The sequence below is a fragment of the Rana temporaria genome, chromosome 4 (genome assembly GCF_905171775.1).
Source record: "Rana temporaria chromosome 4, aRanTem1.1, whole genome shotgun sequence".
Lineage (NCBI taxonomy): Eukaryota > Metazoa > Chordata > Amphibia > Anura > Ranidae > Rana > Rana temporaria.
The window spans coordinates 29,030,636-29,102,724 of record NC_053492.1 but is presented as its reverse complement, the minus strand read 5'-3'; the positions used below and the strand labels follow the sequence as shown (position 1 = coordinate 29,102,724).

Genomic DNA, 72,089 nt, shown 5'->3' with positions numbered 1-72,089 from the left:
GCTTTAAAGGGACACTTCTGACCCGCTCCAGCATTGTTTACCAGAGGTCAGTGAGTATTATTAATTCTTACCTGGGAAAATCGCTCATTCCACAGAATTTTGCTGGTGTTAATATCGATCACATGACCTGACTTTGCCTCAGGGTTAAATGATCCAACAGTCAGCATTTGGAATTCTTCTTTAAGAATCTGGATGGTCACAATGTCATATGATGCAGAAACATCTCCATTGGTGTCAAAAGTGATGGTTTCCCCAGATGGGGGGCGGAAAGGGGTTTTCCGTAGAGAATGCAGGACCTGTGGATCCATCAAAGAAAAAAATTAAAAATGTTCTTCTGTTCTATGAGGTTCTCAATGTCATTGGAACTCTTGAAAAATTCATTATGTCTGGATTGTGTTGAGGATCACTGGGGCCTGGCAGGGCTGGACAGGCCTACCGGGACATTTCCCGGCAGGGCTGGACTGGGACAGAAATTTGGCCCTGGACTTCATCCAAACTGGCCCACTTTGACAGGTCCCTCCCATGGCGGCCGGACAACTCCCGCACCCCCCCCCCCGGCCACCCAAGCCCCCTCTCCCCCTTCACTAGCCACTAGCCGTTCTACTTTATTAGAGTAGAACGGCTGGTACTGGTACTCTTATAGGCAGTACCACATGGGGAAGCTAGACATTATTTCACCCGGGGCAAAGAATCAGTTTGGTGCCCCCCCCCTTATGCGCCAAATTTTAGGCAGAAGTGAGAAACTCCCAGGCCATAGCTGTTGAGTCAGCTGTCTGTCCCCTCCCCCCATGCTCCTCTGGTCCTCCCCCTGCTTCTTTGTTCCCCCCAGGTGAGCGCTGCGGGGAGGGAGAGACAGAGGAGCGGAGGGGGGCGGCAGTCCACTGTCACTGAAGCCGGCCCACTGAGCCATCGGCCCACCGGGAAACTCCCTGTAGTCCCAATGGCCAGTCCATCCCTGTTTCCCGGTAGGCTGCCTGCCCTGGGGCCACTTTGAGCTACGCTGTGGCTGCAGCATAGCTCAAATCGGAGTCACGCTGTGTCACAGAGCTCAGTGTGAATAGTTTGGTCGCAATGTGACGAAAGTCACGCCCTCCTCCTAGACCAGCTTGCGTGATAGATGCAGTGTTCTGTCTAGTACACAAGGTGGTCTAGGAGGGGGGCGGGACTTTTGTCACAGCACGACCGAACATTTCATCATTAGATGCGCGCTGTGCCTGTACGTAATCCATTGGCACTAACTGGTGAGGCGGCAATGATTGGCATGGCAAGGCAGCAATAATTGGCGCGGTAAGACGGCAATGATGGGCACAGTAAGGCTACATTGATTGGCACAGTGAGGCGGAAATGATTGACACAGTGAGGCAGCAATGATTGGCACGGTAAGGCGGCAATGATGTGCACAGTAAGGCTGCAATTATTGGCACGGTAAGGATACATTGATTGGCCCGGTAAGGTGGCAATGATTGGCATGGTGAGGCTACATTGATTGGCACGGTAAGGTGGCAATGATTGGCACGGTGAGGCGGCAATTATGGGCACGGTGAGGCTACATTGATAAGCACGGTGAGGCGGTATTTTTTGTAGGGGGGGGGGCTGTGATTTCTAGTTACGCCCCTGCATGTGACTCATCTATTGGTACGTGGATCCATGTGTCTAGGAATTCATGGAACATTCATGAAAAATCCACACTACATAAACTAAACATTGGCCCGGATTCACGTACAGCGGCGCATAGTTATGCCGGCGTAGCGTATCGAATATACGCTACGCCGACGTAGCGCAGAGCGGCGAGCACAGTATTCACCAAGCACTTGCTCCCAAATCTACGCTGGGTTCCCTCGGCGTAACTCGTCGTAAGTGGCAGTGGGCGTGAGCCATGCTAATGAGGCGTGACCCCATGTAAATGAAGGGCCGAGCGCCATCAAGATACGAATAACGAAAGGCGCATGCGCCGGCTCATGGATGTATCCCAGTGCGCATACTCAGAATCACGTTGGAATGAACGCCTAAGATACGTCGAATCACTGCCTACGAGGTGAACGTAACCTACGCTCAGCCCTATTCACGTACTACGTAAACGACGTAAAAAACGACGGATGTGTTCCCTGGTGCAGCCATTTGCATTGATGCTACTGACTTAGACCTGCTTTATGAGGCATAACTTTACGCCGGACGTACGACTTACGTAAACTGCGTATATTAATGCGCCGGGCGCAAGTACGTTCGTGAATCGGCGTATCTCACTCATTTGCATATTCGAATCGTAAAACAATGGGAGCGCCCCTTGCGGCCAGCGTAAATATGCGCCCACGATACGACGGTGTAGGAAACTTACGTCGGTCGGATGAAGCCTAGTTTCAGGCGTATCTTGCTTTCAGAGTCAGGCGCATAGATACGACGGCGCATATGTGCACTTACGCAGCGTATCTCGAGATACGTCGGCGTAAGTGCTACGTGAATCCGGGCCATAGTGTCTAAATCTTCTAAACTACTTCTGTTTATAAAGTGCAGTGGGTATAGGAAAGCCCAAAGAATCAGCTTGGGTGAGGACATCGCTGGACCCTTGGACAGATAAGTGTTCCTATGCCACGTTCACACGATCAGAAATTCCGACAAGAAAACCGTGAATTTTTTTCCGATGGCAATTTGGCTCAAACTTGTGTTACATACACACGGTCACACAAAATTCCGAACGTACAACACTACGACGAGCCGAGAAAGTTCAATTCTTCCGAGCATGCGTCGACTTGATTCCGAGCATGTGTGTTTTTTGTCCATCGGTATTGCATACAGGCGATCAGAATTTCCGACAAGAACTTTTCTTGTCGGAAAAATTGAGAAGCAGCTCTCAAGTTTTTGCTGTCGGAAATTCCAACAGAAAAAGTGAGGCCTCGTACACACGACAGAGATTCTCGGCAGAATTCGCCGAGAAACTCGGTCAAAACCCGGATTCTGCCGAGAATCTCTGTCGTCTGTACAGTTTTGGCTCGATGGAGCCGCCGAGGAGCTCGACGAGAAAATAGAGAACATGTTCTCTATTTTCTCGTTGGCCGCGTTGTTCTATAGGAGAAGGCGGCCCGCCGAGCTCTTCGGCGGCTTCATCCCAAAACGAGACGAGGAACTCGACGTGCCAAGCACGTCGAGTTTCTCTGTCGTGTGTACGGGGCCTCAGATGGAGCCTACACACGGTCGAAATTTCCGACCAAAAGCTCACATGTAACTTTACTTGTCGGAAATTCCGACCGTGTGTACGCAGCATAAGTGTTTTATTTAAAGTCCACAGCTACAGTATTTGTAGCTGCTGACTTTTATTTCTTTGGGGGGGGACTGGAGCTTCTCTTTAACTGTTGGCCTGGAGTTCAGATTTAAAGCCCAACTGAGTTTTTATTTTAAACCTGCTAAATACATTCCAGGTACATAAACACAAAGGCCCAGATTCACATACAGCGGCGTATCTTTCTGCTGGCGTAGCGCATCTCATATGCGCTACGCCAACGTAACATAGAGAGGCAAGACCAGTATTCACAAAGCACTTGCTCCCTAAGTTACGGCGGCGTAGCGTAAATGGGCCGGCGTAAGCCTGCCTAATTCAAAGTAGGCAGGTAGTGGGCGTGATGTATTGAAATGAAGCGCGACCCCATGTAAATGAAGGGCCGAACGAACGCATGCTCAGAATCACGTCGCATATACTCCCTAAGATACTACGGCTCAATGCCTTCAACGTGAACGTAACCAACGCCCAACCCCATTCACGACTTACGCAAACGACGTAAAATCCGACGGCTGTTCCGACGTCCATACTCTAACATGACTTACCCCTGCTTTATGAGGCTTAACTTTACGCCGGACGTACGCCTTACGTAAACCGCGTAGATTACAGCGACGGGCGTAAGTACGTTCGTGAATCGCGTATCTAGGGCATTTACATATTCGACGCGTAAATCAATGGAAGCGCCCCTTGCGGCCAGCGTAAATATGCTCCCAAGGTGCGACGGCGTGGGAGACTTACGTCGGTCATATCAAGCCAAAATTCAGGCGTATCTTGTTTCCTGAATAAGGCGCATAGATACGACGGCGCATCCGTGGACTTACGCGGCGTATCAGAAGATACGTCAGCGTAAGTCCTTTCTGAATCTGGCCCAAAAGGTGTGCAAATCTTACAGTTGCTTTTCTTTTGAGTAGAATAGTTTGTCCCTCTTCAGTGTGCTGTAGAGAAGGATCTTGCTCTCCGTGTGGAAGTCTCTCTGCAGAGCGCTAACATCCCCTGCTGCATTAGTGTTTGAGATCTCTAATAAGCTAGGGAGCATGAGCTTTGCTGAATGGAGAACTCTAGCTCTGCCTCAAAAAATTGTGTATTATACTGCTGCAGAGAGACCACTGCTTCCACCCAGGGAGCAACGGTCCAGTCGCATTTTCCATAATGTAAATTAGTCCAGGAATGGAACTGCATCATAAAGCAAGTGTACAGAGATCCCACCACAGACTTCCTAAGAAGTCTAAAGCCTCATAGACACGATCGGACTTCCATCGGACATTTCCGTGGATTTTGCTCCGAAGGGCGTTGTCCGTGAACTTGGTATGCATACCAGTCCGATCGTGTGTACGGGCCTTAAGAAATCACTGGATAGTTGAACACTCCAGCATCTACCACAAGCTGGTATGTCAACTGATCCTTTCATTTTTTTGGATCACTACTCCAAAAGATTACAAAGGCCACAGCCTAAATTTTGTTTACAGAACTTGATATACCTAGCAGTCGAGTATGCCTTTATCTTTAGGCCCCATGCACACGAGAAGCAAATGCAAACACATGTAAACTCAAGTTTTCAAAGGCAAAAACCGGCGTTTAAAACACAAGTTTTTGCCGCAAATTTCGCTGCGTTTTGCCACGTTTAGCGGCGTTTTACCGCGTTTGCGGCTATCAGTGTTCATAACAAACACATTGTAGACCCTCCCAAAGCTTTGAAACGCAAAAACATTTGCGTCTGAACCCAAAATTTTGCATCTGAAAAAACGAGCCTAAACCCAACTGCTTTAAAACGCAAAAAACTCAAAAAAACGTGAATGTGTTTAAACTCGAGTTTACCAGCGTCTCGTGTGCATGGGGCCTTACTGTCTACCTGCCCTGTTGTCTATGTTGATGTTGGGACATTGTTTAATTAATTTTACCTGCCAAGGCTGAGTACCACTGACATCAGCACAAATACGGTTTTCTGGTTGGCACTTGAGCAGCGCATGAAGAGCATGGGCATAGGCATATATAGCAAGGTAGGCATGATATGTGTAGCTCAGGTCATAGATTTCAAATAATTCTGGTATTTTCACTCTCAGAGTTCCATCTTCAGTGCATGGTGACCCACCACTCATAGAATTTTCTTTATCTTCCAGTGTCCCTTCCCCAGACCAGCTGCAGTGAAAGGCTGTTTCCCAGAAGGGTTTAATGAAGGGAAATGTAGAGTTTGAAGCTGGATGTAGACTTTGAAGGAAGAACTCAAAGCCTGGCATAGGTCTTGTTTTGGGCATTAGGCCTACAGTCCCGTTAAGAACTTTCCATGCCTTCCTGGAGAACAGGCCAGGAGTGATCGTAAAGGAAACAGAAGAAATAAAAATCTTCCCAGTCACACCATCATCAAACAAGGCATCGAGCAACGCCATAATATGAGGCTCAGTGCTGTGGAGGATGATTACGTTGGCTGAACTTTGTCTTACGATTCCCACCACCCTCAGGACTTGCTTCCTGGAGTAGCTCAGGTGGATTTTTTCAACAAATGCTACACAGCTTCCACTTTTCTCTATCTCGGCCCTGATCACCCTCCCACCCTGCTCACCCACATCGTTGTCCACTATCAGCATTCCAACCCAAGTCCAACCAAACAGATTAACGAGCCGCGAGAGGGCAATGTTTTGAAACATGTTACTGGACACTGTGCGCATGAAAGATGGAAAGTTCACCTTGTCACTCAAGGATGATGAAGAGGCCCCATGGCTGATCTGAAAGAGAAGAATGCAAAGTCATTAAAGTAGATGTAATCCCTGACGGAATGATTTACTAAAGCTTTGAATGTTTTTTTCAGCAATATGTGTGCCAGTCCAGTGACATCACATGTCCTCCTTGCCCTTTTCTTCTTGGGTGGATTTCTATTGCTGTAGAGTAGACTTCTCCAAACTGTGGCCTGGGGGCTGGATGTGACCCTTTGTTTCCCTTTGTCGGGCCATTGGGACACAATTCCATCCACTGAAACCAACAATGGCGCAATATTCCTCCCAGTGACACCAACAATGGGGCACTACTTCTCCCACTGACTCCATCAAAAGGGCACAATTCCTCCCATTGACACCAATGATGGGGAAGAATATTCTTTCTATTGACACCAGCAATAGGGCACTAGACTCCCCACTTATACCAAAGGTACAGCATTGCTTACTCCAAGTGGATGTGCCAGGACATTTTCTACTCCCACTGGCCTGAGTCTGGCCCCCTAAAGTTTGAAGGACAGTAGTCTGGCCCTTTGTTTGAAAAGTTTGGGGACCTCTGCTGTAGAGCATGTTGCTACATAATGATGCAGTGTCACTCCCTGCATCTCCCTGCTGGAAGTCCATGGTCCATTCTTAAAGCCCTGGGCTCCCAGGAAGTGGGTTGAATGATGCTGGGTGTCATTTTACCCAAAAGAGGATAGGGGCTGAATCAGTATGCTGATAAGTCTGGGGGGGGGGGGGGTAGAAGGGAGGTAAGTATTGCAAGCTGGACATGGGCCTTAATTTATTCCATAAACATTGTTAGCTTTTGAGACACAGAAAGTCATGTGGCCAATTATGGGGGGTTTAGTTGTTAATTGAAAAAAACATCACATCTACTTTATTAGGCATCAAATTCAAAAGTATTGGGCCATATGTTCTTGTTCAATGTTAAACTTTTTTAAATTGCACTGAATGATCCCACGACAAAAACAATTACATTTGCAGTGATTCCTTTATTTATGGTCCAAGTGACTGGAATCTGCTTCTGACTTTCTTTGGGCTTGTGTGTTAAAGTAGACAACCTAAAATAAAGCTTTCCAGTCACCAAGACTTCAGAGGACATACTTGATATAACTAGGAGGAAATAGGGCATAAAACAGTACTTACATTACCAAATTACTTAAAATGTATTTTTAGCTTACATATATGATTATACTTTAGGAAAAAATAAAAACATATTTGTAACCATCTTGGAGTAAGATACCGGTGGATAGGGGTGGAACCAGGCCCGGATTTACTCCCTTTGCCGCCCCAAGGCCGGGTCCTTCAATGCCCTCCCCGCCTGCGCAGTACAGGGGGAACATTATCTGCCGGGGGACTTTTTCGCCAGGACACTGGGAAGCAGGGGGGATGCTGCTGCTGAAAATGACATTGATAATTGGGGAGGGGGGGGGGGGGTGCTGCTGCCAAACATTACATTGAAAACCACCTCACCTCCTCTTCCCTCTGTTTTCTCTCCTCTCACCATCTGTGAAATGACAGGGGGGGAAATGAAAGTGTCCTCTCCTCTCAGCTGCAGTGCCGCCCCGAGGCCTGGCCTTGTTGTCCTTGTCTGGAATCCGGCCCTGGGTGGAACCCAAGGATCCTGGCAAAGGGAAGAGGTAGACAAACATCATACCTTTCTCTTAGGCCCCGTACACACGTCTGAGAAACTCGACGGGCAAAACACATTGTTTTGCTCGTCGAGTTCCTTGTGAAGCCGCCGAGGATCTCGCCGAGCCAACTTTTCCCATTGACTAATGAGGAAATAGAGAACATGTTCTCTTTTTGGCCCGACGAGATCCTCGTCGGCTTCCTCGGCAAAAAGTGTACACACGACCGGTTTTCTCGGCAGAATACGCCTGCCATCGAGTTTCTGGCTGAATTCTGCTGAGAAACTCGGTCTTGTGTACGGGGCCTGACTGTTCCTCACCTCTGGAACATTATCCCTCTATATCTCATCAAAATAAAATAAAAAAGTGACCATTCCCTCTATATCGGGGGTCTCCAAACTTTCCAAACAAAGGGTAAGTTTTCTGTACTTCAGACTTTAGTAGGGCCGGACTGTGACCCGTGGGAGTAGAAAATTCCACAGTGACAGCGGAAGTAAAAAATATATATACCTTATTTGCCGGCGTATAAGACGACCTTTTATACCTAAAAATATGGCTCAAAAATCGGGGATCGTCTTATACGCCGGATGCAGACTGTGGGCGTCCATTTTTTAAAAGCCACGCCTCCTCCTCGTGCTGTTCCATGATAGGCGGAACACTCAGTTTCCCAGCATCACGGACGTCGTCTCGTTCTTGGCCTCGGACGAGAGGACGTCCGTGATAGGCGGAACACTGAACACAGGCTCTGCTGGGAAACTAAACAGCACAAGGAGGAGGCACGGCTTTTAAAAAATGGACGCCCGCAGTCTCACTCACTCTGCCAGGCATAAAGGAATGAAGATCGGCGAAGTGAGGTGAGGCAATGGCATGGTGAGGCAATGACACAGTGAGGCAATGGCACAGTGAGGCAATGGCACAGTGAGGTGAGGCAATGGCACGGTGAGGCAATGGCAAAGTGAGGTGAGGCAATGGCACAGTGAGGTGAGGCAATGGCACAGTGAGGGGGGGAAGGGGGTCGCCTTATACGGCGAGTATATCTCAAAACCAAAATTTTAGCTGGAAAATTAGGGGGTCGTCTTATACGCCGGCAAATATGGTAGTGCCTGTGGTCAATAGGAGGAGGAATAGTGCCGCATTGTTGGTGTCAATGAGAGGACTAGTACCCCATTGTTGGTGTCAGTGGAGAGAAACAGCTCTCCATGATTAGTGTCAGTGGAAGGAATATTGCCCCATAGTTGGTATGAGTTGGAGGTATTACTGTTGGTGTCAGTGGAAGGAATGGTGCCTCATCAGTGTTAGTGGAAAAAATGGTGCCTTGTATCAGGAACAGGAACAGGAGGAACAGTGCTGAAGGGCTGGAAAAAGGCAAGCAAATGGCCACGTCTGGCCTTCGGACTGTAGTTTGAAGACCACTGCTCTATATCGAATCCTTTGCCTTTCTTCAATGACCATTCCTCACCTTTGAAACCCTAGTCCTCTAAATAAAACCTTATACCTTTCTTCTATGACCATTCCTCACCTCTGTAAAACTATCCCTCTATATCAAACCTTATATCTATCTTCTAAGACCATTTCTCACCTCTGGGACAATATTCCTCTATATCAAACCTTAAACCTTTCTTATATGACAATTCCTCACCTGTCGAATGCTATTCCTCTATGTGACATCTTATTTCTTAAACTTGTACCTTTCTTCTTTGACTATTCCCTACTTCTGGAACACTATCCCTCTATACCAAACTGTATACCTTTCTTATATGACTATTCCTCACCTGTCAGACACTATCCCTCTATATAACACCTTATACCTTCCTTCTTTGACCAATCCTCACCTCTGGAACACTATTCCTCAATTTTTTTTTCCCATTCATCCACCTCTAAAATACTATCCATATGATATATATCATACCTTATAGCCTTTGACCGTTCTTAGCTTTAGAACCTTATTCCTCTATCTCAAACCTTCTACCATTCTCTGATGTTCCTCATCTCTGGAACATTATTCCTTTTAATTACACCATATTCCCTTCTATGAGCATGCCTCATCTCTGCAAAGTTCTCCCTCTGCTCATACTTTTCTCTGAACATTCCTCACCTCTGAAACACTATTCCTCTATAATCACACCATATACCTCACTTTGTCTGTTGTTCATCTTAAGAACGCTATCCTTCTATATCACCCCTTGTACTTTTCTCTGATTGTTCTCTTATTATCACACCTTCTACTCTGCTCTCACTGTCCCTCTCCTGTGGAACACTATAAATATATATCACACTCTACTTCTTTCTTTGACCATTCCTCACATGGGGGACAAAGGTCCCAGGGGAGGGACCTGATATAACTGATGTTACAAATTTACAAGAGAAGAGGGTATAAAAAAGTTCTTAATCTACAAATTGTTTTTAAATCTATTTTTAGCTTTACTCTATGTCTACAACTTGAGTTGGATACCTGTGGATAATGAAGGACTCCTAGGATCCTGGCAATGGGTAGAGACAGAGCTGATGCCATGTCTCCAACTATCCCAACCATGGCAGAGGACTTGTGGCAGTTGTATTGAGGAACAGGGTTTCCTACCCCTGACAAAAGGGACATAACCCCTCCTATGGCCCGGAGCTCTGACATACAAGACTCCAAGAGGCTGAAGCCAAGAGTGATGTTAGGCAACAGGTCTGAAGAGTTGTTAATTTCATCAACTGCAAACTTGAGGCCCAAAACATCCCGGTAATAACGGATGTGGAACCTGTGCAAGAAACAGAGAGGAAACATAAGGTCATGTCTTTGCTCTCTTAACCCTCTTATATTTACATGGTTATTTATATTGCTCTTGTTGATTCCCATTCCTCTGGAAATCCCTCTTCTGTGACACACTTTACACCTTTGTAATGTTCACCTCTAGAATTCCACTATCTGACACCTTATGAGAGCTCATCAACTATGGACCATCTATATAAAACTGTATACTTTTCCTTCTATGACTATTCTTCACCTCTGGAACAATATCTCTCTATATCAAACCTTACGTATATGACTATTCTTCACCTCTGGAACAATATCTCTCTATATCAAACCTTACGTATATGACTATTCCTCACCTCTGGAACAATATCTCTCTATATCAAACCTTACGTATATGACTATTCTTAACCTCTGGAACAATATCTCTCTATATCAAACCTTACGTATATAACTATTCTTCACCTCTGGAACAATATCTCTCTATATCAAACCTTACGTATATGACTATTCCTCACCTCTGGAACACTATCCCTCTATATCAAACCTTAAACTTTTCTTATATGACTATTCCTCACCTGTCGCTCACTATTCCTCTATGTCACAGTTATATCTTCCTTCTATGAACATTCCTTACCTCTTGAGCACTATTCTTCTATAATAAACTCATACCTCTCTTCTATGACTATTTCCCACTTCTGGAACACTATCCCTCTATATCAATCCTCATACAGTATCTCACATAAGTGAGCACAACCCCCCCCCCCCCCCCCCACACACACATTTCTGTAAATTTTTTCTTCTAACTTTTCATGTGACAACACTGAAGAAATTACACTTTGCTACAATGAAAAGTAGTGAGTGTACAGCTTGTATAACAGTGTAAATTTGCCGTCTCCTCAAAAAAACTCAACACACAGCCATTAATGTCTAAAACGCTGTCAACAAAAGTGAATAAACCCCTAAGTGAAAATGTCCAAATTGGGCCCAATTAGCCATTTTCCCTCCCCGGTGTCATGTGACTCGTAAGTGTTACAAGGTCTCAGGTGTGAATGGGGAGCAGGTGTATTAAATTTGGTGTTTTCGCGCTCACTCTCTCATACTGGTTACTGGAAGTTCAACATGGCACCTCATGGCAAAGAACTCTCTGAGGATCTAAAAAAAAGAATTGTTGCTCTACATAAAGATGGCTTAGGCTATAAGACGTTTGCCAAGACCCTGAAACTGAGCTGCAGCACATTGGCCAAGACCATACAGCAGTTTAACAGGACAGGTTCCACTCAGAACAGGCCTCGCTATGGTCTACCAAAGAAGTTGAGTGCACATGCTCAGCATCATATCCAGAGGTTGCCTTTGGGAAATAGACATATGAGTGCTGCCAGCATTGCTGCAGAGGTTGAATGGGTGGGGGGTCAGCTTGTCAGTGCTCAGACCATGCATCACACACTGCATCAAATTGGTCTGCATGGCTGTCGTTAAAGATAATGCACAAGAAAGCCTGCAAACATTTTGCTGAAGACAAGCAGACTAAGGACATGGATTACTGGAAACATTGTCCTGGGGTCTGATGAGACCAAGATAAATTTATTTGGTTTAGATGGTGTCAAGCATGTCAACCAGTTGAGGTGTACAAAGACAGGTGTGTCTTGCCTACAGTCAAGTATGGTGGTGGGAATGTCATGGTCTGGGGCTGCATGAGTGCTGCCGGGACTGGGGAGCTACAGTTCATTGAGGGAACCATGAATGCCAACATGTACTGTGACATACTGAAGTAGAGCATGATCCCCTCCCTTCAGAGACTGGGCCGCAGGGCAGGAATCCAACTTGATAACGACCCCAAACACACCTCCAAGATGACCACTGCCTTGCTAAAGAAGTTGAGGGTATTGGTGATGGACTGGCCAAGCATGTCTCCAGACCTAAACCCTATTGAGCATCTGTGGGGCATCCTCAAATGAAAGGTGGAGGAGCGCAAGGTCTCTAACATCCACCATCTCCGTGATGTCATCATGGAGGAGTGGAAGAGGACTCCAGTGGCAACCTGTGAAGCTCTGGTGAACTCCATGCCCAAGAGGGTTAAGGCAGTGCTGGGAAATAATGGTGGCCACACAAAATATTGACACTTTGGACATTTTCACTCAGGGGTGTACTCACTTTTGTTGCCAGCGGTTTAGACATTAATGGCTGTGTGTTAAGTTATTTTGAGGGGACAGCAAATGTACACGGTTATACAAGCTGTACACTCACTACTTTACATTGTAGCAAAGTGTAATTTCTTCAGTGTTGTCACATAAAAGGATTTAATAACATTTCTTAGAATTTGTTAGAGCTTACAATCTAAGGGGGAGGGTCAAGTGATACAAAATGTAATAACTGTGGGGGATGAGCTGATGAAGAAAATTAAAGTACAGCTGTTAGGTGGAGGCAGGATAGGCTTCTCTGAAGGGCAACGTTTTCAGGGATTGCCTAAAAGGAGATAGAGTTGACAATAGTTGGACAGATTGGGGTAGGGTATTCCAGAGGATGGGAGAGGCTCGGGAGAAGTCCTGGAGGCGAATATGGGAAGAGGTGACAAGGGAGCTAGAGAGCAGGAGGTCTTGGGAGGAATGAAGAGGACAATTTGGTTGGTATTTACAGTGCCTTGAAAAAGTATTCATCATGTCCCTTGAAATTTTCAAAATTTTCCCATGTTACAACCAAAAACATAAATGTGCCAAATCACAAATTGGGCAGCCAAATCCTCCGGGGCTGAAGTGGTTAAATGGAGAGGTCTGTGTTGCAGGGTTGACTCCACCATTAGGAATTCAGACCTGTGTTGTCATGTCAAAGAGGAAGGTAGGATATTTCTAGACCCTATGCAGGTGTTTTTCTGTACTTGCAGCATGTTTAAAAGAATACAACTTGTATTTATAAGAGTTACAAAATATGATTTTTTTTTTTTTATTATTATTATTACTTGACATTTTCAGATGAAAGTATTTATGCAAGATGCTTAGCCTTTCGCTGCTGTTTTTGGGGAGGATACTGTTGTCACTTACCCTTTGCAGGAAAATGGCTTAGGCGGTTCTTGGAAGTTCACCAGCGGGAAATCATACCCAGAGTAGACCAAAAAGATTCCTCCAACCATGACATCACCTGGCTGGGTAAAGGTGTCCATGTTCCATCCCTTCAGCTTGCACCCAGGGGGTGTTTGTACTGCAGAGAGGGGGAGGAGCAGCAGAAGGAAGAAGAGGGTCTTCATAGAGTCCATGGCTTGGTCCACATTATAATGACAAGGAGTGATTTCCTTTAAGAGAGCCCTAGACAAGAAGTTAAGACTGAGATTTCCATGAAGCAGATTATCTCTCAACAACATTTTTCCAGTTTTTGATAGTGGGGAGGAGTCAGAATGTCTGTTTGAGTATGCCCAGTGTTTGAGTGAAATGCATCAGGGAAGGAGGTCCCAGGAAGGGCTCTATGTTTGTTTGTCTGGATCAATAAAGTAACTTCACGTTTAAAATGGTTGTAAAGTCACTTGGTTATAATCACGCAATCTCCTTGCGATTTTTTAAAATAGTAAGTGCCCTGGGTATGTGCCTTATTAAAAATATGCTGTTCTATACCTGATTTTATAGCACCGCTCAAGTGACCAGCTGCCTCTCCTCTCTCCCGATCTGGCAGCTAAAGCAGGAGGGGCAGATAATCCCCTGCTGACGTCAGTCGGGAGAAGAGAGCCGGCCAGTAACGTGAGCGCCGCTATAAAATCAGGTATAGATCAGCATATTTTTGAATAAGGCACATACACAGAGCACTTAGTATTATGAAAGACAGGGGATTGCGTGATTATTACCAAGTCATTTTAGCAGCAGGAGGGTTGGGGGCGGGTCCTGACACAGAGCTGACAGGCAGGGAGGGGAGGACAGAGGAGGACACAGGAGAACTGCAGCTGCAGAGGGCGGAGGCATGTAAACTGACCGCGGTGTAAGGGCTTAGCAGCCATGATAAACCGTGGTCAGTTTACAAGGGGAGGGCATAGCCAGATGGGATCAGCCAGGTATTTCAGGTGATACAGGGGGCTAAATAATACAGCACAAGCACTGTGTTGTTATTCATACTTTAAAGGAGCAGGATCAATTTTTTACCTTTTTTAGGGTAGAAAACACTTTAATGGAGTGCCACCACCATTTTTGGAGAGGATTTGACAACAGTGGAAAATTGGTGTCACAAGGGTGGGGAGACATAAACTAAAATATTTAGAGTAACTAAAATCTGATAGATGTTCTAACATCTCCTCAATCTGCTAAATACGTGTGATTTTGTCCTACAGGATGTGTTTGTGTTTCTCCCCATTTAAGAAAGATCCCTCCCTCCATTCCTGCCATTGTGACACTCTGCCCACCGTGTCAGGAAGTGAAAGGATAGCTAGCACACTGGGGCACAGAGAGCATCAAAAACCTAGGTTCTAACTCTGTCCCAAGCAAAAAACAAGACAAAACAGTAGTGGTGCGCTGAATTTGTACCGTCATATTTTACGTCGTTTATGTAGTACGTGAATAGGGCTGGGCGTAAGGTTACGTTGACATCGTAGGCAGTGATCCGTCGTATCTTAGGGAGTAGTTCCGACGTGATTCTGAGCATGCGCACTGGGATGCGTCCACGGGACGGCACATGCGCCGTTCGTTTTAAGTACTTCTATGATGCTTGGCCCATCATTTGCATGGGGTCACGCCTCATTTGCATTGCTCACGGCCACTTCCCCATACGCCGGCTTACGCCGAGGAAACCCAGCGTATCTTTAAGAGCGTGTGGGAGCAAGTGCTTTGTGAATCCAGTGCTTGCCTCTCTGCGCTGCGTCGGAGTAGCGTATATTAGATACGCTACGCCGGCATAAATATGCGCCGATGTATGTGAATCCGGGCCAAAATCACCAAACTCACAAACTCACATTTAGCAGAAAGTACACAGGTACTGTACATCCAGTGGCGACCCGTCCCCCTATCCATGCGTCCGGCTGCCTAATCTACATGCAGGGCGCCGGACACATGGATTCCAATGAGGCTCTAATAGGCTTCAAAAAAGTGTGGGCTCGGGGCGAAAAGAGCACTGCGTGACATTGTGTGACAATAGCGAATGAATATTCCCTATTATCACACTGATTCTCCTCCCGGCCATTTAGGAATGCCTACGAGGAGGAAGCAAGAGGAGGAGGGAGGAGACATATGGCTGCTGTGATGCAAAGGAGAAGCATGGGAAGCCCGAATGACAGAGACGGGACACGGAGGAGACTGAGAGGGAAAGCTACCGCTGCTGTCTCCACATGTCATTCTGGGGGCAGCACAGGGCGAGTAAGCTGGCGACCAGAAGGGGGGGTGGGTATGGTGCGCGGTGTGGGCTGGAGCAATGGGGGATCCGTGGTCGGGTCCGCCTGCTGCCCCCCGACCGATGAAGCACCAGCCGCCACTGTGTACATCAATACTGGAAAGAGTCTGGTAAGGTAAAGCTACCCTTTGTATGTTGCCTGGTGTCCCAGGTGGAAGGACCAGCTGTAATGCTTTACGTCTATCTATTAAGTTCTTGTGGTAAACCCAAGGAATCTCAGGGCCAGATTCTCGTATTTCGGCGCATCTCTGCGGCGGCGTAACGTATGTCATTTACGTTACGCCGCCGCAAGTTTTACAGGCAAGTGCTTGATTCACAAAGAACTTACCTGTAAAGTTGCGGCGGCGTAGCGTAAATCACCCGACGCAAGCCCGCCTAATTCAAATTAGCCTGGTACGGGGCGTGGAGCATTTAAATTAAGCGCGTTCCCGCGCCGAACGTACTGCGCATGCGCCGTCCGGAAAATATCCCAGGGTGCATTGCTCCAAGGACGTCATTGGTTTCGACGTGACCGTAAATGGCGTCCAGCCCCATTCACGGACGACTTACGCAAACGACGTACATTTTTAAATTTCGACGCGGGAACGAAGGCCATACTTAACATTGGTTGCCCCTCATATAGCAGGGGCAACCTTACGCCACGCAAACCTTACGTAAACGTCGTAACTTCACTGCGTCGACCGCGCGTACGTTCGGGAATTCGCGTATCTAGCTAATTTGCATACTCGACGGGGAAAACGACGGAGGCGACACCTAGCGGCGAAAAAAAAATGCATTTTAGATCCGACAGCGTAAGAGCCTTACGCCTGTCGGATCTAATGGATATCTATGCGTAACTGATTCTAAGAATCAGTCGCATAGATACGACGGCCCAGATTAGGACTTATGACGGCGTACATGGCGTTGCGCCGTCGTAAGCCCTTTGAGAATCTGGGCCACAGACTTTTGAAGTGTATCAATGCTTTACTAAACAGGGAAAAATCTGCACATACAAACTGTAGGATGCACAATACAACACAACTCATAGCTTACAAAAATATGCCTACACATATAAGCATGTACTATATGTATGCATTAAGAAAACTAAACGATTACTCAACTTAGGGGTCAAGATGTCCTCCGTGGTCCTTTGCTCAGTCCAACTCACAAAGTTCTCGTGCTCCTTGCATCCATGTCTTCCTATTTGTCCTTCCAAACCCATCTCTTGTCCAAAACACGTTTCTACAAACGCTCTCCAAGCCCCACCCACCCATTTCCTGCTTCCTGCAAAGAACTTCCGGTCTCAGTTATTTACATATCAATGGAGGGGGAAGGGCCTCTGTAAACATAAGCTGTTACTAAACCGGACTCTATTAGGTAGATTCACGTACAGTGGAATAAAGTTACGGCGGCGTAGCCTAGTGTTTTTAGGCTACGCCGCCGTAAATTAGCTAGGCTAGTAGTGATTTTCAATCAACTTACCTGCTAATCTATGGCGGCGTAGCCTAAAACGAGCGGGCGTAAGGGCACCTGATTCAAATGACTTGGAGGGGGGCGCGTTGTATGGAAATGAGGCTTGACCTCACGTTTTTTGCTACTGCGCATGCGCCGGGCGACTACATTTCCCAGTGCGCATTGCGGCTAAGTACGCCGTACGGGCCTATTGATTTCGACGTGGACGTAAACGATGTAACTCCCGATTCGCGGACGACTTACGCAAACGACGTAAAAAATTCGAATCTCGCGGCGGGAACGGCGGCCATACTTTAACATTGTTATTCTACCTCATAGGTGGAATAACTTTAGGCCGCCTAAGGCCTTACGGAAACAACGTGATTCGACTGCGGCGGGCTCGCGTACGTTCGGGAAACGGCGTAAAAGCTCATTTACATTATCTACGCCGGCCGCAATGGAAGCGCCACCTAGCGGCCATCCAAAAAATTGCAAGCTAAGATAGAACGGCGTACGCATACGCTTAAACAAACGCCGGCGTAGATTCTGAGTTAGGTCGGCTTATCTACTGATAAGCCGGCCTAACTCTTTGTGAATCTACCTATTTATCATTGCAATAAAGTCACTATAGAAATGGCCATAGCAACACATAGCACCTCTTGACTTTAACAGCTAAAGAATGTGAAAAAGCGTCTCCTCTAGCCACTCAGCCGATTCTTGCAAGTGGGACGCCAATCAACACACAGAGGGCGGCTTTACCATACCTTTGCTTTACTAGACTCTACCGACCCTACCTGTACTCTACTGTACTTGATACTACCTACCTTAATCAGGTACCACCAAAGTCTGCTACCTGGGGGCTCCCTAATCTACATAATAATCTAAACAGATTCAATGATAGTGAATACTTTAGTCATTTAGAGGCGTCAGAAGAACTAAAAGTATACATTTGGACAAACATTTGTGGACACCTGAGCGTTGGCACCTACTGTATATGAGCTTTTTGGATATCCTATTACAAAGCCATGTGATTTATTATGGAGTTGGCCTCTCCTTTGCAGTAATAACAGCCTAGCTCTTCTGGGAAGGCTTTTTCATACGTTTTTGTAGTGTTTCTGTGGGATTTTGCACCCGTTTAGCCAAAAGAACATTTGTGAGGTCAAGGTACTAATGTTGGATGAGAAGACCTGGCTTACAATCTGTGTTCCAATGCATCCCAAAGGTGTTCTGTAGGGTTGAGGTCAGGGCAAGGGCGGAGTGACCCTTCGGGTACTCGGGCACTGCCCGAGGGCCCCATGCCACTAGGGGGCTCCATCAGGGTTGCCAGCCTCAGTAAAACCAGTGACAGTATGTAAAAATCTTTTTTTTTATATCTGTCCCTAAAAAATGTCCCTTATTGACATCCTTTTGGTCTAAAAATGCCAAGATTATAGCTGCCTTGCCTCTCCAGTACCTTTTCAGTGTGTGTATACTTTGTATGCATGCTGTATGTTTGTGTGTGTATACTGTGTGGCCCCATAATCTCCTATTGCCCGGGGCCCCATGAGTTGTCAGTCCGCCCCTGGGTCAGGGCTTTGTGCAGGATGCAGGGAACTCCTCCACAGCAAACCATAGGCGTGCGCACAGGGTGTGCCAGGTGTGCCTGGGCACACCCTAATCACCCTGTGGAATGCAGATTCAGCCCTGCTTAACCCCCATGGCAGCTACAGAGAAAGGGACTGGGAAATCTCTGTCCTCTGTCCCTTTCGCTGCTATTTTACCAATACCCCTCAATGGGGCTCCAACACATTGTATAAAAAAAAATATATATATTTTTATTATTATTTTATTTTGTTATTTTTTGGACAATTTTTTAAAATATTTTTTTCATGAAAAATTGTAAAAAATAACATAATAAAATAATAATAAACAGAAAACTACTAACACCAATCTCATCCATACTAACACCATTCACTGCTCTACTGCGCATGTTTGTTTGAACTTTGGGGTGCACACCCTAATGCAATAGGCTGCGCACACCTATGCAGCACACTCATCACAAATCGTGTCTTTATGGAGCTGACTTTAGGGTACAGTCACGCTGGAACAGTAAAGGACCTCCCCAAACGGTTAACACAGGGTTAGAAGTGCTCAATTGTCTACAACGTATTTGTATGCTATAATACTAACAGTGCCCTTCACTGGAAACACCTGAACTAAATCATTTGGCAGGGGTGTTCACATATGTTTGACCATGTTTTATTTTTTTATTGAGAGACAGAGGTTGAACAAAACATAATAATTACAGCGTGTTAACCCCTTAACGCCCGCCGCACGACTATATACGTCCGCAAAATGGCACGGACAGGCAGAAGGGCGTATATATACGTCCTTGCCTTCTAGCGGGTGGGGGGTCCGATCGGGACCCCCCCCCGCTGCGTGCGGCGGGCAGATTCCCTCGGGGAGCGATCCGGGACTACGGCGCGGCTATTCGTTTATAGCCGCTCCGTCGCGATCGCTCCCCGGAACTGAAGAACGAGGAGAGCCGTATGTTAACACGGCTTCCCCGTGCTTCACTGTGGCGGCGTATCGATCGTGTGATCCCTTTTATAGGGAGACTCGATCGATGACGTCAGTCCTACAGCCACATCCCCCTACAGTTGTAAACACACACTAGGTGAACCCTAACTCCTACAGCGCCCCCTGTGGTTAACTCCCAAACTGCAACTGTCATTTTCACAATAAACAATGCAATTTAAATGCATTTTTTGCTGTGAAAATGACAATGGTCCCAAAAATGTGTCAAAATTGTCCGAAGTGTCCGCCATAATGTCGCAGTCACGAAAAAAATCGCTGATCGCCGCCAATAGTAGTAAAAAAAAATAAAAAAAATAAAAATGCAATAAAACTATCCCCTATTTTGTAAACGCTATAAATTTTGCGCAAACCAATCGATAAACGCTTATTGCGATTTTTTTTACCAAAAATAGGTAGAAGAATACGTATCGGCCTAAACTGAGGGAAAAAAAAAATGTATATATGTTTTTGGGGGATATTTATTATAGCAAAAAGTAAAAAATATTGCTTTTTTTTTAAAATTGTCGCTCTATTTTTGTTTATAGCGCAAAAAATAAAAACCGCAGAGGTGATCAAATACCACCAAAAGAAATCTCTATTTGTGGGGAAAAAAGGACGCCAATTTTGTTTGGGAGCCACGTCGCACGACCGCGCAATTGTCTGTTAAAGCAACGCAGTGCCGAATCGCAAAACCTGGCCTGGGCATTTAGCTGCAAAATGGTCCGGGGGTTAAGTGGTTAAAGATAAAATTTTCCAAGTGTCACATACACAAACCTAAGTTTACATTTTAATCTATAGACAAACTGTTATTTCAATCATTGATCAGTGAGTCCTTTGGTGGGACGTCTATCCCCTAAGTCAGCCTTTCCGATCTTTTACCTAGGAGAAACTCTTGAAATCATTTTTAAATCTTGGGGTTCCCCTGCTAAAGCCAATCCAGTTAAACAAGGACAGTTAAAAAGATCATTGGAGTCTTGCTACTGGCACAGCCAAATGGTGTTAGACCCAAAACTATGAAGGCACCAACAGATATGAGGTCAATCAGCCACAGTTCAAGGTATCCCTAACAACCTCTGGAGGTACCCTAGGGTTTCAGGGAACATGGGTTGAGAATGGCTGCCTTACATTAATGATATTGTTTATAACAATATACCATTATCTTTCCTCTGGGGTTTTTCCATACTCCTTCTGATAATATGTTGTACCTATATATAGGGCCGGATTTGCTCTCCCTGCCGCCCCAAGGCCAGGTTCCGCAATGCACCTCCTCCCCACCAACCGAACCCCCCCCCAAATCAACGGAGAATGGCAGCCGGATGGCAGGGGCGGCACGGTTAGTTAATTTTTTTTTAATTTTTCTTTAACTTTTTTATCACTTTTTTTATTTTTATTTATTTGTAGCTTGTCGCTTACTTTTTTTTTATTTTTGTATAATTTTCTTATTATTCTTCTTATTTTTTACTTTTTAATTACTTTTTTATTTTATTAATTTAATTATTATTTCTTATTATTCATTTATTTTTTTATCAATTTTTTTTCACTTAACTTTTTTGCTATCACACAGGAGAAAACAATTCAATTTTGGAGGTGACATGTTCTCTTTATTGACCCTGTCACCTCCAAAACAGGAGTCCTAGCACTGTGCTAGAACTCCTGTCACAGCTGAGATGGGAAGAGCACAGCTCTCCCCTCTCACTGTGTACATCGGCAGCAGGAACAGGAGACAGACTCGGTGGCCGGGGGGAGGTTGGAGTCCCGAAGGCAGAGCCAGCAGAGAGAGGTATGTGGGGTGGGGGAGAGGGGAGGATGGACGGGAGCACATATTTTACAAGTGATTTCGTCGACATCGCCGCAATCACTTGTTAACGAGCAAACGGATTCCCCCATAACTTACTGCCCTTAACTGTATGTTCTGGGCGTCGGGGGACTCCATGCCACTGCCGCCCCTTGGCGCCCTGCCACCCCAAGGCCTGGCCTCAGTGGCCTTGTGGGAATTCCGGGCCTGCCCATATTGAATAGACACAGATGATAGACAATTTGTGGTAAGTTAAGCCTTTATGTTAGTGTTCTTCTAGCTTTACTAAGATGCACAATCTTAATTAACACTAAGAATTATCTTTGTATTTTTAGCATAAGGACAGAACAAGAGGACCCTATTTAGTGATATGGTCTATACAGGGCCGATCCTAGGCAGGGTGCACAGGGTGCCTCGCACCCGGGCGCCTGCAGAGGTGGGGGCGCTGAAGCGCAAGAGCTCTCCCTTCCCTCCTCCTCTCCTTGTCTGTGTCCGTCCAGAACTAGTGTTCTGAGCATAGGTGTGTGTCCATCCAGAACTGGTGTGTGAGCATAGGGCAGCCCGTCAAGCCTGGCAGTGCTGGGGGTGGGGGGGCATCTCTGTGGTTGAGTCGTTGCCATAGAAACATTTGTAAAGGGGAGGAGTTAGTAAAATGGCCACGCACATGTGGGGGCACCAGAAATATTTCTGCACCCAGGCGCCTGTGACCCTAGGGTCTATACATTTAAATCTGAACTCTAAACAAACAGCTAAGTTACAATTAAAATGTATATAATGGAGCTTTGCGGCCAAAAGGTTTGTATTTCTGTCTACCCAGTTTTGACACAGACAGCACAGCGCGCCCCGTGACTCCCTAGTTAGTAGGGTGCTGTTGTGCGTTGGATGTACCCACCTGTCTTTGCTGAGTTGACCGAAATTTCATCTCCTTAATATTACCTGTCCATCAATGATTGTGGGTGTCGGGTAGCATCACATTTCCAATGTTAGTAAAATACTAGACTATAATATCGTATTGTGATGTAGGTGATGTCCCATACTGACCTCTAAATTTATGTTCCTGTACATTTTATATATGTCCTTGGACCATGTGACCAGTTACGGTTCCTCAGCACTCAGCGTACACTGAGACGGCATGATTAGAGATTTTACTTCACTCTGAGGGCCACACAGAGGCGGCACATTGTAGACACCTAGTGAAGGGCCCAGGGATTATATGCTGTGCTAATTACACGCTCACGCCCCTCTGAGCCTCAGCAAATCACACTTAATACCAACCTATGGCGGAATCTGCTTAGTAAGCAGTGTCGGGGGAATGGAGGAATTACCTGGATTCTAATGACAAGGTTGTCTTTTCTCTCTAATTACATCCTTAGACATGTCCCTGAAGAGCCAGATACCTACGAGGCACTGGCAGCTGTTCCTGAATTGCAGCATCCATCAAATACTTGCCAGCCGGGAGTTCTACTTTTGTTTCCTTTGTAACTGAAAGTAAAAATTTTAAAGTGGAGTTCCACCCTAAAAAAAAAAAAACTTTTGATCACCAGCCAGTGGCGTAGCGTGGGGGGGTGCAGGAGGTTCCTTTGGCAAAATTACGTATCGCCTAGGCCGGGAGTCAAAGATCCTTGCACCAGCCCTGGTGGTCAGTGTGGTGTGTAGTGTGGTGTGATGTGCAGTGTCGTGGTCAGTGTAGGAATTGGGTAGGTCAGTGCAGTGGACAGGTAGGTAAGTGTAATGCTGCGTACACACGATCATTTTTCGGCATTAAAAAAACGTTGTTTTTGAAAAACGTCATTTAAAATGATCGTGTGGGCTACACATAATTTTTCAGGTTCTGAAAAACGACAAAAAAAATAAATCGAACATGCTGCGTTTTTTAACGTCGTTTTAAACGATGTCCCCCCTAACCTGGCGCTCCCCGAGTCCCTTCCCTTCCTACAATAGTACTGACCAGCCTGATTCCTACTACACTAACCTCTACACGGACCTACATGATTCCTAGACTGACCATTATGCCGTGTACACACAATCATTTTTCGGCATGAAAAAAAACGTTGTTTTTCAGCATGTCCAAAAAACAAAGTTTTTCCAACTTCATCATTAAAAACTATGTTGCCCACACACCATCGTTTAAAATAAATGATGAACAAAGTGCGGTGACGTACAACACATACGACGGCACTCTAAAGGGGAAGTTCTATTCGCCTTTGGGCTGCTTTAGCTGATTCCTTGTTAATAAAAGACGATTCGCGCTTTTCTGTCTGTTACAGCGTGATGAATGTGCTTACTCCATTATGAATGGTAGTTTTACCAGAATGAGCGCTCCCGTCTCATAACTTGCTTCTGAGCATGCGCGGGTTTAAAACGTCGTTTTAGCTCACACACGATCATTTTTGTATATATACTATGGGGTAGATTCAGGTAGATTGGCGCATCTTTATACCGGCGTAGCGCATCTTATTTACAATACGCCGACGTATATCAGAGCGGCAAGTACAGTATTCACAATGCACTTGCTCCTAACGTTGCGCCGGCGTAACTTAATTTCGTCGGCGTAAGCCAGGGTAAGTGTAAGTGGGTGTGACTTTATGCAAATGATGGTCGGAACGTGGAGTAGTGATATACGCCCGGCGTATCCTGAACGGTGCATGCGCAGTGAAGTGGACGTATGATCGCTCCCCTGTGCGCATGCTCACAACTACGCCGGCCCATCTTCCTGGGATACGCCGAGCCTATAAATACGCCCAGACATGCGCCCGTCCGGCTGGTGCAAATACCCAGAGGAAGAGGAAGGATTGGAGGAAGAGGAACTATTGCCCGGAGTAGAGGGCAATTATTGTTGCGGGCATAGTTGAAAACGATAAGTTTCTCCATGGTGCCCTCAGTCACCAGACAAGCAAGGCCCGTAAAAAGGAGATCTTGACACAGCTCAGCCTGGAGGTCAGTGCCGTGGGCAATGCCACCAGGTCCGCACAAGACATTCAAAAAAAGATCAATGATCTTAAAAGGAAGGTCCGGGAAAAGCTGGGTGCTATTGCACGTCATGCCAGGGGCACAGGAGGAGGACCACCCTGTACTGTGCGGTTGACCCCGGAGGACAAGTTGATCGCACAGTGCCTGCAGCGTGAGCAGGTGGAGGGCATGGAGGGGTACGACTCCGGACACCAGGCCTTGAGGACAGGTAAGTGTGTTTTATCTCCTATACGGTGTGTAGCATATGAGGGGGTGGAAGGGAATATGTGACAAGTGTGTGGGTCCACCAACATGTGATTGTTTTGTGTCATCCACAGATGTGCAGGAGGGAGCTGGGCCGTCGTCGGCTGCCGGGCGACCCATGCCATCCAGGATTGAGAGTGCCCACACCTCTCCCCTGGAGGAAGTAGAGGAGGAGCATGGGGACCTGGAGGATGCCATTTTTATAGTTGAGGAAAATCTCAGCATCCCTGAACCCTCTCAACCCTCCTCCCCCATCCCTGAACCCTCTCAACCCTCCTCCCCCATCATGGGACCCTCACAATCCTCCTACCCCATCAGTGAACCCTCCCAACCCTCCTTCTGCATCAGAGGAAGCTCCACACGGGCCTCCCCATATGCACGGCCACAAGCCTCTCCCGCCCCCAGGAAGGCCACCAAAAAAACGCGAGGGGTTCCAGAGGCCATCCAGGAAACCCTTACGAGGGATCAGGCCCACCAGACCCAGCATGTGGGAATGTTGCACGGGACATAAAGCGAGTCGCAGACAGCCTGGCCTCCTGGACCCAGATCGCTGAGTCTTTGGGGGATATCAGAGCCAATTCCGCAGCAGTGGCAACCTGTGTTGGGGAGCTGCAGGCGACGACCTCCCGCCTGGTGGCTGAGATCAAGAGCCTCAAAGTGGCTGTTAAGGCCAATACGGCAGAGGTGAGGCACCTGAGGCGGCAACAAAACAGCAACAACACCCACCAGCTGCAGATACACGTCGAGACCACCGGGGTGCTCACCCGCATAGCGGTGGCGTTGGAGGGCAGGCAGCCAGAACCTGCCAGGAGTGGGAGACGTGAGGAGGAGTCTCCAGATAATGCCCCAACCCCACCTGAAGTTGCCCCCAGGCAAGTGAGGAGGCAAAGACGGGGCACCAGGCAGAGCCCACGATGGGGCAATTGATGATTTTTTTTTTAATCTCCGGTGAGGAGTTCTATTTATTTTTTATCTCCGGTGAGGAGTTTTTTTTTTTTTTTCCCGGTGAGGAGCGTTTTGTTTTATTTTAATATTGCACATGGTCAGTAGTGCAGGCTACAGTGTGAATGTTGTTTGAATGTGGGGGTGACATTCCTGCCGGAAAATGGGTTTCACCCTCGGTCGTGATGGAGAAGTGATCCCCAGGACCAGGGAGAAGTGATCCCCAGGTCCGTGTGAATGTCGTATGAATGGACAGCAACATAATTGGAGCCTTGACGGGGCGTTGCTGCTCCCAAGTCCTGCATGGTGGACTTGGGCTAATCCAATGTGATGAGGATGTGGGGTGTGTGTGCTAGGGACCACAATGGTGTGCATGCGTGCATTCTCCTTGTGCCATGATGAATGTGTGTGTTTAACGTGCAAACATGCCTACCACGAGGCATCTCCTGACTGCTGTTCCCTCAAGAGACGGGGTAGCCTGGGTTTGGGGGGGACTGTGTGGTTCGGGGGTCAGGTCATCACCAGGCCCTTTCTCATGGCGTAGTTGTGCAGAATGCAACATGCACCAATGATCTGGCACACAAAGTTTGGGGAATACAACAGGGTCCCCCCGGACTTATCCAGGCATCTGAAACGGGACTTCAGGAGGCCAAAGGTGCGTTCCACCACTGCACGGGTACGTGTGTGTGTATCATTGTAGTTTTGCTCTCCTCTGGTTTCTGGATCCCGGAATGGAGTCATGAGATGGGGCCCAAGTGCATATGCCGCGTCACCTGGAAGGGAAAAGACAGGAGGATGTTAGTCGTGCATGTGCCCCTCATGATGTCTGCATCATGGGGTTGGACAGTCATGCCTGACACCCATGTCACTCACCAACCAGCCAGCTGTTCCCATACACGTTCTGTTCGAATTCCATAGGATGGGGCTATGACGGTATATGTAGCTGTCATTGCTGGACCCTGGGTGTTTGGCACGGACGTGCCATATGAGGCATTGGGCATCGGCTATCACCTGTACGTTGATGGAATGCCAATGCTTACGATTGTGGTATATGTGTTCTGTGTCACTGGGGGGCCATAGTGCCACATGTGTGCAATCAATGGCCCCCACGTTGGAATCCGGTAATTCTGAAGAAATCTGCCATTGCCTTATGCCACAGATGCTCCTGGGTGGGTTTGATGATCTGGTGGGACATGCGTCTGAGGATTGCGGGGACAACCTGGTGCACGCATCTGCTCATGGTGGATTGTGACATCCCAGCCACTACTCCACTTGTACGCTGAAAATATCCACTGGCGAGAAAATGCAGTGTTGCCAGTACCTTGACTAGTGGCTGCACTGCATGTGAGCGGTGTGTCTGGCTGGTGATGTCATCCTGCAGGGTTGTGGCTATTTCCTGGATGGCTTCAGGGCTGAATCTGAAGATGCGATACACCTCCGATTCCCCCATGCCAAAGACGTTCATGCGCGTTCGGTATATCCTCTCCCGTGCCATCCTACGTGGCGGTGGGCCCATTAGTAGTGCTAGGACCACGGCTGCCATGTGTTGTCCTGCAAGTGTGGTTGCTCAGCTCGTCCGTAATGGTGCTGCTGAAGCTGCTCTCCAGCTGACTTGAGCAAGTCTGGTGCAAAGTTACCCCTGCTTTATGAGGGGTAACTTTAGGCCAGGCGTACAACTTACGCGCACACCGCGCGTAGCCTGCGCCGGTCGCGCGTATGTTCGTGAATCGGCGGATCTCCCTCATTTGCATATTTGCATACAAAATCAATGGGTGCGCCAGATACGTTCGTCGTAAATATGCGCCCGCGCTCCGCCGGCGGAGAAAAGTTACGTCGTTCAGGAGAAGCCTATTTTCAGGCGTATCTAGTTCTGTGGGTACGGCGCAAAGATACGACGGCGCACATTTACACTTACGCGGCGTATCTCGAGATACGTCGGCGTAAGTCCTACCTGAATCTAGCCCTATATGGCCAAACGAGTGCCAGCATAAATAATGCAGTATAAAATGGTACCTTCGCCCCAGCAAAGTGGAAAGGAGGTTTGGGAGGCTGAAATGGACTTTAATGGTACTAAAGTGCTCTGTAAGATGTTCAAAGCTTGGGATATTTTTTTACAACCCAACCCTGCTTTAGACTGTTCCACAACTTTATCACTGACCTGTCAGGTGTGTTCCTTGGCCGTCATGGTGCTGTTCGTTCACTAAGGTTCTCTAACAAACCTCTGAGGGCTTCACAGAACAGCTGTATTTATAATGAGATTAAATTACACACAGGTGGACTCTATTTACTAATTAGGTGACTTCCGATGGGTATCAGAGTAAAGGGGGCTGTATACAAAAGCATGCCACACTTTTCAGATACTTATTTGTTTATTTGTAAAATAATTGGAAAACCATTTATCATTTTCCTTCCAATTATGTGCCACTTTGTATTGGTCTGTCACATAAAATCCCAATAAAATACATTTACATTTTCGGTTGTAACATAAGAAGAGGGGTATGAATACTTATTCAAGACACTGTGGCCCAGATTCAGAAAGGAGATACGACAGCGTATCTCCGGATACGCCATTGTATCTCTGAGTGTGCGGCGTCGTATCTATGCGACTGATTCATAGAATCAGTTACGCATAGATTTCCCTATGATCCGTCCGGCGTAAGTGTCTTACACCGTCGTATCTTAGGCTGCATATTTATGCTGGCCGATAGGTGGCGCTTACGTATATTTACGCGAGGAATATGCAAATGAGCTAGATACGCCGATTCAGAAACATACATCCGGCCGGCGCATTTTTTTACGTCGTTTACGTTGGGCTTTTTCCGGCGTAAAGTTGCCCCTGCTATATGAGGCGTAGCCAATGTTAAGTATGAACATCGTTCCCGCGCCGAGTTTTGAAAATTTTACATAGTTTGCGTAAGTCGTTCGTGAATAGGGCTGTACGTAAGTTACGTTCACGTCTAAAGAATTGACGTTCGTAAAAAACGTCAAATACGAGGGGTCACAGTTAATATACATAAAACACGCCCACATCATCCACATTTGAATTAGGCGGGCTTACGCCGACACACATACATTACGCCGCCGTAACTAAGGGCGCAAGTTGTTTCTGAATACGGAACTTGCGCCCTAATCTGAGATATGTTACGCCACCTGGAAATATACACCAATGTATCTGAATCCGGCCCTGTAAATCTTGAGCGGCTATGTTCAACGCCAACAGCTGCAGAGCTACAGGAAGTGATGTCATCCCGCAAAGGACACCCTGTGATGTTGTACACCTGAGAGTGTCCAGAAGTAAAGACTGAGCTTGCACCATGTATGGTGGAGCCAGTTTGCAACAGTAATTAAGCAGTACAGTCCGTGTGCATTGCATAATGCACTTTATGTATATATTGATTGTTTTTAATGGTGCAAATCTAATAAAAGGTTTTACATTATATAAAGTTTTTTCTCTTGCGGTAGGTTTTATATATATTGAGGTGAATAACATAAAGCACTTTATTGATTTATCCACCGTGGACACTTTATTATTGTAAGCACTTTGGGCCAGATTCACATACATTTGCGGCCGTGTAACATAACCCGTTTATGTTACACCGCCGCAAGTTTCCAGTTTTAGTGCCCGATCCACAAAGCACTTACCTGGAAACTTGCGGCGGTGTATCGTAAATACGCCCGGCGCAAGGCGTTCCAATTCGAATGGGCGGGTACAATTTAAATTAGGCGCGCTCCCGCGCCGGACCTACTGCGCATGCTGCGTTTCGTAACTCCCGCCGTGCTTTGCGCGAAGTGACGTCATTTTTTCGAACGGCGACGCGCGTAGTGTACTTCCGTATTCCCGGACGTGTTACGCAAACGATGTTAATTTTTGAATTTCGACGCGGGAACGACGGCCATACTTTATACAGCAATACGATTGCTGTGTAAAGTTAGGGCAGGTCAAACGACCACTAAAATTGCGACGGGAAACTAGATTAGCGGCGACGTAGCGAACGCGAAAAACCGTTGTGGATCGCCGTAACTGCTAATTTGCATACCCGACGCTGGTTTACGACGCAAACTCCCCCCAGCGGCGGCCGCGGTATTGCATCCTAAGATCCGACAGTGTAAAACAATTACACCTGTCGGATCTTATGGATATCTATGCGTAACTGGTTCTATGAATCAGTCGCATAGATACTCTGAGAGATACGACGGAGTATCTGAGATAAGACGGAGTATCTCGACTGTGAATCTGGCCCTTTATATTTCCTGTAAACACTTTATTATTGTAAGCACTTTATAGTATATTAACTGATTACACTTTATTATTGTAAGCACTTTTTATTTACTGTTTACAATTTATTATTGTAAGCACTTTACAGTATATTTACTGTTTACACTTTATTATTGTAAGAACTTTACAGTATATTTACCGTTTACACTTTATTATTGTAAGCACTTTTTATTTACTGTTAACGCTTTATTATTGTAAGCACTTTACAGTATATTTACTGTTTACACTTTATTATTGTAAGAACTTTACAGTATATTTACCGTTTACACTTTATTATTGTAAGCACTTTTTATTTACCGTTAACGCTTTATTATTGTAAGCACTTTACAGTATATTTACTGTTTAAACTTTACTACATGGCACAGTTCAGGTGTACTTTACGCACTTCTTTACACCTCTGATCTTGCGACATTTCTGGTTCCTCTTGCAGTCTATATCAGTGGTGTTATGAATGATCACCATCTTTCCCTGCAGCCTCTGTATGGATAGACAGTACAATCAGACATGACAATAACAGAAAACTACATTGAATGTTCTAGGTCTCTAGGTGTCAACAGTTTTAGGAATGGGAAAAACTGAGAATTTGTAACTCCTTGAAATGTATAAAAAATATTGAGAGTGTTTCCAGAACTTTTTTTTTTTTTTTTTTTACACATACATGCAAAAATGCACATTTTGGGCCAGATCCTCAAAAGAGATACTCCGACTTAACTGCTGTTCAGTCTGTGTGTAACTTTGGAAACGATCCTCAAAAGGCTTTTTCCAAAGTTAGGCAGAAGATCCGGCATGTGTAATTGAATTACACTGCCGAATCTTAGGATGCAGTACCGCATCCGCCGCTGGGGGCATTTCGAGTCGAAATGCCGTTTCTAGTATGCAAATTAGCACTTAAGGCGATCCACAAAGCTTTCCAGCTTCCTTTTTGCGCCGTAAGTGTTATTTTGCAAGTGTAAAATTAGGGCTGGTTCTACAAAGTGTAAACTAGTCACACCTTGCAAAAGCCCATTCCAGCGACGGCATTTGGTATGCTTTCCCGAGGGAGAACTCCACGGCAATTTGTAAAAACAAAACCGGCATGGGTTCCCCCCCAGGAGCATACCAGGCCCTTAGGTCTGGTATGGGTTGTAAGGGGACCCCCCCTACGCCGAAAAATCGACGTAGGGGGTCCCCCTACAATCCATACCAGACCCGTATCCAAAGCACGCTACCCGGCCGGTCAGGAATAGGAGTGGGGACGAGCGAGCGCCCCCCCCCCTCCTGAGCCGTGCCAGGCCGCATGCCCTCAACATGGGGGGGTTGGGTGCTCTGGGGCAGGGGGGCACACTGCGGGCCCCCCCACCCCAGAGCACCCTGTCCCCATGTTGATGAGGACAGGACCTCTTCCCGACAACCCTTGCCATTGGTTGTCGGGGTCTGCGGGCGGAGGCTTATCGGAATCTGGGAGTCCCCTCAAATAAGGGGGCCCCCAGATACCGGCCCCCCACCCTAAGTGAATGGATATGGGGTACATCGTACCCCTATCCATTCACCTGTAGGCAAAAAGTTAGTTAGTAAACACACAACACAAGGCTTTTTAAAATATTTTATTATTCTGCTCCGGATGCCCCCCCTGTCTTCGTTATTAGCTCAATTAGCAGGGGGGGCTTCTTCTTCCGCTCTCCGGGGGTCTTCCACTCTCCGGGGGTCTTCCGCTCTCCGGGGGTCTTCTCCGCTCTCCGGGGGGGGCTTCTCCGGACTCCGGGGGGCTTCTTCCATCTTCTCCCCTCTTCCGCTGTTGACTCGGCGCACCCCGGTTCTTCTGCAGCTGGCTGCCTGTTTGAAATCGAGCTAACACACAAACATAGCAGGCAGCCAGCGCTGAAGAAGAAGGCACCGGAGAGCTGCAGAAGAACCGGGGTTCGCCGAGTCAACAGCGGAAGAGGGGAGAAGATGGAAGAAGCCCCCCGGAGTCCGGAGAAGCCCCCCCCGGAGAGCGGAGAAGACCCCCGGAGAGCGGAAGACCCCCGGAGAGTGGAAGACCCCCGGAGAGCGGAAGAAGAAGCCCCCCCTGCTAATTGAGCTAATAACGAAGACAGGGGGGGCATCCGGAGCAGAATAATAAAATATTTTAAAAAGCCTTGTGTTGTGTGTTTACTAACTAACTTTTTGCCTACAGGTGAATGGATAGGGGTACGATGTACCCCATATCCATTCACTTAGGGTGGGGGGCCGGTATCTGGGGGCCCCCTTATTTGAGGGGACTCCCAGATTCCGATAAGCCTCCGCCCGCAGACCCCGACAACCAATGGCAAGGGTTGTCGGGAAGAGGTCCTGTCCTCATCAACATGGGGACAGGGTGCTCTGGGGTGGGGGGGCCCGCAGTGCGCCCCCCTGCCCCAGAGCACCCAACCCCCCCATGTTGAGGGCACGCGGCCTGGCACGGCTCAGGAGGGGGGGGGGCGCTCGCTCGTCCCCACTCCTTTCCTGGCTGGCCGGGTAGCGTGCTTTGGATACGGGTCTGGTATGGATTGTAGGGGGACCCCCTACGTCAATTTTTCGGCGTGGGGGGGTCTCCTTACAACCCATGCCAGACCTAAGGGCCTGGTATGCTCCTGGGGGGGGGAACCCATGCCGGTTTTTTCTTTGAAAATTGGCATGGAGTTCTCCCTCAGGAATGCATGCCGCTGTCATTTTTTTTTTTTTCCCGACGCAACTTTTTTAAGCCGTCGCGATCCTCAAAACTCGGCGTAACGTAACTTCGCGCATGCGCAGTACGGCCGGCGCGGGAGCGCGCCTCATTTAAATGGGACTCGCCCCATTTGAATAGGAACGCCTTGCGCCGGCGGAATTTTAGTTACACAGCCTGAAATTTCTAGATAAGTGCTTTGTGGATCAGGCACTTAGGTAGAAACTTTAAGGCAGTGTAACTTAAATGGGATTTTTTAAGTTACGCCAGGTTTTTGTGGATCTGGCCCTTTAAGCCTAGAGATTATTTAAAACCCCAAAACATTCAATCTTTTTTTTTTTAATTGTTTAACAACTCACGGTAACTCACGGTAAATACAGAAATCATTTGACATGCACATCAACAGATATCACAGACTCAGAAAGTCACAACATTTGGGGACGAATTGTATGCAGAGAATGATAAAAAAAAAACAACCCAGTACACCGGGCATGCGAGAGCCTCTGTACCACATGTGTTTTATTTATTTTTTCAGGGTGAGCACTGTCAATAATAGAAAAATTAATAAAGAAATAAGGACAAAACAATAAAAAGGGGGAGGCTAAGAGGAGAGGTGGAGAAGGGAAAAGGAGTAAAGAGAAAGGAGCAGAAAATATAAGGGGGGGGGGGGAGCAGGAAGGGGTCCAATCACAACCGCCACCCCTCCAGATCCAGGAGGCCCTCTGGTACAGTCTAAATTATCCCTAGATTATTTCAACAAGGCCTTGTATAGGTAGATTTAGAAAGAGTTAGGCCAGCTTATCAGTAGATAAGCCGACCTAACTCAGAATCTACGCCGACTTATGTTTAAGTGTATTCTCAAACAGAGATACGCTTAAACATATCTAAGATACGACGGCTTGCAATACTGAGGCTGGCCGCTAGGTGGCACTTCCATTGCGGTCGGCGTAGAATATGTAAATTAGTAAATACGCCGACGCAGTACATTTACGCCGTTTACGTTATGGGCCGTACACACGACCGAACATGTCTGCTGAAACTGGTCCGCGGACCAGTTTCAGCAGACATGTTCGGTCGTGTGTAGGCCCGAGCGGACAGGATTCCAGCATACATTTGCATGCTGGGCCTTTTTCCAGCGGGCAAATATTTCTGGACTTGTTTTAAAACAGCCCGCTGAAATCCTGCCCGCTCGGACATGTTCGGTCGTCTGTACAGACCTACCGTACATGTCCGAGCGCCCGCCATCCCTCGCATGCGTCGAATGACTTTGACGCATGCGTGGAAGCATTGAACTGGCAGGGCCGCCCACATCGCCGCGTCATCGTCGCGGCGACGGTGCGGACACGCCCCGCGTATTGTTTACGCGTGGATTTCTGTATGATGGTGAGTACAGCCACCATACAGAAATCCCCGGGCAGACATGTATGGTGAAAACGGTCCGGCGGACCGGTTTCATCGTACATGTATGCTCGTCTGTACGCGGCCTAAGAGATAGGCCGCCTAAAGTTAGAGCTAGGCCCTAGGTGGCGTAGCCAATGTTAAGTATGGCCGCCATTCCCGCGTCGAAATTCAAAATTTTTACGTTGTTTGCGGAAGTCGTCCGTGAATAGGGATTTACGTCGTTTACGTCCACGTCAAAATCAATAGGCCCGTGCGGCATACTTAGCCGCAATGCACACTGGGAAATGTAGGCGCCCGGCGCATGCGCAGTTGAAGAAAAATGTCAAAAACGTAAGGTCAAGCCCCATTAACATAAAACACGCCCCCTTACACACATTTGAATTAGGCACCCTTTCCCGCTTTAGGCTACGCCGCCGTAACTTAGCAGGCAAGTACTTTGAGAATCAAGTACTTGCCTCGCTAACTTACGGCGGCGTAGCCTAAACACGCTAAGCTACGCCGCCGCAAGTTTACACCAATGTCTCTGAATCTACCTAGTACTCTTCAAAGGAAAAACAAATTTGTGCAATTAGAACCATTTTTTGGAAGAATTTATCTCATTGACCTATCTCGGTGGCCACCAGGTCCTCCAACTCGTTGATTTCAGCGGCTTTTCTCAACCATGCTGTAATGGGCGGTGTCTTTTTTTAAAAGAGAGGGATGCAGCTCTTTGCTACGGTGATCAGAAGTGGCAAAATGGAACGCCTGTACACCTTGCCGGAGAAACAGTGGTGATGCAGAAAGAAAAGCTCCGGGTTCTTCGGTAGGTCACGGTCAGTAAATTTTTGGGTAATGCGATGGACTTTCATCCAGAAGGAATGCAATAGATGGCAGGCCCAGAAAAAATGGAGAAGGAAATCAGTCTCCTCTCCACATCTCCAACAAAGATCCGATCATTGGGGAAACATCCTGTAAATCTTAGCAGGGGTATGGTACCACCGGGTCAGTATCTTGAAACTGGATTTCTGGTGTTTAGCACAAATAGAGGTTTTATAGGAAAACAGGAGAATTCTGTCCACCTGTTTGTCTGTAAAGCTCAGCCCTAAGTCTCCTTCCCATTTGGCCTTCGAAAGGTCGGAGGTGGGGACACCAGAAATCGATAAGTCTGAGACTGCTCTGTACATAAGATCTTAAACATGGTAAGGGGACATGTAAAGGTAAAGGGTAAGGGAGGGTAAAGAGCCAATGAAATGAGCCAACTGTACTTTCTTCCAGAAGGAAGGGCCTGCGTATACCTGGTCATCCATGATTTGTTGTCTGGTAATCCATTGTCCACGCACTATAAAGTGCCTGGCCTAATAAAGACCCACATTTCAATTCCTGAAATTCTAACTCATGAAAACCAGGACTAAAGGCTGGGTTCCCCACTATAGGAGTAAGTGGTAAAGGATCCGGAGTAAGTGGTAAAGGATCCGGAGTAATGTAGGAGGATCGGAAGATTTGGCACAGACCCGCCAATTTTCTCACACCAAAGGGTGAGAAAGAACCGAGGCTGACAAGGCCGACACCAGGACACAGATTGGAGCGGAATCCCAGAAAGGGTCCGCTCCAGCTGTACCCATGGAACATTAGATTTTATCTGAAAGCAGAGGCACTGGAGAATAAAATGTTGGTAATTCCATTTTTTTATATCACATGATATACCGTATTTATCGGCGTATACCTCGCACTATTTTGCCCTGAAAATCAGGGCAAAATCGTGGGTGCGCGGTATACGCCGATACCCGCTTTCCCGCCACGAGTTTGAATACTGCGCCGGCATATACCGAGCGCAGTACACTCGTGTATCTTCGGGCAGTCTTGGCGCCTCTCTCGCGCTGACGTCCTGAGCGTACAGGACATCAGCACGAGTGTACTGAGCTCGGTATATGTCGGCGCAGTATTCAAACTCAGCGCGGGAAACGAGCGGGGAGGACGCGAGGACGCCGCAGAAGGACGCCGGACCCGACGAAGAGGACACCCGAAGCCGCCGATGGACGCCGCGCAAGACACCAAAACTGTAAGTACAAAACATATTTTTTCCACAGGAATTCGGGCAACTTTAGGGGTGCGCGCTATACGCGGGAGCGTGCTATACCCCGATAAATACGGTAAGTAGGCAGATACCCAACATTTCAAGCTTTAGGATTGTGTGTGTGGTCGGAAAATGGTAAAAAAAAACAAAAAAACTTCAGTGAACAATATTGTCCTTAGGTGGTGCTTTAAAAGCCCTTTCCAATCTTTAGTTTAGTTAACCCTAAATTATTTCCCTAGAATTATTGTTCTCCAGCATGCGTGGCAATACGTAACATGTGTAATCGCCATTTGTGTATGGTGTAGGCACCCCCAACACGTGTTTACGTTCGTTAGAAGTGGGGGCAGGGAGGGTTTTCTAAAAAAAAAAAATGTTTTAAGTGCTTGTAAACTTTCATTTTTTATTCTTTCTTTTTCACCTAATGTTATTGCTTAACTTAACTTTAATGCTGTCACAAAACCCCCTATGTGATAGCAATTTGTGTGACATACTCTGCCCTGCTCTGCACTGAAGCAAATGTAGCACAGATTGTCTTTTCCCTGGCGGCGGGCTCTGGTTAGAGTTGCATTTAATGAAAACAGATCATCCTACTGTAGGGACTAGACATGTGCAATTCGTTTAGTTCCAAATAAATGTTTTAACTAATTTTGACAAAATAGTTAATTCCAAAATTTCGGAATTTTCGGATTTTGGAAATTCAGAAATTTGAAAATTTGAAAGTTCGGAAATTCTAAATTTCAGGAATTCGAGCATTCAAAGTTCGGAATTTTAAAAATCGGAAATTCGAACATCTGAAAATTTGGATTTTCAAATTTCTGAATTTTAGAACTTCAGAAATTTCCCAAATTTCCGGAAAAAGCTAAAAAACTAATGAAACGAAAACTAACACATTTTTCAGCAGTGCACATGTCTAATAGGGACACCAATGCAGTACAGAAAATCCTCCTACAAGGATGAAAGTCCTTAGAAATTCTTCTGTATGATGTAACAATTTTGGTAAATGCCCAGCTGAGTTGGATGTGGCAGGGTGGTGTCACCAGTCCCAACATGAAGATTTTCAGATGTCCTAAAGTATTACGGCAAAACAGTAGTTGTGTGCTTCCACACAACTACTGTTTGCGGTGATACTTGTGGATATCTGAATGTCCTTATGTTGACTCTGGTGGCACAACCTTGCCATATCCAAATCTGCTGGGGATTTACCAAAATTGTAATATCATACGGAAGAATTTCTAAGGACTTTCATCCTGTTGGAGGGTTTTCTGTACAATTTTGGTAAATCCCGAGCTGAGTTGGATGTGGCAACGTGGTGTCACCAGTTCCAACATGGAGATGTTCAGGTGTCCACAAGTATCACAGCAAACAGTAGTTTTGTGCTTTCAGCACAGTCACCAATTTGTCTTTGTTTGATGATATAATGTAGCCATTCTTAAAGTGGAGGTCCACACAAAAAGTCAACCTCCGCTTTTCGGAACCCTCCCCCCTCCGGTGTCACATTTGGCACCTTTTAGGGGGGTGCAGATACCTGTATAATACAGGTATTTGCACCCACTTCTGGGAATAGACCCCCCCCCCCACTGTCTTCTCGGAAACACACTGGTCCCAGGAGACAGCGGGGACCAGTGAGGACGCGCCGCTCGCGCATGCGCAGTAGGGAACCGGGCAGTGAAGCCGCAATGCTTCACTTCCTGATTCCCTCACCGAGGATGGCGGCGGGGGCAGCTGAGAGACGAGCGTTTGCTCGGCTTTGGCTGCCGACATCACAGGCACCCTGGACAGGTAAGTGTCCATTTATTAAAGGTCAGCAGCTGCAGTATTTGTAGCTGCTGGCTATTAATATATATTATTATTTTTTTGATGGACCTCCGCTTTAACCAGAATTCCTCCAGAAGTTGCCAGGGGTTTCTTGAGTTGGGGCTAATGACCTCCAAATTGAATTTTCGTTTGATTTTTGAATAGTTAATGGGATCAAAGAGCTGATCATTTTTGACTGTAATAATTTAAGAAGCAGGATGGAAATGTTTTCTCAAATTAATTAAATTCTGACTGTGAATTGTGGTTTTCGTTCAAGAAATCCCATTCATTCCAAAATCAGATGTTCAAAGCGAATAAATGAATTGATTTTAGTAAGGGTTTTTTTGTGACCTGAAAATTATTTTAGGCGTTCCTCTGGAGTAAAAAAAAAAAACAATGTTATAATGGGTTGCTCATGGCTTTGGGAAGGAAAATTATAGTAAGATTTTTTTACATTGCAAAAATATATACATCATATAATAAATATAAGGCAATAAATATAAGAAGATGCTATAGAGTACCTCACTGGGATAAATGGTAGTTCAAATATGTAGGCAGGTTCAGTCTATTTTCTCCACTGCAGGTGGTGCTCGTCTGCAGTGGCAATGCAGGTGGGGGAAGAAGACGAGAGGAACCTAGTTCCTCTATGGATTCCTTGGTCACAGGGAGGTGGCCATCTGATTGGATGATCTACGGATATTCCACCAGTACAGGAGGTGCCTGAAGAATGGTACCTGCCCCCCTCTCCTGCTAGAGCCTTCGGCTCCAGATACCCCAGGGGCACAAAGCTCCAGCACAGCAAGCCCAGGCAGTCCAGCTACCTGAGAGAGCACCAAGAACAGTCCAGAGCTTGGTTGTGGGCCCAGGCAAAGAGGGGATGGGAGATGTGGATAGCCCTCATCCTCCTGGGGCCCTAGGACTTCAACTAAAAGCTGATGATTTGCAACAGGACATCAACAAGGACACTGAGTCTTGCCGCACTCTGTTTTCCAACTGTGGGCAGCTTCTTGCAAAATACTGTCATTTGAGTTTGATATGTTTTTGCCTTTATGCTGTTGTTATATCCTATGCTCTGTTTCACCTGTGTTTTTCATGCTGAGGACAGCATCTGTCAAAAGGGGGGGGGGGGGGGATGTAGGCAGGTGCAGTCTATTTTCTTCACTGCAGGTGGCGCTCAACTGCAGCGGCAATGCAGGTGGGGGAGGAAGTCGAGAGGAACCCGGTTCCTCTATGGTTTCCTTGGTCACAGGAAGGCAATTCGATTGGATGCTGGCAGCCCGTGTGACTTTAGCAGCCTTCTTGGGACAGGCAGAGTGTATTTGGGAACCTGGCTCCTGGGTTTGGCACACATTTTGCTTGTGACTAGAGGAGAGACAGGTCATCCGTCTGTCAGGGCTTAGCTTCAAGAAAAGGTTCCAGAGGAGTAGGGAAAGTCCATCTGTGACAGACTCACCCGGGACATCCCCGAACCATCTTATGTCTAAAATCATCCTATGTCCACTAGGGGCATAGGATGACTGAGAAATGATATCTTGGACTACCTAAGAGGGGATTATTATGTAATTATTATCCACAATATATTCCAGGATATCTGTGAGAACTGGTTGCTGTTTGTTTATTCTGAACTCAACAGGTTAATTGAAAGAGTGACTCATTCATAATGTGGGGATACATACTGTTAGGTGTTAATGTCATCAAATTCAGCCCACCTGAGGATCTTTCATTGTGGCCTGTGCTAATTGACCCTGTATTGTGTGAAGGTCTATTGATTATAATATGTGTATTGTAAGTTAACAGACAGCCTAAAGGTCAGGTGTATGAGTCATCAGCTGTAGTTAATTAGCTCATGTTAATTTATGTTCTGGTTACCTCTTTAAACTGTATATAAGGCTGTATTCTTGGTTCTATTAAACACTCCATGTTCAGCACACAAACAAGTCTCGTCTCGTTGTGTGTTGAGGGCAACTGGAATATCTGATATCCATATCCAGACTGATAGGAAGCAGTATATGACGGAAGCACTCAATCGGAGTGCGGGACGTTCCGTTACACCATCCTTTCTGGAAGCCTCCCCCATTTGGGTGCAGACTGGCCAGACCGCATTACGCTCTTTGAGACAGATATCATCGGCACCTCTGGTCCACCATTATACTGCCACTTTTCTGTTACATGTGAGCGTTCCCGGTCGGGTTGCCCCCCCCCCCAGGTCTGTTTTAAGTTCCTGGACTTCTGTTGCAATATATTCTTGTTGCCGTACTTGGACTTATGTGTTTTCTGCCCACCGAATCACGCTGCACCTTCCCACAAATAAGCAGGCTGCATACAAAGAAGTGACCAAAGAAAATACAAAGCTGCAGGCCCCTAATAGTGGTGTAGAAGGGCTATGATTTGACCAGCTTTAAGACACAGTAACATAAGTGTATAGCAATACCTGGCTCTGGGTTCCAGCAATTCATGCCACAAATACCACAACACTTCAACACTCCAGAGCAATCGTTGTCACTTTTGCAGGTATAATCATCCCTCTTACAAAAGATTTTAAGGGCCGATGGACATTTTCCGGGTTTGACTGTGGAGAGAGGGCAGAGAAAGTAAGCAATGTTGTACCCAATGAACACAGGACAATAGGCTCAATTCATGAAGCTTTACACAAGGATAAGGATATTTATTTCAGCTATGTGACTGTTATTTTCAAACCACTTTGGATTGCTTAAAAATGACTGTCACCTTTATGAAAATATGGATCCTTATCCTCGTGAATTAAGTCTAATTAGTCAGTAGAGTACAGAGCATGGGTCTCAAACTTGCGGCCCTCCAGCTGTTGCAAAACTATAAGTCCCATCATGGGAGTCATGCTTGTAGCTGTCAGCCTTGCAATGCCTCATGGGAATTGTAATTTTGCAACAGCTGGAGGGCTGCCAGTTTGAGACCCCTGGTATAGAGGGAATGGTTTATACTCTGGCTAATGGCACATAATAAAAGTATTTGATTAATAAAGGACACCATTGGTATACACAGATGTTTTTTCAAAAATACTTTACAGTGAAATGATTGTACTTAAAGCGGATCTCCGCCATAAAAAAATATTAAAAGCCAACAGCTACAAATACTGCAGCTGCTGACTTTTATTATTAGGACACTTACCTGTCCTGGAGTCCAGCGCCGTCGGCAGCAGAGGACGAGCGATCGTTCATCACTCTGCTACTCCCCCCTCCATCCACTGTGAGGGAACCAGGAAGTGAAGCATTGCGGCTTTACAGCGGTTCCCTGCGGCGCATGCGCGAGTCATGTGTGCCGCGCTCACTGGTCCCCGCTGTGTTTTGGGAGCCGTGTGTTTCCCAGAACACAACGGGGGGGGGCTTTATCTGACGTCCTGCCCGCAGTCTACCCAACTGTGTGGCCGGAAGTGGGTGCAAATACCTGTCTTTAGACAGGTATCTGCACCCCCCTGAAAGGTGTCAAATGTGACACCGGAGGGGGGGGGGGTTTCCGATGAGCGGAAGTTCCACTTTAGGGTGGAGCTCCGCTTTAATGTCAACATTTGCTTGATAAAAAAATAATAAAAAAAATCCACAACTCCCAGAAGCCACTTAAAACTATTGCACCCTTAAGGTCTCCTATTTTCTTGACTCTAGTGCAGTTTTACCAAATTTCAATATTTTGCTGAAATGTCACAATTTCTTGCTCATCCCAAAGCACCATGGGATTAGGAGTCTTTCGGGAATCAGAAAACTTTATTAAGTCTGATTTGTAGGACACAACAAGATAGGTTAGTACTGATGGATTTTCCAAACAAGCTAGAGTATGGACGTTTGATGACTTTATCATGCAAGGTCCTAGGCCTTGTCTTTGTAATACACTGTAGAGGGCATGCGGGGAGGTGCGGACATGGCACTGAAGACCAAGCATAAACCTGGGGCAAAATGAAGGGACTTTACAGTTCTGCCATGATACAGTGTTTGGTCACTTGCCAGGAGCACTGGCTGGAGTATTCCCAATACTGGGACTAGGGAATACTGGCTGTCCTATGACTTCCTGTTGGATGGGGTCACTAAGGAACCCTAGATATGTCTGAGTGACCGCCAGCTCTGGGTGAAGTTGTATTTAGTGAAAACAGGTCAACCTACAGCAGAGACACCACCACAGTACAAAAACTCTCCAAAAAGGATAAAAGTCCTTAGAAATTGTTGAGTAAAATGTTTTAATATTGGCAAATCCCCAGTTCAGTTGGATGTGACAGGATGGTGTCACCAGTCCTAACATTGTGCTGTTCAGGGGGGCCATGAATATGACCGTGGACAATTGTGTGCTTTCAGCATTGTTACCGGTTTGTTCTTGTTTGACAATATACCTAAGAGGGGATTATTATGTAATTATTATCCACAATATATTCCAGGATATCTGTGAGAACTGGTTGCTGTTTGTTGATTCTGAACTCAACAGGTTAATTGAAAGAGTGACGCATTCATAATGTGGGGACACATACTGTTAGGTGTTAATGTCATCAACTCCAGCCCACCTGTCTGTCTGGTGTGATGTAAATGAATCTAAATTGGCTTCTGAGGATCTTTCATTGTGGCTTGTGCTAATTGACCCTGTATTGTGTGAAGGTCTATTGATGATAATGTGTGTATTGTAAGTTAACAGACAGCCTAAAGGTCAGGTGTATGAGTCATCAGATGTAGTTAATTAGCTCATGTTAATTTATGTTCTGGTTACCTATTTAAACTGTATATAAGGCTGTATTCTTGGTTCTATTACACACTCCATGTTCAGCACACAAACAAGTCTTGTCTCGTTGTGTGCTTGTGAGCAGCTGGAATATCTGATATCTATATCCAGACTGATAGGAAGCGGTATATGACGGAAGCACTCAATCGGAGTGTGGGACGTTCCTTTCTGGAAGCCTCCCCCATTTGGGTGCAGACTGGCCAGACCGCATTACGCTCTTTGAGACACATATCATCGGTACCTCTGGTCCCCTATTATACTGCCACTTTTCTGTTACAACATGTGAGTGTTCCCGGTTGGGTTGCCCCCCCCCCCAGGTCTGTTTTAAGTTCCTGGACTTCTGTTGCAATATATTCTTGTTGCCGTACTTGGACTTATGTGTTTTCTGCCCACCGAATCGCGCTGCACCTTCCCACAAATAAGCAGGCTGCATACAAAGAAGTGACTAAAGAAAATACAAAGCTGCAGGCCCCTAATAGTGGTGTAGCAGGGCTATGATTTGACCAGCTTTAAGACACAGTAACATAAGTGTATAGCAATACCTGGCTCTGGGTTCCAGCAATTCATGCCACAAATACCACAACACTTCTTCACTCCAGAGCAATCGTTGTCACTTTTGCAGGTATAATCATCCCTCTTACAAAAGATTTTAAGACCCGATGGACATTTTCCGGGTTTGACTGTGGAGAGAGGGCAGAGAAAGTTAGCAATGTTGTACCCAATGAACACAGGACAATAGGCTCAATTCATGAAGCTTTACACAAGGATAAGGATATTTCAGCTATGTGACTGTTATTTTCAAACCACTTTGGATTGCTTAAAAATAACTGTCACCTTTATGAAAATATGGATCCTTATCCTCGTGAATTAAGTCTAATTAGTCAGTAGAGTACAGAGCATGGGTCTCAAACTTGCGGCCCTCCAGCTGTTGCAAAACTATAAGTCCCATCATGCCTCTGCTCACTCATGGGAGTCATGCTTGTAGCTGTCAGCCTTGCAATGCCTCATGGGAATTGTAATTTTGCAACAGCTGGAGGGCCGCCAGTTTGAGACCCCTGTTATAGAGGGGCTGGTTTATACACTGGCTAATGGCACATAATAAGAGTATTTGATTAATAAAGGACACCATTGGTATACACAGATGTTTTTTAAAAAATACTTTACAGTGAAATGATTGCACTTAAAGCGGATCTCTGCTGAAAAAAAAATATTAAAAGCCAACAGCTACAAATACTGCAGCTGCTGACTTTTATTATTAGGACACTTATCTGTCCTGGAGTCCAGCGCCGTCGGCAGCAGAGGACGAGCGATCGTTCATCACTCTGCTGCCCCCATCGCCATCCTCGGTGAGGGAACCAGGAAGTGAAGCATTGCAGCTTCACGGCCCGGTTCCCTACGGCGTATTGGCGAGTCATGTGCGCAGCGCTCACTGGTCCCAGCTGTGTTCTGGGAGCCGTGTGTTTCCCAAAACACAACGGGGGGGGGGACGGGATCTGACGTCCTACCCGCAGTCTACCCGACTGTGTGGCGTGAAGTGGATGCAAATAACTTATAATTTTGGTCTCATCTGACCAGAGCACCTTCTTCCCACATGTTTTCTGTGTCACCCACATGGCGTCTCACAAACTGCAAATGGGACTTCTTATGGCTTTCTTTTAACAATGACTTTCTTCTTGCCACTCTTCCATAAAGGCCAGATTTGTGGAGTGTACAACTAATGCCGCGTACACACGTTCTTTTTTTCATGACGTGAAAAATGCAAAAATTGTCATTAAAAACGACCGTGTGTGGGCTCCAAAGCATTTTTCTCAACGTGAAAAATGGGCATTAAAAATTTAGAACGTGCTCTAATTTTTCTAGTTGTCCTGTGGACAGATTCTCCCACCTGAGCTGTGGATCTCTGCAGCTCCTCCTGAGTTACCATGGGCCTTTTGGCTGCTTCTCTGATGAATGCTCTCCTTGCCCGGCCCGGTCAGTTTAGGTGGACGGCCATGTTTTGGTAGGTTTGCAGTTGTGCCATATTCTTTCCATTTTCAGATGATGGATTGAACAGAGCTCTGTGAGATGTTCAAAGCTTGGGATATTATTTTTTATTACCTAACCCTGCTTTATACTTCTCCAGAGATTTATTCCTGACCTGTCTAGTGTGTTCCTTGGCCTTCATAATGCTGTTTATTCACTAAGGTTCTCTAACAAACCTCTGAGAGCTTCATGGAACAGCTGCATTTATACGAAGATTAAATTACACACAGGTGGCACCTTTTTTACTAATCAGGTGACTTCTGAAGGCAATTAGTTCCACTAGATTTTAGGTATCAGAGTAAAGGGGGCTGAATACAAATGCACACCACACTTTTCAGATATTTATTTGTAAAAAAATAAATAAAACCATTTATCATTTTCCTTCCACTTCACAATTATGTGCCACTTTGTGTTGGTCTATCACATAAAATCCCAATAAAATTAAATTTTTGGGTTGTACCATGACAAAATGTGGAAAATGGGCATGAATGGGCATAAATACTTTTTCAAGGCACTGTAGTTAATGGGGTCAAATTGCTGATAATTTTTGACCATAGTAAAGAAAAAAATGTAAGGATCAGGATGGAAATTCTTCACACAACTCAAATGCTAACTGTAAATGTGGTTTTCGTTCAGGAAATTCCATTCATTCCATAATTTAATAATACAAGCAAATATCATTTTGAAGTACTTTTGAACAACATTTTTTCAAGCCTCTGATGACTTTATTAAATGTACTGATGAGATTTTACATACGTTCGTCGTTCTGATTACCACTGTAAGGGTTGCATTCTTACTATCAATGTAAGGAACATTTTGCCATTGACCACCGTCAAACTGATTTTCGCAAGGGTTCCCCTAAGAGCTTAAAATTATTTTAGGGGTTCCTTAAAGTCTGGGAAAGGCTGATAGATTGTGCAGAGTTTAAGGATGAAATGTTATAGAGGTAGATGCTAAAGCCCAAAATTGAAAACCCAATGTTGGACCAATGTTGGCTTAACTGTGAGTCTGAGATAGAGATCGCTCTATCTGGAATCCTCCTGTAGGGATCAGCCGAAGCGTTGGAGTGGCCCCCCTTTTTGTTAACCTTTAACTGTTTTTTTTTTTTAATTTTTTATTTATACAATCCAGGAAAGACAAGACCCACATGGTCAACATACATAAGGAAGAGTAATACAAACAACATAGTGGGGGGGGGGGGGGGGTTGTGACAGACTCACCCGGGACATCCCCGGACACTCTTATGTCTAAAATCATCCTATGTCCACTAGGGGCATAGGATGACTGAGCAATTATATCTTGGACAACCTGAGATGGGATTAGTATGTAATTATTATCCACAAATAATTCCCGGATAAGTGTAAAGAACTATTTACTATTTGTTGATTCTGAACTCAACGGGTTAATTGTAAGATTGACTCATTCATACTGTTGGGACACATACTGGTAGATGCTAATGTCCTCACCTCCAGCCATCTGTCTGTTCTCTGTGCTAATTAACCCTGCTAGTGTGTGAAGATGTCCTGTGTTTACACTTATGATAATGTATATTGTATAGCAGGAGACGTGATGTCTACTCTGAAAGGTCATACGTCGGAGTCGCCTAGTCTGGGTAAATGATTAGTTAATTAGCTCATGTTAATTTATGTTCTGGTTACCTCCTCTAACTGTATATAAGGTTGTATTCTTGGTTCTATTAAAGACTCCATGTTCAGCAGACAAACAAGTATCATCTCGTTGTGTGCTTGAGAGCAGTTGGAATATCTGATATCTATATCCAGAATGATAGGAAGCGGTATATGACGGAAGCACTCAAGCGGAGTGTGGGACGTTCCGTTACAGGGGGATTCCGACATGTCAATCCGTACTGGCTACCACTCCTACTCAATTACCGTATATACTCGAGTATAAGCCAAGTTTTCAGCCCTTTTTTTAAGACTGAAAATACCCCCCTCGTATTATACTCGAGCCAGTGTACCTGAAATTATTGAGAGGCCAATCACGGACATCTTTTCATCCTCGGACAAGAGAACGTCTGTGATTGGCGGAACACTGAACACATTGTCTGCTGGGAAACTGAGTCCGAGGATGAGAGAACTTCCGTGATAGGCGGAACTGTGTCTGCTGAGAAACGCCTATCACGGAAGGGACCAGGAGGAAACCGCAACTTTTAAACAATGAATGGACGCCTGCAGCCTGTCATTTTCAGGTACACTGACTCAGGCACAGTGAGGCTGCAATGGGCACAGTGAGGATGGACACAGTGAGGATGGGCACAGTGAGGATGGGCACAGTGAGGATGGGCACAGTGAGGATGGGCACAGTGAGGTTGCAATAGGCACAGTGAGGTTGGGCACAGTGAGGTTGCAATGGGCACACTGAGGCATGCAAATGGGCATTGTTGACACTCTTTTCCGCTTACAGTAGCTGCTGCATTCTCACCCTAGGCTTATACACGAGTCAATAAGTTTTCCCATTTTTTTGTGGTAAAATTAGGTATCTCGGCTTATACTCGGGTCGGCTTATACTTGAGTATATACGGTAAGTACATCAGAAATACCATTACCCATAGGAGATCAGTTGTTAACAAAACAATTGAGCAAGAGCATCATACCTACGGGTCTCGCCTCTCCCGCTTTCATTTATATTTTTAGACAAAATATAGACATCTTTAGATTACAGATCATAGTGATTATAGGAAACAAAGGAATTAGGAGAGATAAGAGAAAAAAAAGAAAAGTAAGGCCTCGTACACACGTCTGAGGCCCCGTACACACGTCCGAGGAACTCGACGGGCCAAACACATCGAGTTCCTCGTCGAGTTCTGTGTTGAAGCCGCTGAGGATCTCGGCGGGCCAACTTTCCTCATTGAACAACGAGGAAATAGAGAACATGTTCTCGATTTGGTGAAAAGTGTACAGACGACCGAGTTTCTCGGCAGAATCCAGCTCCGATCGAGTTTCTGGCTGAATTCTGCCGAGAAACTCGGTCGTGTGTACAGGGCCTCAGAATCTCGTCAGGAAAAACCTGTTGTTTTCCCTGGCGAGATTCTTGGCAAGAAATTCTTGCCGCCGGAGTGTACTGAGTTTCATTTCAAAAGAACCGCAGTTCTCTTGAAAGGAAAGAACGCGGTGACATCATCGCGTACGACGAGCATGTGCTTGTCACATTCGATGCCGTCGCCGCCATCTTGCTTCACCCTACCTATGCCGTGGAAGCTACCGCACATGCGTCAAAGTCATTTCAAGCATGCGCGAGTTTCCACGGCGACAGGTAAGTATACACACTCTCGGGTTTCTCAACGGAAAACAGGCCGACAAGAATCTCGACGAGAAAAAAGAGAGCAGGTTCTCTTTTTTTCTCGTCGAGATTCTGGCCAGATTTCCAGACGAGAAACACACGAACGGGAATCTCGGCAAGAAGCAGTTTTCTTGCTGGTTTTTGCCGAGAAACCCGGTCATGTGTATGAGGCCTAAGAGGGGTAGAGGTAGGGGTATTGGTGAGAAAGGGATAGGTGGAGTAGTAGGGGTTGTCGTCCAGTGTATAGACAGGAGACGTTGCGTCTCACTAAACAAAGAATAGGTTTACGGTCTCTTTACCTTTAAAATATCCATTGAGTTCAACCAATACAATACAGGGGACAGTAGTAAGTGGGGGAGAGTTCAGAGGTCAGTAGTAAGTGGGGGAGAGTTCAGGAGTCAGTAGTAAGTGGGGGAGAGTTCAGGGGTCAGTAATACGTGGGGGAGAGTTCAGGGGTCAGTAATAAGTGGGGGAGAGTTCAGAGGTCATTAGTAAGTGGGGGAGAGTTCAGAGGTCAGTAGTAAGTGAGGGAGAGTTCAGAGGTCAGTAGTAAGTGGGGGAGAGTTCAGAGGTCAGTAGTAAGTGGGGGAGAGTTCAGAGGTCAGTAGTAAGTGGGGGAGAGTTCAGAGGTCAGTAGTAAGTGGGGGAGAGTTCAGAGGTCAGTAGTAAGTGGGGGAGAGTTCAGAGGTCAGTAATAAGTGGGGGAGAGTTCAGAGGTCAGTAGTAAGTGGGGGAGAGTTCAGAGGTCAGTAGTAAGTGGGGGAGAGTTCAGAGGTCAGTAGTAAGTGGGGGAGAGTTCAGAGGTCAGTAGTAAGTGGGGGAGAGTTCAGAGGTCAGTAGTAAGTGGGGGAGAGTTCAGGGGTCAGTAGTAAGTGGGGGAGAGTTCAGAGGTCAAGAATAATAAACGATCTGCTTGGAAATCAGACTAATGCTGTGCAGTTTTCCCACACCATGGGTGTAGTGCAGTGTACCCGCGGTTTTCGTGTGAGTTAGCTGCACTTTGCCATAGACTTCTATTATGTCCCACCAAAACTGACTTTATAGGTTTTGTTTTCAGAAAGCGCAGAAAAAAACGTGGATTATAATAGAAGTCTATGGCAAAGTGCTGCTAACCCACGCGAAAACTGCAGGTATGTAAATCATACGGCATCAGTGTGAATGCTCTCTACTGGGGGGAGGGAAGACCAAAAGCATATTTTATGGCTACAGGAAGGCTTTTGTTTTAACCATGCCCTTTAAGCCCCTCCCACTGTTACCCCAATTTGGCCATACCCACCATTTGGGATGCACAACCTAATGCAATAGGCTGCACATACCTATGCCCACGGTATTTTGTTTTTGTTTTCTACCACTAGATGTCCTCAGTCTGATAGCCAGCATGATTCAGTCCACCTTCTCTGAGCCCAGGTGACCCCAGAACTGCTATGTACTCGTCTATCTGCCTAAAGTCCACCTTTAATTGCCATAACAGACATTATTGCTAGTCATGAGAAGTGAAGATAACAGCCCCTTATCTGAAAGTAGTGTTTATTATGGAAAATAATGCACTTGTTCTAGAATAGTAAACTGGGTGTAAACTTTCAAACTTGGGGGTTATTACCTGTAAAGGGCTTCACGCATGACTGTCCTTCTCCGGAGGCACAGCATTTCTCCCCCATCTTGCAGTCTGAATCCCGGCTGCATTTTACAGAATGACATTGGAGGGAGCCGGACTTACTGCCATCATTCCTGGGACAAACCCCCGCCGGCTCTGTGGGAACAATTAAACATAGCACTCTGGGAATCCTTGATCATGCATTTTATATTTATTTGTAAAGCAAAGATAGTGGGGGTATATTTTCTAAAACTGGAGAGTGCAAAATCTGGTGCAGCCTTGCATAGAAACCAATCAGCTTCCATTTTTGTTTTTTTGTGTCATAGCTTAATTAAACATGCTGAAATTAGAAGCTGATTTGCTACCGTGGACAGCTGCACCAGATTTTGCGCTCCAGTTTTAGTAAATCAACCCAAATACAAATTTGTTTTTTTAACCTCTTCCCAACCAGCTGCCACAATTTGGCTCCCCTTGGCGAAACAACGTTACCTTACGTCGCTTCACCTTTTGACTAATCAGGGGCACACACGCGTAGCTGCCGATGCGAGTGCCCGGCAGGCGGGATGACTGTCGGGCACCCGCGATCGCTCATGACAGAGCGAGAACCAGGATCTGTGTGTGTAAACACACAGATCCCGATTCTCTCAGGGGAGAGGAGACAGATTGTGTGTTCATACTAAGTATGAACACTGATCTCTCTCGCTCCTCCTAGTCAGTCCCATCCCCCCCACAGGTAGAACACAACTAGGGAACTCAATTAACCCCTTGATCGCCCCCTGGTGTTAACCCCTTCTTTGCCAGTGACATTTATACAGTAATCAGTGCATTTTTATAGCTGCATGAATGTCACTGGTCCCAAAAATGTGTCAAAAGTGTCCGATCTGTCCACCGCAATATCGCAGTCCCGATAAAAATCGCTGATCACTGCCATTACTAGTTTTTTACCAAAAATACTAAAAATACTAAAAATACTAAAAATATGTAGAATACATCGGCCTAAACTGACGGAAAAAAAAAAATTATTTATTTTTAAATTGTGATATTTATTATAGCAAGAAGTAAAAGATATTGGCCCAGATTCACAGAGAGCAAGGTGCACATTACGCCGCCGTAGGGCAAACAATGTACGCTACGCCAACGCAGCGCAGAGAGGCAAGCATTGCATTCAGCAAGCCAGTGCTCCCAACGCTGCACCAGCGTGGCGTGAGTTTCGAAGTCGCACGCCGGCATCGGTTGAAGTGGGCGTGAACCCATGCAAATGAGACGTGACCCCATGCAAATGATGGGCCGAGCGCCAGACAGGTACGTATCACAAACTGCGCATGCGCCATGACTTGGACGCAAGCACAGCACCCCCATGCGCCTGCTCACAACCACGCCGCCACAACTGCCTAAGCTATGCCGGATCACTGCGTACGCCGTGAACATAACGTACGCCCAGCCAGACACACGTCCAACGCACAATACGCCGGCTTGTGTTCCCTGGTGCAGACCTGTGCGTGTCTGTTGCTGAGTTGCACCTCCTTTATGGGGAATAACTTTACGCCGGACGTACAACTTATGCGAATCTTGCGTAGCAGGCGCCGGGCACACGCACGTACGTGAATCGCCGTATTTCCCTCATTTGCGTGTTTGAATGGCTAATCAATGGGAGCAGCCCCATGCGTCCAGCCTAAATGTGCGCCCACCCTACGCCGGCGTGTGCAAGCTACGTCGGCGGGGTGTAGCCTGTTTTTAGGCGCATATTAGTTTGTGGGTCTGGCGCACACATACGCCGGCGTACATTTGCACTTACGTCGGCGTAACGTGTTATACGTCGGCGTAAGTGCTTTGTGAACCTGGGCCATTGTGTTTTTTTTTTCAAAATTGTCGCTCTTCTTTTGGTAACAGCAAAAAAACAAAAACCGCAGAGGTGATCAAATACCACCAAAAAAAAGAGCTCTATTTGTGGCGAAAAAAAGCCGTCAATTTTGTTTGGGTACAATGTCGCATGACCGCACAATTGTCAGTTAAAGCGACGCAGTGCCGTATCGTAAAAAATGGACCGGTCATTGGGCAGTCAAATCTTCCGGGGATGAAGTGGTTATTAGCCACTTGCTTGAATAAAATAATTGTTTTCCTTCTAATAAAATGTCCACTGGAAATGCCTAAAGCAGTAATAAAGCAATCATTTATTATATTGCAGCTTACTGATCCTTCGATATGATGGCTTCATTATTTATGATTTTCTTTAAAAGTGTCTCAAAAATAACCACTGTAAATGTTTGACTAAAAGTGTCTTTTAATAATTTTTTTAATACTTTTAATTAATTAAATAAATAAAAATTTTTACCCCAAAACCAATATAAACTTCCTTTTTACTCCTAACGCTGTGTTCATATTTGCGTTATCCCAAGCACCGATATTACTTTGACACCAACAATCTCTTCAAATATCAACAGAAAAACGTGTTGTTAAAACAATGGGCGGTACCTGGTGCTGGGTCCCAGCAGGTTCTCCCACATATTTTGCAGCACTTCTTTGTCCCGGGACAGTCACTGTCACTGGTACAGTTAAAGGTGGGCTCTGGACGGCACTTGGCTTTTATGTCTGGGCATCGGCCGGCTCTGACTGCGGGAAAGAACATAGTGGGTGGTCAGTGATGGCTCCCTATGGTAAGGTGATTAGAAGGTCCATAATGCTTTACCTCTGTCCGGGGTCTTGCACACCAGGCCACAGTTGACGCAGCAGCATTTCTTGGAGTCGGTACACTGACTGTCATTGTGACATTGAGGAGGACCGGGCTTGGCATAGATACAGATGGATGAATTGAAGGCCGGACATACAGGAATCAGATCTGGAGGTAGAGGCGGTGCTGCAATATATTAGATTAGAGAAATAGTTACCGACTTAGATCAGCATTGCTCAACCTTTCTCAGTTGTGGGACCCCTTAAAAGTCTGAAAAATCTGGAGGCACCGCAGTCTAAAATGAAAAAAATTTAAGAAAGCCTGGGATAAGGCACACAACCACCTTGATGGAATTAACTTCATATGAGAGGTCCCCCATAACATCAGAGCCCCCCCACCCCCCCTCTATAACATCAGAAGTCCCCCTATCACATCAGAGCACCACTTTTACATCAGAGTCCCTCCCTCACATCAGACGACCCCCATCATGTCAGTGGCCCACATCACACCAGAGACCCCTCATCACAGTTTCCCCTTTAGAGGCCCCAAATCACATCAGAGGTGACCCCCCCATCACTTTAGAGGTCCCCCATAACATCAGAGGCCCCATCACACCAGAGGTACACCCATCATATTAGAGGCCCCCAAAACTTCAGAGCCCCACTATACATCAGAGGCCCCCATCACATCAGAGGTCCCCCATCTCTCAAGAGACCCCCAGCACATCAGAGGCCCTCATTCACATCAGAGGTCCCCCATCACAGCTCTCCCTTTAGAGGCCAGCCATCACATTAGAGCCCCCCCCCAATCACATCAGATGCCCTCCATCACATCAGAGGTCACCCATCCCATCAGATGTCCCCCCCATCGCACCAGAGGCCCTCCTTCACATCAGATGTCCCCCATCATGTCAGAGGCCCACATCACACCAGAGACCCCTGTAACGGTCACCACCAACAGGCAGACCCGATCAATTCCATAAGAATTCCCTCAATAACGAGACTGACAAGCTCTGTTACTGCGTCAAAATATGAACTAACTTTTAATGGTTTCTTCTCAGCTTTTTATGCAGTTACAATCATGTGACAGTATTCAAAGGGACAATGAGATCTCCACCCCCCTTAATCACACACCAAGGCTAATTACTAACCATTCTAGACGTGTTGGCGCCGGCCTATAATTATGATCTCATCACTGCACATTCCTTCATTAACAGCATAACAAACAAAACACCATCACACACTGAGTTCCCTAGGCAGACGTTCCGACTCCGCATACAGCTTGACACCTATTCACACCTCTGAGCATCAATAGGCTTTAGACAGTGTTCTCACACAATTAAAGGCCTTTCAAGAGCCAGCCTTATTTAACATGTCACTAGGCTATCCAGAGAGATGGGTCACTATTGACTGGTTGGGTCACAATTAACCAACAACTTGCAATCTCTCAAGATCCTGCAATATGAACTATTATTAATGTCCCATCTCATGTAATACATGAATTATGATTCACTTGCCACCCCATGCCCAAAGGGCACAGGGTGGACTCAGACCCAAGAGTTATCAGTGACGCTGACACAGGAGTATCCCCATCCTCACAAAGTCTCTGGGTGTCACGGGTCATCCTGTTACAACCCCCATCACAGCTAACCCTTTAGAGGCCCACCATCACATCAGAGGTCCCCCATCACATAATAGGCCCCCCATAGCATCAGAGCCCTCCCCCTATAACATCAGAAGTCCCCCCATTACATCAGAGCATCACCTATATATCAGAGTCTCTCCCTCACATCAGATGTCCCCCATCATGTCAGAGGCCCACATCACACCAGAGACCCCCCCATCACAGCTCCCCCTTTAGAGGCCCCCAATCACATCAGAGGTGGGGATGTTAATTTTGTTTGGATACCACGTCGCACGTGCAATTGTCAGTTAAAGCAATGCAGTGCCGAATCGCAAAAAGTGCTCTGGTTAGGAAAGGGGATAAATTCTTCCGGGGGTGAAGTGGTAAAAGTGATAGTAGTCTTTTTTTTTATTTGTATTAAAAATAACAAACGTGTCATACTTACCCCCTCTGTGAAATGATTTTGCACAGAGCAACCCCGATCCTCCTCTTGTCGGGTTCCTCTTCGCTGCTCCTGGCCCCTCCCTCCTGTTGAGTGCCCCCACAGCAAGATGCTTGTTATGGGGGCACCTGAGCCGAGTCACAGCTCCCTGTGTCCATTCAGACAGAGCTGCGTGCCGGCTTATTTTCTATTCTCATTGGCTTGCTGACTTTAACAGCAACAGAAGCCAATGGCGACACGCTGCTGTCTCAGCCAATGAAGGGAGTCCCGGACGGCCGAGGCATTCCTGCAACATTACTGGAGCTAGAGGGAGCTCAGGTAAGTATTAGGGGGGCTGCTGCACACAGAAGGCTTTTTATCTTAATGCATAGAATGCATTATGATAAAAACAAACATTCTGCCTTTACAACCACTTTAAAAATATTGCTAAAAGCACTAGCTACAGGTTTATGCCTTAAATATTGATATTTGCACTTAAAACAACCATTTTATGTACTTTTTTGAAGTGTCAGTAAAATAATATGACTATCAGTACACTTCATGATTATTGTCAGTAAAAAATAGAGACAGAGAGTGATTTTGTACACATTGCTGCAGTACTTTCTGTGTCTGCACTGGACTTCAGGATGAATGGGTTAACATTTCCTTACCTCCATCCACTAGGTGGAGCTTACAAGCAGAAGGAGGAGCTCAAGATATTTTAATATTGGGAGCAGTGAACCATGGGATATGTAGTTGGAGAAGGGAAATTGCTATGACAATTATTAGACCAGGGGAAGAACAATTCCCAGAGAGAAACTGTTGTGAGGAGGAGAAAGGGCTGCATTTTCCAAGGCTGAAAAATTGAGATTCTCTCTTTGCTGCGAGGTGACTGAGGTGTGCATGTCGCTACTCCTGTGTGCATATCATCCTGCTACAAGCTTGCCACCTGAGGCTAGGGTGACCACATTTCAAAACAGCCATTCAGGGACAATCGCCCCATCCCCCAGCACCCACGCCTGCCTAAAAAAAAAGATGATTTTTGATACTTTTTTTAAGTCACTTAGTGAATGCTGCCAGTGTGCCCATCAATTGCCGCTACTGTGCAACATCAGATGCTGCCAGTGTGCACATAAATTGCCACTACTGTGCCCCATCAGATGCTGCCAGTGTGCCCATCAATTGTCGCTACTGTGCCCCATCAGATGCTGCCAGTGTGCCCATCAATTGCCTCGACTGTGGCACTGTGCCCCATCAGAAGCTGCCAGTGTCAATTGCTGCTATTTGTCACCTGATCTGCTCCGGTTCCATTTGCTCACCAGTTAATCTGGACTGGTCTCGGTCTGGTCTGGTGGTGCGCTAAACAGACTTCAGCGCCGATCTTCTCTTCAATCGTTCCCTGGTCCAGGCAGGCAGCCGGGCCGCTGGGGCGGGAGAAGGGGGGGCCTGGAGGAGGTCGGAGATGTCGCAGGCTGCAGCCTGCAATGCACTACGGGACCGGGAACAACAGAGCCGTGGATCGTCGAGAGGTCACTGGACGTGGAGGTCGGGAAGTCAGAAATGACTGATGCTGCTCTCTCTTCTGCTGCTGCCGCCTTGGCCGGAGGAGGAGGAGAGGAGGTGGGTGGACTCGGAGAGCACAGTGCAGCACTGAGTAAAGGCCTTGTTCCCTCGGCCTGCCGCCTCCCTCTGCTCTGATACTGAGACACTCTGCAAATGTGATGTCACTGGTTGCTACACGTCAGGCGGGGTGGTCCTAGCAACCTGTTGGGCAATCTTTTATTACGGTGGCAGCCAGTCCTTATTTCACTCCGGGACACTGTATTGTCCCGGAATGAAGGTTCCCGGGACACAAGTATAAATTACGGGATAATCCTGGGCAATCCGGGACACGTGGTCACCCTACCTGAGGCAGAGATCGTTGCTAACCAGGGTGCTAAGGACTGGAGTTTCCCCAGGCAAACCAGGAAGTGAGCTGGCACCTAAACAGCAAGACCAACACAGTGATGAAAGGGATAGAGGTTGAAAAGAGAAGGAGAATAGCAGATTCAGGCGTAGTATTTGGAACAGTCCTGCTCCCATATGTAACACTTTCCTTACCACTCCTGCTTGAGTGGGCTTAGCGTACCCGGACAGGCCTCTCTCACTGACCTGGCAGCCGGAGTATCACTCGAGCTGTTTTAGGACAAAGTGTCTGCCACAGACCCTCCTGAAATGAACTTGGACTTGAGGAAAAGTCTCTTCCACAGACCCTCCTGAATGGATGTCAGGGAGACACCTCTGCCACAGGCCCTCTCTGATTGTTGATACGTAATAGAATTACGCTTGGATCTCCTTCTTTAACGTCGCCCAGGTACCGACTGACAGGTGATCAATCCTTCAGTGTCCGGCTACCTTTATCCCCGGTGGTTTGTCGAAATGCTTTTGGATCGCCAGCCTCTCATTGGCGCTCCTCAGACGGACTCCCCATCGAACAGCAATACCGCTTGGGATCCTCAAAAGTGGGAACCCAGTCGATCACTGGGTCCCCGTCGCTGCTCAGATGTTTCCAGGCCAACATGGTCCTGGAACCAGGAACACCGCGTGGAACGCACGCCCCAGCCAGGTAGGCCATAACACTGGGGCGCCGTGATGTGGTCACCCTAAAGGTGAAGAAGACCCAGACTCAATGGCGTCTGCTCCATAAGTACCCTCTCCCAGCATGCCCAGCGAGGACACACACTCCTGATTGGCTGCTGGCAAAGGACACCCAAACCTTAACGCCTCCTGTCGCCCCGGAGTGGGATAACACCCCAGTAACCACAGAATGAGCCCACAGTACAGCCAAGCTGAAACAGAGACCCTACTTGACATTGTAATTGGAATCAGAGTCATTAGCACTCTGATCACCCTCTAAATTTCGATAGCACCGGTACTTGGAAGTAACCAGGCGCTACATAGGGACTGGCCATCTAACTAGTAGCATTGTTTACTACATGCAGACTGCATGCATACTAGATTTGTACTCAAAATAACTCAACACACAGCTATTAATGTCTAAACTGCTGGCAACAAAAGTGAGGCTGACCCTCCACTCCTTCAACCTCTGCAGCAATGCTGGCAGCACTCATACATCTATTTCCCAAAGACAACCTCTGGATATGACGCTGAGCATGTGCACTCAACCTCTTTGGTCTACCATGGTGAGGCCTGTTCTGAGTGGATCCTGTCCTGTTATACCACTGTATGGTCTTGGCCACCGTGCTGCAGCTCAGTTTCAGGGCCTCGGCAATCTTCTTATAGCCTAGGCCATCTTTATGTAGAGCAACAATTCTTTTTCTCAGATCCTCAGTGAGTTCTTTCCCATGAGGTGCCATGTTAAACTTCCAGTGATCAGTATGAGAGAGTGAGAGCGATAACACCAAATTTAACACATCTCCTCCCCATTCACACCTGAGACCTTGTAACACTAATGAATCACATGACACCGGGGAGGGAAAATGGCTAATTGAGCCCAATTTGGACGTTTTCACTTAGGGGTGTACTCACTTTTGTTGCCAGCGGTTTAGACATTAATAGTGGTCCCGCCTTCACATCAGAAGTCCCCCAATAACATTAAAGCCCTACCTTCCCAGCAGAGGCCCCCAATAACATCAGAGGTTCCCTCATCACATCAGAACCCCACCAATACATCAGAGTCCCCCTTTCACATCAGAGGCCCCAGTATAGAACAAGTCCAGTTGAATGTGACTATCTACTACTAGGTATACTTCTGCTTTCCAGAGCAGTCACCATCCCTTCTGCAGTTGTAGGTATGGTAACCATCGAGCATTTGACTACTTCCAGGCAACGCTGTATCCTGGCCTAGGCCAACAAGGCCCAGGCCTAGGGCAGCACCTTGCAGGGGGGCGGCACAGAAAGAGCCCCCGTCGGCTTGCGCTACACTGTTAATGTAGTGCCAGTCTTATGGGACTGACTGGGCTGAGAGGCAAATTAGTCTAGCGCCCCCATAAAGCGGCCGGTGTGCAGGCGGCCGGCATTCCGCAACTGTGGGTGGGGGACACATTGCTTCTAATTTTGACTGTCCTATCATCCTGGACCACAAACCTTCCTCACTGTGCTATATTTTTTTCTGCTGCAACATTGGCATGGTTATATCTTCTTAGTCCTCTCCATAAAATTAAAGTAGAACTATAGGCAACACTTTTTTTTTTCATTTTGGATAGAGTAAGGGAGGGTTATGGCCCCTGTCAGTTTATTTTCTACCATCCCTGTCCCATTGCAGAGATTTCCCTTCACTTCCTGCCCCCATAGCTAAACAGGAAGTGAGAGAAAATCTATGCAAATTAAGGGAATCCATTGCCTCCCCCAGGCCCTCAGAACTAGTGTCCCCACTCAAATTTTTTAGGGCGAGTCTTAAAAAGCAAGGGGTGTGGCCTTGACAGGAAGAGGTGGGTCATATTTAAATTAGGAAGTGCACAAGTTTAGTCAGGCCTAGGGCAGCACAAAAACCTAAATACACTGACTGAGGAGAAAGAACAGAGACCCCCTGACAACATTGTACCCAACATAAACAGGATATTGTACCAGTGGGAGTGCCGAGGGACTTTCATATCCGATTGTGGCGGGAGAGTGGCGTAGTGGAGAAGGCAATATAAGTTTAGGCCACAGAGGCTCTGCTGGCTATTGAGTGAACCTTTTACTTTAACCTAAATAAGTTCACTTTTTGGAGAAAAGTCAAGTAACCGGGCTGTCAGAGTTGTGTAAATGTCAGGAGTCACAGATTAAACCTACAAATCATTTGGCAGGTAAAGTGGCTGCGCTCTATTTATGTCATCTGTGTGCTTGGCTGCTTTCCAGGACATCGGCTTTGCCAGGATATGGGCTGACTTGGTCTATACGCAACGTAGGTTCCCTGGACATGCTATGATAAATGTCTTTGGGAGATATTCTGTGATTGCTCTATGGGCAGGTATGCGGCTGTAGGCGCCATTTGTGATGGCCTTTAGTTCCGGGTTCCCTTGTACTCGATGAGGGTATTCACATGTGACGTTTGGTGGCTCCTTTGTATATATTATTAGGGCTGTTACTGATTAAAATTTTCGTGTTCGATTAATTAATTAATTTATTTTTAATCGATTAATCGACTAATTTCGATTAATTATAACGCACATACATTTTTTCGGATCACCACCATATATAGTCCCCACTGTAATATTCACAGACATCTCCCCCACTGTAATATCCACAGACATCTCCCCACTGTAATATCCACAGACATCTCCCCCACTGTAATATCCACAGACATCTCCCCACTGTAATATCCACAGACATCCCCCCCACTGTAATATCCACAGACATCTCCCCCCACTGTAATATCCACAGACATCCCCCCCACTGTAATATCCACAGACATCCCCCCACAGTAATATCCACAGACATCTCCCCACTGTAATATCCACAGACATCTCCCCCACAGTAATATCCACAGACATCTCCCCACTGTAATATCCACAGACATCCCCCCCACTGTAATATCCACAGACATCTCCCCCCACTGTAATATCCACAGACATCCCCCCCACTGTAATATCCACAGACATCTCCCCACTGTAATATCCACAGACATCTCCCCCCACTGTAATATCCACAGACATCCCCCCCACTGTAATATCCACAGACATTTCCACCGCTATAATATCCACAGACATCTCCCCCACAGTAATATCCACAGACATCTCCCCCACTGTAATATCCACAGACATCTCCCCCCACTGTAATATCCACAGACATCTCCCCCCACTGTAATATCCACAGACATCTCCCCCCACTGTAATATCCACAGACATCCCCCCACTGTAATATCCACAGACATCCCCCCACTGTAATATCCACAGACATCTCCCCCACTGTAATATCCACAGACATCTCCCCACTGTAATATCCACAGACATCTCCCCACTGTAATATCCACAGACAACTCCCCCACTGTAATATCCACAGACATCTCCACCACTGTAATATCCACAGACATCTCCCCCACTGTAATATCCACAGACATCTCCACCACTGTAATATCCACAGACATCTCCCCCACTGTAATATCCACAGACATCTCCCCACTGTAATATCCACAGACATCTCCCCCACCGTAATATCCACAATCTTCCCCTCTGTAATACCCACAGACATCTCCCCCACTGTAATATCCACAATCTCGCCCTCTGTAATACCCATAGGCATCTCCCCCACTGTAATATCCACAGACATCTCCCCCCACTGTAATATCCACAGACATCTCCACCACTGTAATATCCACAGACATCTCCCCCACTGTAATATCCACATACATCTCCCCACTGTAATATCCACAGACATCTCCCCCACTGTAATATCCACAGATATCTCCCCACTGTAATATCCACAGACATCTCCCCCACTGTAATATCCACAGACATCTCCCCCACCGTAATATCCACAGACATCTCCCCACTGTAATATCCACTGTAATATCCACAATCTCCCCCTCTGAAATACCCACAGACATCTCCCCCACTGTAATATCCACAATTTCCCCCTCTGTAATACCCATAGACATCTCCCCCACCGTAATATCCACAGACATCTCCCCCACTGTAATATCCACAGACATCTCCACCACTGTAATATCCACAGACATCTCCCCCACTGTAATATCCACAGACATCTCCACCACTGTAATATCCACAGACATCTCCACCACTGTAATATCCACAGACATCTCCCCCACTGTAATATCCACAGACATCTCCCCCACTGTAATATCCACAGACATCTCCCCCACTGTAATATCCACAGACATCTCCCCACTGTAATATCCACAGACATCTCCCCCCACTGTAATATCCACAGACATCTCCCCACTGTAATATCCACAGACATCTCCCCCACTGTAATATCCACAGACATCTCCCCCACTGTACTATCCACAGACATCTCCCCCACTGTAATATCCACAGACATCTCCCCACTGTAATATCCACAGACATCTCCCCACTGTAATAACCATAGACATCTCCCCCACTGTAATATCCACAGACATCTCCTCACTGTAATATCCATAGACATCTCCCCACTGTAATATCCACAGACATCTCCCCCACTGTAATATCCACAGACATCTCCCCCACTGTAATATCCACAGACATCTCCCCCACTGTAATATCCACAGACATCTCCCCACTGTAATATCCATAGACATCTCCCCCACTGTAATATCCACAGACATCTCCCCCACTGTAATATCCACAGACATCTCCCCACTGTAATATCCACAGACATCTCCCCCACTGTAATATCCACAGACATCTCCCCACTGTAATATCCACAGACATCTCCCCCACTGTAATATCCACAGACATCTCCCCCACTGTAATATCCACAGACATCTCCCCACTGTAATATCCACAGACATCTCCCCACTGTAATATCCACAGACATCTCCCCACTGTAATATCCACAGACATCTCCCCCACTGTAATATTCACATACATCTCCCCACTGTAATATCCACAGACATCTCCCCCACTGTAATATCCACAGACATCTCCCCACTGTAATATCCACAGACATCTCCCCCACTGTAATATCCACAGACATCTCCCCCACTGTAATATCCACAGACATCTTCCCACTGTAATATCCACAGACATCTCCCCCACTGTAATATCCACAGACATCTCCCCCACTGTAATATCCACAGACATCTCCCCACTGTAATATCCACAGACATCTCCCCACTGTAATATCCACAGACATCTCCCCACTGTAATATCCACAGACATCTCCCCACTGTAATATCCACAGACATCTCCCCCACTGTAATATCCACATACATCTCCCCACTGTAATATCCACAGACATCTCCCCACTGTAATATCCACAGACATCTCCCCACTGTAATATCCACAGACATCTCCCCACTGTAATATCCACAGACATCTCCCCCACCGTAATATCCACAGACATCTTCCCACTGTAATATCCACAGACATCTCCCCCACTGTAATATCCACAGACATCTCCCCACTGTAATATACACAATCTCCCCCTCTGAAATATCCACAGACATCTCCCCCACTGTAATACCCACAATCTCCCCCTCTGTAATACCCATAGACATCTCCCCCACCGTAATATCCACAGACATCTCCCCCACTGTAATATCCACAGACATCTCCACCACTGTAATATCCAAAGACATCTCCACCACTGTAATATCCACAGACATCTCCCCCACTGTAATATCCACAGACATCTCCCCCACTGTAATATCCACAGACATCTCCCCCACTGTAATATCCACAGACATCTCCCCCACTGTAATATCCACAGACATCTCCCCACTGTAATATCCACAGACATCCCCCCACTGTAATATCCACAGACATCTCCCCCACTGTAATATCCACAGACATCTCCCCACTGTAATATCCACAGACATCTCCCCCACTGTAATATCCACAGACATCTCCCCCACTGTAATATGGTCCACATCTCACCCACTGTATAGGAAGATTAGTGCTTGCTTAGTCTTACCAGAGAAGCCGGCCGAACACGAGCAGTTGAGGACGGGTGATGACGTCAGCGCGCCACTCTAGGCTCACTTAGGCCGCCGCCAGGCGGACTAAGATGGCCGCCGCTCCGGGAGCTAGGCCGAGGCAGCAGCGGATCATGTGGTGTGCCGATCCACATATGGTGACCTGTTCGGATCACGGATCATTTACGATCCGTTGCACCACTAGTACCGATCAAGAATTTTGATTGATCAAAAAAATGTACGATTAATCAAAGAATAAAGCTTAAATTTCCACAGCCCTATATTTTATCCACATAGATGTGATTAGTTCCCAAAGAAGTGTGAGGTCAAAAAGACCTCAAATCTCATATTTAGACTAAAATGCGGCTCCGGTAAGCGGTGGAGGGCGCGGTAGAGCGGCGGAAGGGGGGGGCCCTCTCCCACCGCCGATAACGGTGATCTTGCGGTGAATCCGCCGCGGAGACCACCGTTATCGTTAACAGGACCGCTCACAGGAAAGATGGATATCTAAGCTGCCGTTACCGAGATATCCATCTTTAAAGTACCGACGTATATGTATGTGAGCCGTTCCTTAAGTGGTAGCCTCATGCACACACAGGGTTAGATTCAGGTAGCCCTGCGTAATCTTGTGCGGGCGTAACGTTACGCCGCCGTAAATTAGGGCGCAAGTTCCGTATTCTAAAAGAACTTGCGCCCTAAGTTACGGCGGCGTAACATATGTGCTCCGGCGTAAGCCCGCCTAATTCAAATTTGGATGATGTGGGCGTGTTTTATTCAAATTTAGTGTGAGCCCACGTATTTGGCGTTTTTTACGAACGGCGCATGCGCCGTTCGTAAAAGAATCCCAGTGTGCATGCTCGAAATTCCGCCGCAAATTGTCAATGCTTTAGACGTGAACGTCACTTACGTACAGCCCTATTCGCGAACGACTTACGCAAACAACGTTAAAAATTAAAAAATTTGACGTGAGAACGACGTCCATACTTAACATTGCGTACGCCTAACGTAAACGATGAAAAAAATGCGTCGGGCGCACGTACGTTTCTGAATCGGCGTATCCAGGTAATTTGCGTATTCTACGCTGAAATCGACGGCAGCGCCACCTAGTGGCCAGCGTAAATATGCCCCTAAGATACGACGGCGTAAGAGACTTACGCCAGTCGGATCTTAGCCTAATTTCGGCGTATCTTGCTTTCTGAATACAGAAAGAAGATACGCCGGCGCAGCTTTGAATTTACGTGGCGTACCTATAGGTACGCCGGCGTAAATTCGTTGCTGAATCTAGCCCACACACTTTTAATAGCTCCTGTGTCCTCAAGCCTAAAAAGTCCTGGCAAATTCCTGTGCCTGGGGAGGAGCAGGTATTTTGTGTACAGCCAGTAATACAAGTGATTGGCTGGACTTGGCCGTACTTGTATGAATGTCAATCGCTTTTGCATTGGTATTTACTCATGTATGCACATATAGGGCTAGATTCACATAGATCAGCGGATCTTTAGATCCGCGTGATCTATGTGATTTAAGATCCGCTGCCGCAAGTTTGAGAGGCAAGTGGGTAATTCACAACACACTTACCTCCAAACTTGCAGCGGCGGATCGTAAATCCCCCGGCGGAATTCAAATTCCGCGGCTAGGGGGAGTGTACTATTTAAATCAGGTGCGTTCCCGCGCCGATTTAAATGAGCATGCGCCGTCCGCGAAATTTCCCGGAATGCATTGCTCCCACTGACGTTGCTAGAACGTCAGTGGTTTCGACGCTTACGTAAATGACGTCCATCCGTATTCGAGAACGACTTACGTAAAAAAAAATCAAAATCGACGCGGGAACGATGGCTATACTTAACATTGGCTGCGCCTCATAGAAGCAGGGGTAAGTATACGCCGGGAAAACCGCTACGGAAACGTCGTAACAACACTGCGTCGGGTCCGCGTAAGTTCGTGAATTGCCGTATCTCGCTGATTTACATATTTCTCAATGTAAATCAGCGAGAACGCCCCCCGCGGCCATTTTTAAAATGTAGTTAACACAGTTACACCTGTCGGATCTTAGGCATATCTATGCGTAACTGATTTGATTTGAACTATGAATCAGTCGCATAGATACGACAGGCCTAAGTCAGAGATACGACGGTGTATCAGGAGATACACCGTCGTATCTCTCTGTGAATCTAGCCCATAATGTATTTCTCAAAATGTAACACTTTCGCAATCACGGAAATACACACCTCCCAACTTTTTGAAATGGGAATGAGGGACACCTATCAGCAAAAGTATGCAGGCATAGGACACGCCCCCTTGCCATGCCCCCTTAAAGGTGAATTGTACAAAAAAACAAGATTAGTTCAACCGTCAAGTGCTTTTTTTACCTCTACTATTCCTTTATTTTGGCTTTTGAAATTTACAAATTCAGCAATTTATAAATCAGATGAAAGATTTTAAGCTGAAAAACACTTTTTGATAGAAAAAAAAGTGCATTTTATATACATCTATATAGATCAGACCAAAATGAGGGACAGGTGAGGAGGAAAGAGCGACATTGCTCCAAATCAGGGACAGTCCCTAGAAATCAGGGACAGTCCCTAGAAATCAGGGACAGCTATGGAAATATGCTGCAGCTGCATGGGGGTTATTTGGCCGCAGGAAAGCACCTGAGATGTTATGCTTGCGGACAAGGAAGTTATTAAATGTCCATGCATGAAGCCTTAATGTCAAAGTCATACCTTACTGAAGATATGCTATAAACTATACACTGATGCCACTGACCTGAAGAAGGGACTATTGTTCCAGTACACACTGTGCAGAGGATGAGAGCCAGGAGGATGGGGAGACCAACTGAAGCCATATTGTCTCTGGATCTGGTCGTCGGCTCTTCTGATTACCAAGTGTAGTACCGACTCTGATGGGTGCAAAAATATATAAAAACATCCTGTACCTGACACACCCTCCCCCACCATCACAGTGACACCATCCCAGGATTGCAGAACACTGTGCAATGTCCGGAAAATCTAGTGTTGCCACATCATCCCTTAAATCCAAGACACACATTAATTACACAGGTTCTGTGGCTGATTCAGGTGGAAACTCATGTAGTGCCTTACCTGCATTAAATCAGCCTCAAAACCTGTGCAATTATTATGTGTCTTGGATTAAAGGGATGATGTGGCAACCCTACGCGGAAACACAGGATGGCAATGTAATGGGAGGGGGGGGGGGTTAACCCTTTCACTGCAGTGTACATGCCAAGTAAAGTCAGTTCAGGTACCCTCCCATGGGGGGGGGCAACTTTTGTCTTAAAAATTTAGACAATTAAAACAGGTCTTTACTATAAATGTTTATATGTATATATATGTAGTGCCTGTGTACTTTATAGTACTGGTGCTAGTTAAATTTAAGGGTAGATCAGAGTGTAGTTAGGCTCTGATCCCGATTGTTAAATGCAAAACAGGGTCTCTGTCTCAGCTTGTCTGTACTGTAGGCTTATTCTGTTGTGCTGGGGTGTTCTTCCAGCCCCGGGGCTGCAGGTGGCAGCAGTGGAGTCAAGGTTTGGGTGCTCTTTCACAGCAGCCAATCAGGAGGGTTTGTCTTCGCTGTGCATGCTGGGGAGGGGTATTTATGAGGCAACTCAAAAATATTCCGATTGCACACCTTCCGGCGAAATGGCCAAGAAGTAAAAGGGTGCTGAAACGATCACCGGCTGGGAACCGGAAAGTAAATCAAAAGAGCAACGTTTCGAGGCCACGCAGGACCTCTTCGTCAGGTCTTTTGCCTGACGAAGAGGTCCTGCGTGGCCTCGAAACGTTGCTCTTTTGGATCAATAGATATGCATTACATTTTTGGACGTTTTTTTAAGATGATCCCTGGTGTGCTGGCGAATATATATATAGTATTTATGAGGCAGACGCCATTGGTTCTGGGTCTTCTTCGTCCAGTGTGGCACCCACCTTTAGGGTGGCCACATCACGGCGCCCCAGTGTTATGGCCTACCGGGCCGGGGGGCCACGCGGTGTTCCTGGTTCCGGGACCATGCTGACCGGGAGCATCTGAACAGCGACGGGGACCCAGTGAGTGACTGGGTTCCCACCTTTCAGGATCCCAAGCTGTACTGCTGTTCGGTGGGGAGTCAGTCTGAGGAGCGCCATTGAGAGGCAGGCGGTCCAAAAGGGCCTGGACAAACCACCGGGGATCAAGGTAGCCGCACACTGAGGGATTGATCACCTGTCAGTCGGTACCTGGGCGACAAGTTGAAGGAGATCCAGGCGTAATTCATCTAAGGAGGGATATCTCCAAGAATTCAATCCAGAGAGGGCCTGTGGCAGAGGTGTCTTTCTGAGGCTCACCGTGGGGAGTCTGTGGCAGAGACTCTTTCTCAAGTTCACCAAGGAGGGTCTGTGGCAGAGACTTTATCCTACAATTGTCCGAGTGATACTCTGGCTGCCAGGTCAGTGAGAGAGGCCTGTCCGGGTACGCTGGGCCCACTCCGGCGGGGGTGGCGCAAAGAAGGGTTACGTTTGGGAGCAGGACTGTTTCCCTTACATCACGCCTGAATCTGCTATTCTCCTATCTTCTTCAACTTTACTTTCCTCACCACAAGTATACTGTTTTTACCCGGCTGGGTAACAAAGAGCACAGCAAAGAGCACCTGTCTGGACATTCCTTTACTTCTACTAAATGCAATACGCATCATTCACCCCTAGGAATTCGGGGGAGCCATGAGGTAATGTGCCGCCCAAAAATCCAGCAGCTCCTCCGGGGGTAATGCTACATATATATATATATATATATATATATATGTAGCACTACCCCCACGTGTAGCACTACCCCCGTAGGAGCTGCTGGTTTAGATTTTGGGATTGCACGTTACCTTTTAAGCTTCGTTGTCAGGGTATGGAAGTCTATAATAAATGCAATGTCCAGACAGAAAACCTTCAACAGTCGGGTTTTATTTTCTCTGCAGGGTAACTTGAACAAGAGAGAGTAGAAGTGAGGAGAAGAACAGGGGAAGGTTCAGGTACGCGGTACAGAATGCTCAAAATTAGTCAATCAGTCTCCACTCGCAACTATTGAGTGGGTATTGCTCACCCGGATAGTCCCCTCTCACATGGCCTAGCAGCCGGGATGATGCACGGACTAATGTTCAGACGGTCTCTGCCACAGACCATTCGGATGAACTTGGTCTCTGCCACAGACCTTTTGGATGAACTTGGTCTCTGCCACAGGATTGCAAAGTCCTGAACCTCCAGCCTTGCAGCAGGAAGGCCTTTAAGCTGGAACCACCAGACTGCAGGGATTTTAATATAGTGGATCCCTCCTTAATTAGGTCACCAGGCCTCACCTGAGACACTAGCACTTTGCTGGTCTCCTCCAGGGCAGGTCCTCCCCCGGTTTCCTTCATTAAGACAGCTTCCTCCCTTGCGGACAGACAGCTTAGGATCCCCTTTTAGGATTTCAGGCCCCAGCCAGCATAGCTGGGCCTACTCAACAGCGAAGCCACCCCAGGCCAACGTGGCCGCGAGGTCAGGATCACACACATGCACCTCACGCCAGGAGGGCTACGAGGCGAAGACCCCAATAAAACGTCATCTGCTCCTTAAAAACCCCTCCCCAGCATGCACAGCAGGGTCACCACTCCCACTGCACCGCTGCCGAGAAGGGACACCCAATACACCATGGTACATCTGCGTTCCAACATAAGCCTGAGATGATAACGCCACCTGCAGGCAACAAGGCAATCTACCAGATAGTATCACAGCCAGAGCAGAGGCAAATTTGTATCAATCAAACAGGCCTGGGCCTAAGTACTGACCGAGACATCCCTTAAATTTGAAATAGCGCCCCTGGATTTGGGGTGGGCACTACACACATATATATATATATATATATATATATATACACACACATACAGTACAGACCAAAAGTTTGGACACACCTTCTCATTCAAAGAGTTTTCTTTATTTTCAGCCATTGGCTCTCAGTGCTGTCAATCAAAGCCAGTGACGAGGAAGTGGGGCCGAGTCCCACTGTCTGTGTCAATGGACGCAGCCGAGGGACTTGGGTGCAAACACGAATGAGTGCTCAAATGGGAAGCGGCTTGCCATGGGGGCACTAGCCAGAGAGGAGGGGCCAGGAACGCCGGTGGGGGACCCAAAAGAGGAGGTTTCTGCCAGCTCTGATCGATTCGTTGTACAGAGTAGGTAAGTAAAGACATGTTTGTTATTTTATTTTTTAAATGTACCTTTACAACCTTTAATTAGCAGTTAAATGTGAAAGTGCATGTTGCTGCAATGTTGGAGACTACAAAAGTGTACATTGTTGTGGTGTTAGTGCAAAATTATGCATGTTTGGAAAGTTGAGGAGCACAGTAGTGTAAGCTGATGTGGTATCGGTGCGCATATATATATACAGCCCTCAAAAAATCCACTTGCCTGCTCGCATTTTGCAAGTGGATTTTGAGGGCTGGCGTGTGGACTGCCTGGGGGCGGGGTGGGGCACCGCCGGCAGCCTGGGTTTGTCGGACTCGGAACGATAGTAGGGAAGGAGAAAAGAGAGGAGAGACGCTGCCGCCTGGTTGATCAGCGCGCAGGGAACAGCTTTCATTTCAATAGCTGTGTTCCCCGCCGGGCGCCGGTCCCATGCACAATTTTTTTTTTTTATATGGAGGTTAGTTGATCACCTGTGAACAAGCCGTTAAATCACAGCACACAAAAAAAAGCACACAAGGGGCACAGAATAGGACCAACCACCGAAGAGGCCGAGTCTCAATGCCCGAGCCCCCCCACCCTCTCGGGATGAACGCACCCTAACAGAGGCAAGGCATGCTATGGTCTGTTTAAGTCAAAACCAGGTGGTTTTGACTTGGGGACCTACCGAAGCATGTCCTTCAAGTACTTGGTGAAGGTTTTCCTGAAGAGGTCCCCTGTACAAGTTGTGTGCAAACAGCTGAGGCCAGCAGCCCCATAGCCATAATTGTTGTAACATGCAGGGCCGCCATCTGGGGGGTACAGGCAGTACGCCCGGATGGCAACCCCCATTTTTAACTTTTATTTTTTTGTAAGGGGGCCGGAGGTCCCCAGGGCCCTACATAGCAACCTCCCCCTTTTTTAAAAAAAATATATAATTTTTTTATATAAAAAAAAAATTTTTTTTTAAATATATATATATTTTTTTTATTTTCTATTTTTTTTTTTTTTATTAAAGGGCCCAGAGGTCCCCATGGCCCCAGATAGCAACCCCCCCTTTTTTTTTAAATATATATACATATATATATATTTTTTTTATTTCTATTTTCTTTTTATTAAATGGCCCAGAGGTCCCCAAGGCCCCGGATGCCTACCCCCCTTTTTTTTTATAATATATTTTTTTTATTTCTTTTTTTTCTTTGTAAGGGGCCCAGAGGTCCCCAGGGCAACCCCCCTATTTTTTTTGGTTGGTCAGCACCCAACCACCCCGACCTGAATTTGCGGCGGCGGCACCCCCCGCTTCAAATCCTCTCATTCCCCATATGACCCCAGCAAAAATCCACCCCACCCCCTGAAAAAAATTCCCACCTCTTAGTACAAATACTTCCAATCATCCCTCCTAGCACAAATCCCCTCATCCACCTTTTTCTTAGCACAAACCCCCCAAAAAAAGTCCAATCCTAGCACAAATCATCTTCCACCATTCCCCCTCCCAACACAAATCCCCTTCAAATCACCACTCCTAGGAGGGGAAATTTAGGGAGGTGTGCTAGATCAATACTTATCCCTTGCCAAATTCCCCCTCTCAACACAAATCCCCTCCCCCCCAACCTCATTGTGGTGCCCCCCCATCCATCTGACTTGATACCAAAGTGCCCGGGGCAGCCGTCCCTTCTGCCCACCGCTTGTCCCGGCCCTGAATGCGGCCATAGCACAGAGTGATGCAAGTTTCTTAAGGCCTCATGCACATGGATGCATTCAAGAAAACAAAATTATGATTTAGTATACTATTCCTGCATTCAAAAATTCAGTGTGCACAAGGGTGAAGCCCTTGGAGCATGTCCAAGACAATCAGTGAGTCTTGTGGGAGACTAGGCATCTGCAGACAGAAATTTTGCCTGCTGCAAAATGAACATCTGGAGGCAAAACACTGAAAATTAGAGCAGCATAGTTTTCCACTATACACTAGAGCGGGGGTCTCCAAACTTTCTAAACAAAGAGCCAGTTTATTGTCCTTCAGACTTAAGGGGGGCTGGACTGTGGCCAACAGAAGTGGACATTTTCCTTGCATTGCCACATTTGGTATGGGGTAGAGCAGGGGTAGACAACATTTTGAGAGATAGAGATCAAGAGAGATAGAGATCTACCTGGACAACATTAAAGAGATCAAAGATCATCGGGGTGCACCAGAAAACCTGGAAAAATTGGCTAAAACTAATGTCACTTTAAAAAATATGGACGTTGAGCAGTGTACAGAGGTTAGTAGGATGTAGGGCAGTGTACAGAGGTCAGTAGTATGTTGAGCAGTGTACAAAGTTCAGTAGGATGTAGAGCAGTGTACAGAGATCAGTAATATGTAGGGCAGTATACAGAGATCAGTAATATGTAGGGCAGTGTACAGGTATACCACGCTTTAAGTACACTCACTTTACATACACTCGCGAGTAGATATGTGCATTCCCGTTTGTACGAATGTTATTTTCGTACCCGCAGAATAATGTGTACATACGGAAAAATTTAAGCACCAAAATACGAAAACGACGGGATTACGAATGAGTCGCATAACGAACAACTGCAAATACGAACGAACGATCCAACGAAAATACGACAAAACGAAAACGGCAAAAGAACGAATATGACATCTATAACACAAGACTTGCATTCTGTATTTTGTTTGAATCCTTGTTCTGTTTGTATTTTGACTTTCAGTCGTATGTTCATATGACATCTAACAAAAGATTTTCATTCTGTATTTTGTTTGAATCCTTTTTCTGTTTGTATGTTCATATGACATCTTATAACAAAAGATTTGTATTCTGTATTCTGAATTCCTTTTTTCTGTTCGTAATTTGGTTTCAAAATACAGAATGCAAATCTTTTGTTATAAGATGTCATTTTCGTTTTTTTGAATGGACAGTGAGTGTAGTTAGTTAGTGAAGCAGCTTCTCTTTTGTGCTGAGTAGTACAGTAGAGCCAAATAAACTTTTCTGTGGATTTTCATCTGAAGGGAGATCAGTTGGCCAGACTTTTGAACCCAAAAATGGTTTTCTGATGGAATTTAAAAACGAACGAACGTTCGGTAAAACGATCGTTTTTATGTTTGTTGTTAAAAAAGTCTGACCAAGTGTATGGGGCTTAACAATAGTTAATATGGATGAGCCGCGTG

General features: G+C 46.5%; 2 protein-coding genes across 3 annotated transcripts in view; both read right to left on the bottom strand.

The window, feature by feature from the left end:
- The window catches only part of LOC120935584 (extracellular calcium-sensing receptor-like), a 22,744-nt gene extending 12,292 nt beyond the window's left edge, over positions 1–10,452 (bottom strand). The window contains exons 1-4 of the mRNA XM_040347632.1: positions 10,005–10,452; positions 6,956–7,092; positions 5,125–5,991; positions 72–296 (exon numbers count right to left, since the gene is read on the bottom strand). Coding sequence (XP_040203566.1) covers positions 72–296; positions 5,125–5,991; positions 6,956–7,092; positions 10,005–10,452 — 1,677 coding nt within the window. The remainder of the gene's footprint in view (positions 1–71; positions 297–5,124; positions 5,992–6,955; positions 7,093–10,004) is intronic.
- Positions 10,453–30,134: 19,682 nt separating this feature from the next.
- LOC120936060 (whey acidic protein-like) lies at positions 30,135–65,724 on the bottom strand. 2 transcript variants are annotated; one of them, XM_040348158.1, is made up of 7 exons: positions 65,511–65,720; positions 52,165–52,332; positions 51,951–52,088; positions 49,485–49,634; positions 43,105–43,242; positions 40,263–40,400; positions 30,135–30,395 (listed from the first exon to the last, which is right to left on the bottom strand). In XM_040348158.1, exons 1-7 carry the CDS (start codon positions 65,587–65,589, stop codon positions 30,364–30,366), a joined length of 843 nt encoding a protein of 280 aa, XP_040204092.1. In that variant the 5' UTR covers positions 65,590–65,720; the 3' UTR covers positions 30,135–30,363. The 2 variants fall into 2 exon arrangements, with proteins under 2 accessions (XP_040204092.1, XP_040204094.1); XM_040348160.1 differs by lacking the exon at positions 40,263–40,400 and having other exon boundaries at positions 65,511–65,724.
- Positions 65,725–72,089: the final 6,365 nt, after the last annotated feature.

Excerpts from the sequence above, each read along its gene's own strand:
- LOC120936060 (XM_040348158.1), bottom strand. The coding sequence starts at position 65,589 with ATGGCTTCAGTTGGTCTCCCCATCCTCCTGGCTCTCATCCTCTGCACA. Across the intron at positions 49,635-51,950 it reads CTGCTGGGACCCAGCACCAG|AGCCGGCGGGGGTTTGTCCC; the intron begins GTACCGCCCATT and ends TTGTTCCCACAG. Across the intron at positions 30,396-40,262 it reads TTGCTGGAACCCAGAGCCAG|AGGCTGCAGGGAAAGATGGT; the intron begins GTATTGCTATAC and ends CTATCCATACAG.